The following is a 54,737-nucleotide window of genomic DNA, read 5'->3' on the forward strand; positions in this document are numbered from 1 at the left end:
TGGGGGAAATAATAACACATCATAAAATTGTTATAAAGAAAAACAGAAGTTCATAAAGCACATAGTACAGTGCCTGGCACACGGACACAGATATCCTGAGTAAATGATGGTGGTTACTATTATTATTATTCCACTTGTTGAATTTCCAGTTCAAGAACTGTCTCTTCCGGAAGGATCTTGCTTAATACACAGGAATTGAGGAGGTAGAGCTTTAGTCACCAAGTGTCATTATCCTCTCAAAAATTGCCTTCCTGGTGACTACCCCATAAATTCCTCCATAAATCTGTCCAAGGAAACTGTGCTGTGTGGACTGACAGCCTCCCACCTTATGAATGGGTGAGGAACCTAGAGCCCTCAGTGACTCCAAACTGAGTTGCCCTTGAACAAACACCAGTTGTTGCATTCATCCACTAAGCAGGTGAGGCAGAGTAGAAATATTCTAATCCCCCATCTTTTCTCTTCTAAGACTGAGTACTAGGGAGTTCCCTGGTGGTCTAGTGGTTAGGAGTCAGCACTTTCACAGTCATGGCCCAGGTTCAATCCCTTGTCAGGGAACTGAGATCCCACAAGCCCAGTGGTGTGGCCAAATAAATAAATTTTGTTAAAAAAAAAAAATAAGACCGCATACTAGAGATGTAACCCTTGACATGCTATTAAGAATGTACTGCTTTCACAGTGGCAGCATGTTACCTGAGAGATGCACACAATTTCACAGGCATGTCGGATTCAGGAGTCAGGGTTATATTCATTCACTCATTCAACAAATATTTATAGAATAACTGTGTGACATGACAGGGACTGTTTCAGGTAGCTAGGATACAGCAGTGATTTATTAAAAGTATCAAGACTTGGGCTTCCCTGGTGGCGCAGTGGTTGAGAGTCCACCTGCTGATGCGGGGGACGGGGGTTCGTGCCCCGGTCCGGGAAGATCCCACATGCCGCCAAGCGGCTGGGCCCGTGGGCCATGGCCACTGAGCCTGCGCGTCCGGAGCCTGTGCTCCGCAACGGGAGAGGCCACAGCAGTGAGAGGCCCGCGTACCGCAAAAAAAAAAATCTCAGGTAAAAGTATCAAGACTTGTTTTCTTACCCAGCATTTGGTTTATCTTGGTGAATGGTCCACATGCCTCCCAGCAATCTTATAAAGTGTATTCCTTATTATCATCCCAAATTTACAGCGGAGAAAAATGAAGCTTATGCACTTAGCTTCCCTTCCAGCTAATAAGTGGCAACACTGAGTTGTTGGTTTTTTTTAAACTCTTAACACTGAGATTTTGAACCCAAATTTCTGACACGATAATCTGAGCTCTTAACTTTCTCCTTTACATATGAAAAGGAATAAAAGAATTGTTTTTTTAATCTTATTCATTTTACTGCAAGTACAGTCAACAAATTTCTAATCATGGGTCCTCTGAGAATAATATTTACTTTGTTTCTGAGTCATGAGGATTTTCACCAAATAATGTTCATTAGTGGATAATAGTGGTTAATACTACAATGAGTTGCCAAGAAGGAATATTTGACTAATTAAAATTTTGTTACAATTTATGATTATGTAACATGATTACATTCAGCATTGCATCATTTACCACCTAACAAATTTCATTTTGCTACTGATGTGTTTAGGTTTTAAGGCTGAATTTTCTTTCTGAACATTTTCAACTACTACCTAATAGGCACACTGTTAGGTAATAGTTAAAAGAATACAATTTTTAGATTTTTTAATGTTATGAGTATTGTTTGGAAAATTAATCTGAATGGAACAAAAATGGTATACAACATTCCAATAGAAATTTAGTTTAGTTTTAAGTTAAACCATACTAAATTGCCATTTTGTAGTTTAAAATGATCAACTATTACCAATTTCATATAGTTCAAGTTCAAAAAAATCCTACTATTCCATACGCCTGAATGCAGCAGTAACTAGAGTGTAATCTTTGCCAGGAAAGGGATTTTGGGGTTTTGTGCACTATTGTGCACATGGTAGGCACTTAGAAAATGGTTGTTGAATGAATGAATTAGGAAAGCAAATAAAACATAGTAACTAACCTTCCATCCTAACATCTCTTTGGGTTTAGGTTTAAAATGGGAATAAGAAAAATAACATGATATGAATGTCAGTCTCTTCAAATGATAAAAAGTTTAGTTTAAATACTTAATTTACCTGAGAGAATTGAAAACATAATTTCACACAAAAACTTGTACATGAAGGTTTATAGCAGCATTATTCATAATAACCAAAAAGTGGAAATAACCCAAATGTCCATAAACTGATGAAGGTTTAAATAAAATGTGGTATATCCATGCAATGGAATATTATTGAGTCATAAAAAGGAATGATTTACCGGTAGGAACTATAACATGAATGAAACTTGAAAACATTATGCTAAGTGAAAGAATCCAGACACAAAAGGTCACATATTATATTAACAGTTAGTATAAAATGTCCAGAATGGGCAAATCAAGAGAGACAGAAAGTAGATCAGTGGATGCCAGGGTTTAGAGGCAAGAGGAAATGAAGAGAGACTCCTAATAGACTTTTTCAGTGATGCAAATATTCTGGAATTAGTGGTGATAATTGTACAGCCTTGTGAATATACTAAAACCCACTGAATTATATACACACTTTAAAATTAAGGGCGAATTTTACAGTATATGAAATGTATTTCAATTTCTGAAAAGTGGGGAAAAAAACTTAAGTTCTCTTCAGAACAAGTCAAAAGTACACTATAAAATAATAGACATGTGTTTATAAATGTAAGAGTATTAGGAAATGTTCCCTTGTTTAATTATAAACCAAGTGGAATGTTTGGAGATTTCAGTAATCTGACAGGGAACTTAAGAGGATTAACCTGACTTCCCCAGTGTTAACAATACCAATTTAAACTGCATCATTCAAAAACTACATAGTCATATTAAAGTAACTGCAGCAATGACTTCCACAAAGAAAACCAATTAGATTAATTACTCATTAAGGCTGTCATCATTTTAAATATATTTATATAATGGTTTTACTTCCTTAAGTGTTGGATTGTGCCTTGAGATCTAATGTATGGCAAAGTCACATCTCTAACCACTTAATTAGAGGTTGAGAAGTGGGTGGGATTGGACTGAATGTAGCAATGCTGACATTCCAGATTGGAACACAAAGCGAAGCAGGATTTAAGAAACCTAAATTCTAGCCTTCAATATGCAGACACTTAAATAGCAAGAACTAAAACTGTCCCATTCAGCAGTGCAATTTTTTTAATATTGAAATACAACATATAGGTAAGTGTACACATCGTTAAGTGTAGACTATGAGTTTCCCTAAATTGAACACTCCTTTGGAAACAGCCTCCAGATCAAGAAGTAGAGCATAGCACACAGAACTAGGGCTTTTTTTTTCTCTTTCCTTAAGCCTCAGAGAATATTCAAATAGTTTAAATCCCCTCAAGGGCAGACTCTCAGTCATGCCATAGTTAAATTTGGGGAGGAAGGGCAGAGGACCCTGAAATGGTAATAACGTATATCTTAGTATACACTGAATTTTAATGGCAAATTTACCGACACCAGTATCTGCAATACGTCACCTTCACTGAACCACCGAGTAATGGTCTTTTTCTGGATCCAGAGATTCAGAAACAGTTCCTACATTTACGCATGAGTTTTGAAAATCTCCCACATCTAGATGCTTCTTTCCAACAAAACTTTAACCAAATTTTTGGAGCAGGAAAGTTTTGTGTCAGGTCGTGCTTTTCCTGCCAAAGTTTTGAGCACCCTTGAACACTCGTCAGGAGGAACGGTCCCCTCCAGACCTCACACGCCAAACACTCCGCAGTTCTACCCGAAGCCCGCGGATCTCCGAGCGCTCCCTAGAGTGGTCCAGGACCACCCTCCACCCTCGGGGAGCCCAAGCCTCTACCCCACGCCACCCCTCTGGTCTCCGTCCCTGCCCACCCGGGCAGAAACGCCGCGTTGTTCCTTTAAGGCCGGGAGCAGCAAGGGTGTGCGGGGAAAGGCCGGTTCCTCCCGCCTCTTTCTACACCGCTCCCTTCCCTCTCCCATCGGAGTTTCAGGTGAATGGGTCACTGACAGAGGAGGCCGCCACACCACGCCTTCTCGCTAGCGTCCACCTCTCCGCTTCTCCGTCCTCTGGCGGAGGCGGCGGGACTCCGGGGAGAACTAGCCAGATCGCCGAGGAGCCCGAGCCGGGTGCAGCAGGTGGGGCTCGCCGGCGCGTGGCCACGAACCTTCCGCCCCCGGCCCTGGGGTTGGTGCGCATGCCCGGGGGCAGGACGGCGGGGTGGGTGGGGGTGGGGAGGAGGGGGAGGGAGAGGAGGAGGGCTGGGTCCCCTGCGGAGTCCCGGCTGAGAGCTGGCGGTCTGCACGTCGTCAGGTGCGCCCTCCAGGTGAGCGCGCTCCTGGGCTCCCGCCGTCCTTGGTGGGTTGGGCCCGGCTGCAGTGAGGAGGTGAGAGCTGGGCACGGCGCCTGGATCGCACGGGGGGACCAAGGCCCCCCGGTCTTGTAGGGAAGGCGCAGGGGGAGGACGCCCAGCGCTGGTTTCGGTGGCGGTTTCGCTCCTGGGCTGGGACTCGCAGGAACCGGAGAGGCACGGGGCGGCGGAGAGAGCCGCGCCGGGCGAACTTGGGGGCTGCCTCCCAGGGGCGAGGGGCCGCTTGGAGCCGCCCGTCAGCTCCTTCGGCGGAAACGCTTAAAGCCACCAGTGTCTAGGCGGCGTGGGCAACTTTTCGCTTTCCTGGGGGCCGGCGGGAGGTTGGTGAACAACTAGAATCCTGCGCCCAGCTCTCCGGGCTGCGGTTCTGGGAGGTCCTCGGGGAGAGGGCCCTGAGCTTGAAAGCTGGAGCAAGGGGGCAGCTCGCTGGCCGGGGCGGGGCGGCTCGGACTCCGAGGGGAGCCTGCTGTTCTCCGCCCCCATCCCACTCGCTTTGGGTGTCCCTGGAGGAGAGGGGGTGGCCGGGTTTAATCCGTGCAGCATTCCTGGAGACCTGGGGTGGGCCGATCGGCTGTTTTCAACCCCCTTGGTGGGAGCTGTGTGAGCCCGCGTCGATTTATGCTGGGGGGCGGGGATTTAATTTCGAATGAAGCTGTACTTCGAGGGAAGCCGCTCACGCATGGGATTCTCACCCGTGACCTAAAGGCCGCCGCCAGACAGGCGGACCTGCCTCGGGGCAGTCCCTGCTCGGCCAGCGCGGGCGCGCACCGTCCGGGGTGCTCCTGGGCGCTGCGGGGGCGCAAGGCCTCCGGGACCTGCTCTCGGCCAGGCCGCCGGGTCTTGAGACCCCGGGAAGGGCAGGCCCCGCGCGCAGCCGACATGTTGCCTGCGTTGGAGGAAGTGTGCGGGGCAGGTGGGATGAGGGGCCAAAATGGCCTCTGCACCTTACGGCTGGGAGAGCAAGCCCAAGCCCCTCGTGTCCCAGGTGAAGCAGCTGAGCCGGAGGAGAGGCACGGCATCCTCGGGCCGGCCCTGGGGCTGGCCGGGCAACCTACCCACCTGGGAAATGACTCAGGGCGGGGAGGAGGCAGCATTCCAGGTTAGTGTGTGGCCCTCACGCACAACAGGGGTATTATTGGGATCCCAGGAAAAGAGAATCCCTTCCCATTAAGGCACGTGTGTTTTTTGTGATTGAAAACTGGTTCTTTCCAGACAGAGGTGGATTTCTCAAACTGTGTATTCCCTAGTGTAGCAGTGTTTCCTTTTGCACTGTACGTATTGAATCTTTATTTTCTCTTCCTGGTGTTTTAAAATAGACATTTTAAAAGGTGGCGCCACAGTAATTGATAACTCCTCGGACAAAGCAGCAGCCTGTTTTTTTTGTAGTTCTGCATTTATTTGATTATTAGGCACCTTCTTTGTTAGAGTATGGCGGGGAGGAGAGCGAGATTTCCACAACTTCCAGGCAATTTAGGGAAACGATGAGCATTGCCTCCTATGTGTAAGGCACTGTGCTAAAAGCCTGTTGTGCTTTATGTCATGTAATCACCCCAGCATTTCTAAAAGCTAGATCTTATTAGAGCTCCATTTTAAAAGTGAGTAAACACCGGGTAGGGGAAACATGTTACAAATGGGCTGGCTTGAAAACTACTTCAGCTAATCAGGAAAGGTATATCATTAAAGCCACAGTCCTTGATATTCCAGCGTGAGAACCAGATTTGGGGAGTTTTTCTGGAATTCTCTACCTTTGACTAGTCCTTATGGCCTCATATAAGTGTTCCCCATCTTGCTTGATGTAAAGGTAAAACTCTTCCTGTTTTCTTCTAAAGATAATGCTGTAGTTATTGCCCTTTCAAAATGACAGAAGATTGCTTTCAACCACATAAAGTAACTGGTATGTCTTTCACCTTCCCAGGAACCTCCCAGAGGGAAGTTTTCTTTAGTTGCATTTCAAGGCTTACTTGATTAGAATTTTAGTGGGCTTTTTTCATCCACATTACTATTTATGGAACTATTGGAGTAAAAAGACCATTGTTACACCTTTCCACAAAATCTGCCTCCAGGGTTGCAGCTGTTCTGTACCTTCAGGCTTTCCAGTCTTGAATGTGGTATGAATCATCTGGGGATCTTATTAAAATACAGATTCTGATTCATAGGTCAAAGGTGGAGCCTGCCTTTCTAATAAGTTCCCAGGTGATGTCTGTACAGTTGTGAGTCTGACCCTTTTTTCTCCCTTTCCCTCACACTGTAAGCACTTAACTACTTTTGTTGAACTTAACTTGAAGGATTGTATTTCCTGGGTGTTAGTTACGTGAAGAGCTTCAAGGTATTCACTGCTGGATTGAAATCCCAACTCTAATTTGGGCTGTTGATTTTATAAATCAAATATTGATTGAGCATCCCTTTGTATCAGGGACTGGATCTAGGGATCAGGAATAAGAGTGATGATCAAGACAGACATTTAAGTGCTTGGGAAGCTGGTATTCCTTTTGGGGTGGAGATGGTAGCAGTTTAAAAGAAAGAAAGAAAAAAGAATTAGAAGGGAAATTTGCTCTGAAAATAAATTGGTTTGGTGGATGGAATGAGTAACCGGGAGGACATCTCTGAGGAGGTGACATTTGAGCTGTGACCTGATCGGGAGGTTCCTGCCATGTAAAGATCTGGGCGTTCTAAACAGGAAACCCTCAAGATCAAGGCCCTCCTTGGATTGATGCCTTTATTCTAGGCAATGATTCTCAAAATATATGGCGTGGTTAAAAATCATCTGGAGAGCTAATTTAAAATGTGGTTTCTGACTCAGAGCTAGTCCATTTCAAAATCTGCCTAATTTCAAAATCTAAATAGAATCATTTAATATAAACATAAACAACTTGTTAAAAGCAAATTAATGAAAGGCATGTGATCAAAAAGGAACAGACGGCCCTTAAATATAATAGTGTTTATTTTTACTTGTTGACAGTTTGCTTTATTTATTTATTTATGGCTGTGTTGGGTCTTTGTTTCTGTGTGAGGGCTTTCTCTAGTTGTGGCAAGGGGGGGCCACTCTTCATCGCGGTGCGCGGGCCTCTCACTATCACCGCCTCTCTTATTGCGGAGCACGGGCTCCAGATGCACAGGCTCAGTAATTGTGGCTCACGTGCCCAGTTGCTCTGCGGCATGTGGGATCTTCCCAGACCAGGGCTCGAACCCGTGTCCCCTGCATTGGCAGGTAGATTCTCAGCCACTGCTTCACCAGGGAAGCCCGACAGTTTGCTTTAAAGAATACTTCTGAAGCATAGCATTTTCAGACTTTCCTTTTTAAAAAATATTTATTTATTTATTTTTATTTGGTTGCGTCGGGTCTTAGTTGCAGACAGCAGGCTTCTCAGCTGCGTCACACGGACTCCTTAGTTGCGGCATGCAAATTCTTAGTTGCTGCACACATGTGGGATCTAGTTCCCTGACCAGGGATCGAACCCGGGCCCCCTGCATTGGGAGTGTGAAGTCTCATACACTGTGCCACCACGAAGTCCCAGGCTTTCCTTTTTTATCTTAACTTAGTTTTCTAAGATTTTTTTGGCCAGTAAATATTTTCAAAGAGAGAACTTTTTATACTTTAACATCAACTTAACATATTCAGTAAGGGTCAACTGCTTCCCTTTTGGCCCTGACTCTGAGTCAGCTGTTTGACTTATGTCCCTATCATTCTTACGACACAGTTTCTGTGAAGGTTCTGTGAAGGTGACCAGTGAGCCCCTTCAGCCAGATCCTGTGGCCTTTCACTTCTAATTTTTTCCTTCATTCAGCATATACTTATTGACCAGATATTGTTAATGTTGCCGTGCTGGGCATTGGGCAGCGTTCTTGGTCCTCTCTTTCCTATTGCCTTACCTTAAAACCCAGTCACAGGCTGCCTTGAAAGATACCTTAGAAGTCCTTCAGTCCACTTCTCCCCACCCCCTGCAAATACCAAACAAGCTTGGCATAAATGGCATGAGGTCAGATTGTTATTTGTTATTTTAGGAGGGTGTGTGGAGAGACTTCCTAACACTGAGATGAGATCTGACCCTCTGGAGTGTTTTTATTTTTTTAAAGGAACCATTTCTAGGACTACAAAGACAGCTCTATAGCTATTTGAAGACTGCCATAGTGGTCCTTTTTTTTTTTTTTTTTTCGGTACGCAGGCCTGTCACTGTTGTGGCCTCTCCCGTTGTGGAGCACAGGCTCCGGGCACGCAGGCTCAGCGGCCATGGCTCACGGGCCTAGCCACTCCGTGGCATGTGGGATCCTCCTGGACCGGGACACGAACCCGTGTCCCCTGCATCGGCAGGCGGACTCTCAACCACTGCGCCACCAGAGAAGCCCCATAGTGGTCCTTCTAATGTTGAGTTATCCAGGCCAAACATTTCCTGTTTTTCCAGTCATTTGTCCTAGAACATGGTTTTTCTAGATCTTTAACAATCTAAGTCTACCTCCTGGAGAGGCATCTAGTTGTAACATGATGTTCAGATTTCACGGTTCTGCAGGGGTTTGTTTCTTTTTTTTTTTTTGATTTTATTATTTTTTATAGATTTGTTTCTTTTTAATAACTGTATCATTCCTAGATCTAAGCACTAACTCTGTAAATACTGGATAAGTTTGGGATAGCTTGTTAACTTTTGTTGAAATTCTGATCAAGGAAATACACTTATAAAAATGAACAGTTATTAAGCCAGATTTCCGTTATCTAGTACTTATACTATTAGTTTTTAAAAATTGAATTTTACATATTTAAAATCATTTATCCTGCCACCAGTATTTGAAAATGGATACAATATACCTAAGTGCCTAAACACTGAAATTTCTCACCTTCAGAATAATCACCTTGCTGTAAATGCTTTTTGCTCATCTTCTTTAATACATTATCTTACCTATTTATCCCAGTCCAGAGGTCAGGATTATCCCCCTCTTTGGCACAGGAGGGTAGCGATGCTCACAGAAGAGAAGAATTTGTCCCCTCAGATTGTGAGTTTTTAACTAGGTTTGTTTTAGCCCATCATTTTAGCCTTACAGAGACCTTGATCAGTGTCGATGTACTTGTAGCCAGTAGGTTACCTGTCCTTTCCAGTGTCTTGTCAGCTGCAAATCTGGATACACTTGTCCATTTTGTCTGTGGTCACGACTTGATACCTCCCTCCAGGTGGACATAAATGGTTCATTCATTCATCCTAATTAACTTCCATTATTCAGCCCCGTAGGAATCTGCCTACCCACACTCTGTTACACAAGGACGTGTCCAGAATTCTCTCTGTATTCCCCTCATCTACCAGTCTGGTAACCTTCTCAAAAAAGAAAATGAAGTTGATTTGGCATGAGTTGTTCTTTTTTTTTTTTAAGATTTATTTTTATTTATTTATTTAGGCTGCTCCAGGTCTTAGTTGCCGCATATGGGATCTTTTTTTTTTTTTTTTTTTTTTTTTTTTAGTTGTGGCATGCGTGTGGGATCTAGTTTCCCGACCAGGGGTTGAACCCAGGCCCCCTGCTTTGGGAGTGCGGAGTCTTACCCTCTGGACCACCAGGGAAGTCCTGGCTTGTTCTTAATTAATTTTCTGAAATTATTTGCTTCACAATTTAAAATCTCTGCTCTTAGGGGAGACATGACAAACTCCAGGAAATAGACGTTTGGAAAGGGATTTTGTTGGCTGGATTTTCGACAAAACAAAACCTCAGCCTGAGTCTGGATTAATTTAGGATTTTTAGGAACTACCGTTGAGCCTGGAATTTTTGGCATAGTCTTGAATGAGTGAGACCTAGTTATAGAAGAGGTAAGATTCCTCTGAGGTCAGTGTGTCAGTATTTGACATTCAGCTTCAGAAATAGGGTTCCATATTGAATAGTGTTTAGATTCAGTTTTCCTTAATGCTCTTTTTCTGAATATCAGTTAAGAAGACACTTAATCTGGACTTTACTCTTTCATAGCACTGTAATATTTTGGCCTAAATCGCTCGTCTGTATGTGTGTTTGGGTGCTAGTTACAGGGCTGTATACACTTAGATTTGTGCACTTTTCTGTATGTTATACTTCAATAAAGCAGTTTTTAGAAATAAAAGAATGAAGAGAAGTTGTCTTTCCTCACTGTGTTTGGAAAATTATTCTAGTTGCGTTGGCATTACTAACATTTAATATATTTCCATCTTTGAGGTTTCACCTAGATACAATATTTTATTCTGAGAAATTATACTATTCGTTTTTAAAAATTGAGTTTTACGTATTTAAAATGATTTATCCTGCCACCAGTATTTGAAAATGGATACAATATACCTAAGTGCCTAAACACTGAAATTTCTCACCTTCAGAGTAATCACCTTTCTGTAAATGCTTTTTGTTTATCTTCTTTAATACATTATCTTACCTATTTATCCCAGTCCAGAGGTCAGGATTATCCCCCTCTTTGGCACAAATTTTCTTTGAGAAATTTGTAATTGACTATTCTTAAGGATGTGGAGGGTAGTTGCTGTTGATTTGAAAGAACAAAGTTTAAAGGGTTTGAATTGATTTACTGTTGCAAACCTAGTAATGTATGATTACACAACCGTTATTTGAAAAGGAAAAAATATTAGACACTTTAATATACTCAGGTTATAGATCTTTCTCATGTCCTTCCCACCATCCACCCCCAAGCTTCTGGCTCTTTCTTGCTAAGTCTTCCCTGTTATCTCCAAACTGCACTTAATCGTGTAGTTCAGCCCTTAAATAATGCCTGTCGTAGATGTTGTTTTCTTTGTGCGTGACCTTCGGGAGAACTTGGTCTCATGCTTAACTTCCACAGGCTCCTATGGTACAGCGTAGGCATTTAATAAATACTTGTTGATTGAGTGAAATTGCCTCTCAGATGTTCAGGGATTTTTGTTCTGAGGAATCTTAGAATAAAATTATTCTGCTTTTCTCTTAGTGAAGAGGACTCTTTACTACAGTGTGTGTTTGATGTTTTTCCTTTTTTGAAAATTACATTCCATTTTGAAGACTTGGAAAAGGAGATAAGGGGAAAATGTCCATAATCGTACTATTTACAGATGCTTTTTGTAACCCTTTTTAATGATAAAAGCATACTTTTAAACCAGATTATGCTTTAGTTAACACTGAAGGGCTGGTATATGCTGGACACAGCTATGTGTGCCCTTCCATATGCATTCTCATTTTATATGAACTTTGAAAAGTAATATGAGACAGAAGAAATGTATTTAAGAAATTTTATTTTTTATACATCTGTAATTGTGTTCTTTGAAGTGACTATTTTAAAAAATACCACTTTTGCCTATGCTGTAAAAACCTTTGTGAAATTTTCATTATTGCAACTTTAAATTTCAAGTTTCAACAATATTCATATGGCAGTGATGTGCAGAGCATGATGCTAGGTGCCCTGAGGACTACCAGGCCAAATGAGTCCTACGCTCAATGATTTCTTGTGCTCAAAGAATTAATGGTCCAATGTGTAAAAATGACAGTGGAAAGGACAAGAGAAATAACCAAGGAGTGAGAGGTTACTTGAGATCGATATCATTAGTTTTCTTAGTGATGCAAGGAAACTATGAGCTCAGCAGTAATGTCATTACCCTACTTATGTTGCTTAGATTGGCTTATCTTGGGAGCTACGGGGCATTGCTCATCCTGAAGATCAGGTGACCACTGACATCAGCCATGTCATCCAGACCTTTTGAAAGTCCACCTCCTTACAGACCTGATGAATTGTAAGTAAATACGTAAGTCTTTTTCTTTGACCGAGACTCGCAGCTTGTAGGATTTGAGTTCCCTGACCAGGGATTGAACCCAGGCCTTCTGCAGTGAGAGCATGGAGTCCTAACCACTGGACCACCAGGGAATTCCCCTTTTCTTTTTTTTAAAGTCTATTACATGTTTAAAAAAAAAAAAGGTGTAGTTGAAACTTTCATCTGTTATGTGTTTGCTATAAAATAAAACAGTAGAATAGAATAGAATAGAAGAAAATAAAACTGTTATGTGTTTGGTTGATTTGTAAAATCAAATTGAACCAAAGGGTATGTGGTGAAGAGTGAGTTTCCCTCTTACCTATAACTTCCAGGATGACAGTTTTTTTCTGCAGTGGGAGCTATTATCACTTGACTTGTGTGTGTGTGTGTGTGTGTGTGTGTGTGTGTGTGTGTGTGTGGTACGCGGGCCTCTCACTGCTGTGGCCTCTCCTGTTGCGGAGCACAGGCTCCAGACGCAAAGGCTCAGCGGCCATGGCTCACGGGCCCGGCCACTCTGCGGCATGTGGGATCTTCCCAGAGTGGGGCACGAACCCGTGTCCCCTGCATCGGCAGGTGGACTCTCAACCACTGCGCCACCAGGGAAGCCCCCTTTTTGTTTTTCACCAGTGGTATGAAGCTTCCATATTAATACCTTATTTAGGTGACTGTTGGCAATAGATTGTCAGTTTTTCAAATAACACCTTTATTGAGATATAATTCACATACCTTACAATTCACCCATTTAGAATGGGCAGTTCATTGATTTGGGTGTATTCACAGAGTTGTGCAACCATTACCACGATCAGTTTTAGAATATTTTCATCATCCCCTTCCCAAAAAAACCCCTCTATCCATTAGTGGTCATTCCCCATTTCCCCCCAGTACTAGGCAACCACCAGTCCACTTTGTTTCTAGATTTGTCCATTCTGGATATTTCATAGAAATGGAATCATACAATGTTTGGTCTTTTGTGACTGACTTCTTTCACTTAACAATAATGTTTTCCACATGGTTAATTTTAAGTGATTCCTTAATTATATTAAAACAAGAAACAAAGTTGAGGGTTCTTGGTGTCTTTAGCCATTTGGAGATTTAACAATGAATTCTTAAGTTTTAAATTTTCTGTCAAACATTGATAGGGGTTTCCTCCTTTAAGTAGTTTGTAGCGTTAACTCTGATAACTGTAGTAAGAGGATATGCTTCTATTACATAGCCTCCTGACCGATACCTGAATGTGGTAGGGACGCAGCTGTTTATGGCAATGAGATATGCTGGAGAATATAGTAACTGAGTAGTGCTCCATTAACCTCATACTTATTTTTGTAAACAGTGGTGAAATATACATATAGAAAAGGGCACAGAACATGCATATAAAATGATGAATAAATACTAAGCAAAATAATCATCTCAGTCAAGAAATAGAGCACCCCAATCTTTGCCTGTGTCCTCTCCTTCCTGTAGAAACCACTGTTCTGACATGTGGACATCACTTGCCACTGTTCTGACGTGTGGACATCACTTGCTTTTCTCTATTATTTTCCCACTTTGTACATCCTGAACAATATGGTTTAGTTTTACTTGTTCTTAAACTTTGTATGAACATAATATGCTGTATGTATTCTTTTCTGCTTTGTTTCTTTCAACTTGTAAGATTTATCTACATGAATTTGTAGTTCATTTTTTTTGCTTCAGAGCAGTGCTAAAGAAATATAGTGCGAGCCATATATGTAGTTTCATGTTTTCTTGTAACCATATTAAAAATAAAAGAAATTAATTTTAATAATATATTTCACTTAGCTCAATATATCCAAAATGTTATCATTTCAACATGTGATTGACATAAACATTGGTTTACAAGATAGTTTATATTCTTTTTTTAGCAGTCTTTATTTTTTAGAGCAGTTCTAGGTTCACAGCACAATTGAGAGGCACATACAGAGATTTCCTGTAGGTCCCCTGCCCACACATGCATAGCTTCCCCATTATCAACATCCCCACCAGAGTGGTGCATTTGTTACAATTGAGGAACCTACATTGACACATCATTATCACTCAAAGTCGTAGTCAATACTAGGGTTCTCTCCTGCTGATGTTACATTCTTCCCTCATACTATGAGCACTTTGTGTTTTACGCTTCACAGCACATCTCAGTTGGGACTGGCCGCATTTCAAGTGCTCCGTCCATCTGTGCGGCTAGCGGCTGTCATAATAGCACAGCTCCGTAGCATTCCATTGTGAGGCTCTATCACAGTTACCCATGGCACTGTAGGCACTGCAGCTTGGGGTTATCATAAGCAATGTTTCTGCGAACATTGCACTGTTCATGGGAGTATAAGTGAATCCGTCACTTTGGAAAACAGTTTGACATTGTCTAGTAGAGCTGAAAATTTTAAAAAAATTTGACCCAGAAATTCTACTCCTGGATATATACCCTAAAAAAAACTGCCTGTGTGTACCAGGATGTATGTTGGAGACTGTGTCAGAGCTACGCTGTTCATGACAGCCCCAAATGGAAACAGCCCAAGTATCTAAGTAGAATGTTTTACCGAGTTTTCTTTCTTGACATTTTCATTGTTCTCTCCAGTTTCTCCATTTCCTTTTCATTCTCATTTACGGTACTCAGGTAATTCTAATTCCTATGGTTAGTGGCACCCAGTAGTAAGACGTCTCCTTTGGAGTGAGGAAGGCGGTCTATAGAAATAATGACAAAAACAAAAGGGCTTTAGTTGGTTTAGGAATTGAATTTTGCCTCGCCAGGGCCCACAGGTTTTAGATTCAGTGTGTCCACGCATCAGTGTGTCTGTTACAAGCTGTGTGTTTATCATTAAATTACTGGAGTTTGCAAGGTATTTTTATAAAGGAGATTCTGATCTGATTAGCCATCAGATCTGATTAGCCACCATTCTGATGAGCACTCATTGGTAATTGATCTACTTTGTAGCTCTTGCTGTAACTGGCTGTAGTTCATGTAGTGCTTCGTTTAATGTCTTACTGCCCTGACAGACTGTACTCTGTGATGGGCCTGGACTGAGGCTGTCCTGTTCACTGTTGTATCCCCAGTGCCTAGCACAGAGCCCAGCAGGCGTCAGCCTGGCAACTCCAGTAAATAGCCACCAAATGATAAGTGAATGAATGTGCATTCTTAGGTAAGAGAGCGAGGCTGCCAGGATTTACACGTGACCCAGTGGAGGCCACTGTAAGTGTCAAGTCTGAAGGAATCGGTCTTCAGTCACAAAGGCAAAAGGGCTGATACCACTGTTCTAAACTCCCTGGGTCCCGTCCCCAGGGATTATGATTTAACTGGTCTGGAGTGCTCCGTCTGGGGGATGTTATACATCCCCAGGTGATTCTAATGTGCCGCAAAATTTGAGAACCTCTGTTCCGTAGAAACGAAGTAGTCATTCTCAATGTGTGGTTTCCAGACTGCGGCAGCATCAGCAGCATCTAGAAACTTGTTCTACCCCAGACCTGCAGACTCAGCAACTCTGGGGATGAGGGCCAACAAACCCTCCAGGTGATTTTGACGCATCGTGCACAGATATGTTTACTGTTCAATGGGTGTCTGAGTCAGTTGGGGCTACTGTAATAGAGTACCATAGACTGGGTAGCTTATAAACAACAGAAACTTTTTTCTCACAATCTGGAGGCTGGAAGCCCAAGGTACGGTGCCAACACGGCCCGGTTCTAGTGGAGGCCATCTTCCAGATTGCAGACTTCTTGTATCCTCACATTGTAGAAGGGGTGAGAGAGCTCTCTGGGGCCTCTTTCATAAGGGCACTGATCCCATTCATGAGGGCTCCACCCTCATGACCTAATTATTTCCCAGAGACCCCACCTCCTAATACCATCGCATGGGGGTTAGGATTTTTTAAAAAAATAAATCTATTTATTTATTTATTTTTGGCTGCGTTGGGTCTTCATTGCTGCTTGTGGGCTTTCTCTAGTCGCGGCAAGCGGGGGCTACTCTTCGTTGTGGTGTGTGGGCTCTGGGCACGCGGGCTCTGGAGCGCAGGCTCAGTAGTTGTGGCGCACGGGCTTAGTTGCTCCGCAGCATGTGGGATCTTCCTGAACCAGGGCTCGAACCTGTGTCCCCTGCATTGGCAGGTGGATTCTTAACCACTGTGCCACCGGGTAAGTCTGGGGGTCAGGATTTTGATATTTGAATTTGGTAGGGGTGTGGGGGGATACAGATTGCCCCATTACAGTGAAACAGTACAAATCATAGTTTTATTTGCCAGTGGTTTGTTCAAATTATTCCAGGTACTTTATTTGTTCTTTCTGCTCACCACTAAAAATGGCTAACTTAAAATTTTCATGTGCTTTTCAGCAAACCCAATCATTATGCACCAAGCAATGACGTATATGGTGGAGAGATGCACATTCGACCAATGCTCTCTCAGCCAGCGTATTCTTTCTACCCGGAAGATGAAATTCTCCACTTCTACAAATGGACCTCTCCTCCAGGAGTGATTCGGATTCTGTCTATGCTTATTATCGTGATGTGCATTGCCATTTTTGCCTGTGTTGCCTCCACTCTTGCCTGGGACAGAGGCTATGGAACCTTAGTGGGAGGTGGCATTGGCTACCCTTATGGAGGAAGTGGCTTTGGTAGCTACGGAAGTGGATATGGCTATGGTTATGGCTACGGTTATGGCTATGGAGGAGGCTATACAGATCCAAGAGCGGCAAAGGGATTCCTGCTGGCCATGGCTGCCTTTTGTTTCATGGCTGCATTGGTGATATTTGTTACCAGCGTTATAAGAGCTGAAGTATCTAGAACAAGAAGATATTATTTGACTGTGATAATAGTGAGTGCTGTCCTGGCCGTTATGGTGTTTATTGCCACAATTGTCTATATATTGGGAGTCAACCCAACTGCCCAGGCATCTGGGTCTCTCTACAGTTCACAAATATATGCCCTCTGCAACCAGTTTTATACACCTGCAGCTGCTGGAGTCTATGTGGATCAATATTTGTATCACTACTGTGTGGTGGATCCCCAGGAGGTAGGGATAGTTTTGTTCTTTTTTCTCCCCTCTTGCCTTGGGTCAGAGGCTCTCCTCTTGGGATGCTTAATAGATTCACTTTGGGAATGTTTAAAAAAATATTGATGCTACGCCCCACTTCTATTTAAACCAGAAACTGGGAGAAGGGCTGGGTGTCATTATTAAGATATGATTAACATACCATCCAATGCATCCATTTAAAATACAATTCAGTATTTTTAGTATATTCACAGAGTTGTGCAACCATCACCACAGTTGATCTTAGAACATTTTCACTACCCCAGGAAAACCCCCGTCCTCATTAGCGGTCACTCCTCATTTCACTAACCGTCCCCAGATCGAGAAACCACTAATCCTGTTCTGTGGTTTTGCCTATTCTGGATATCTCATATAAGCAGACTCATACAATATGTGTTTTTGTATGATTGGCTTCTTTCACTTAGCATTAATGTTTTAAGGTTCATCCGTGTTAGAACATGTACCAGTACTTCATTCCTTTTTATTGCTGAATACCGTTCCATTGTGGGGCTATACCACATTTTATTTATTGGCCAGTTAACAGACATTTGGGCTATTTCCACCTTGGCCGTTACGAATTTTTCTGTGAAACTTATGTTTTAATGTCTCTTGAGTTCTTTATATACCTAGGGGTAGAATTGATGGGTCTTAGGGAGATTCTGCGTTTAACCTTTTGAGGAACTGTCACATTGTTCTACAAAGAGGTTGCATTATTGTACGTTTACCAGAAATGTATGAGGATTCCAGTTTCTCCACATCCCCCAGCATTGTTTTTGTCTGTTTGAGTCTAACCATGCTAATGGGTGTGAAGTGGTACCTCATTTTGGTTTTGATTTGCATTTCCTTGATAGCTAATGATATTTTCTTCTGCTTATTGGCTATTAGTATATCTTCTTTGGAGAAATGGTTATTCAGGATCTTTGCCCATTATTTAGTTGGGCTATTTGGATTTTTATTAAGTTGTAAGAAATTTTATATATTTGGATACAAGTCCCTTATAATATGATTTGCAAGTATTTTCTCTCCATTTTGTCATTCTCTTTTCACTTTCTGGATGATGTTCTTTGCACAAAAGTTTTTTAATTTTGGTGAGGTCTCATTTAATTTTGCTTCATTGCTTTTGCACCCTAAAAGGGTGTTGTATCTAAAAACACTTTGCCTAATTCGAGGTCACAAAGATTTACTCCTATATGTTTTCTTCTAAGAGTTTTATAATTTTAGCTTTTAACAGTTAGGTCCATGATCCATTTTGAGTTAATTTGGGGCATGTTATAAGGAAGGGTCCAACATTTCTTGCATGTGGATATCCAGTTGTCTTAGTATTATTTGTTGAAAGGACTATTTCTCCATTGAGTTATTTTCATGCCCTGGTCAAAAATGAATTGACCATAAATGTGACAGTTTATTTCTAGACTCTCAATTTGTTTCCATTACCTGTGTTTCTGTCCTTAGGTCAGTACCACACTTCTTTTTTTTTTTAACATCTTTATTGGGGTATAATTGCTTTACAATGGTGTGTTAGTTTCTGCTTTATAACAAAGTGAATCAGTTATACACATGTTCCCATATCTCTTCCCTCTTGCGTCTCCCTCCCTCCCACCCTCCCTATCCCACCCCTCTAGGTGGTCACAAAGCACCGAGCTGATCTCCCTGTGCTATGCGGCTGCTTCCCACTAGCTATCTACCTTACGTTTGGTAGTGTATATATGTCCATGCCTCTCTCTTGCTTTGTCACAGCTTACCTTTCCCCCTCCCCATATCCTCAAGTCTGTTCTCTAGTAGGTTTGTGTCTTTATTCCTGTCTTACCCCTAGGTTCTTCATGACATTTTTTTCTTCTTAAATTCCATATATATATGCTAGCATACAGTATTTGTTTTTCTCTCTCTGACTTCACTCTGTATGACAGACTCTAGGTCTATCCACCTCATTACAAATAGCTCAATTTCTTTTCTTTTTATGGCTGAGTAATATTCCATTGTATATATGTGCCACATCTTCTTTATCCATTCATCCGATGATGGGCACTTAGGTTGTTTCCATCTCCGGGCTATTGTAAATAGAGCTGCAATGAACATTTTGGTACATGACTCTTTTTGAATTATGGTTTTCTCAGGGTATATGCCCAGTAGTGGGATTGCTGGGTCATATGGTAGTTCTATTTAGTACCACACTTCTTGATTGCTGTAGCTTTGTCATCAATTTTGAAATTGGGAAGTGGGGGGTCCTCCAACTTTGCTCTTCTTTTTTTTTTTTTTTTTTCCCGGTACGTGGGCCTCTGACTGTTGTGGCCTCTTCCGTTGCGGAGCACAGGCTTCGGACGCGCAGGCTCAGCGGCTATGGCTCACGGGCGCAGCCACTCCGCGGCATGTGGGATCTTCCCGGACCGGGGCACGAACCCGTGTCCCCTGCATCGGCAGGCGGACTCTCAACCACTGCGCCACCAGGGAAGCCCTGCTCTTCTTTTTCAAGATTCTTTTGGCTAGATTCTAGGTCTCTTGCATTTTCATATGAATGTTAGGATCAGCTTGTCAATTTCTGCAAAAAAGCCAGCTAGAATTTTGAAGGGTTGCGGTGAATTTGTAGATCAATGCAATCCTTCAAAATCCTAGCTGGGAGAAGAATTGTCATCTTTACAATAAGTCTTCTGATGCATGAACATAGGGTGTCTTTTCATTTACTTAGGTCTTCTTTAATTTCTTATAAAAATGTTTTCAAATTTTCACTGTGTAAGTCAGTATTTCAAAAAGCTGTCAGGTGATTCAAATGTGCAGGTGGGGTGGAGAACCTTGCTTTCAGTAACCAGGAGTCATCCTAATTAAGAAAATGTTTCTAACCTACTATTCTTTTTTCCTTTTTTTTTTCTCCTTACACTGACCCAGGAATTTTCATTCTTTTACCAGAATGAGTCACCTTTTGGGGGTTAGACCTTCTCCAATAACTACCATTATTTTGAAGACTGAAATGTAGGTTTCAGAGTTTTGTTGTTGACATTCAGAGTATCTGTGGTAAATAGGGCTGAGGGCTGGTATTCCTTTCTTATCACACTGACATCCCTCTTAGTCCTCTGACTGCCCGAAACCTGTATTCTTTGAAAAAGGATACCACTGTTACATAGACAGCTGCAAAGAGAGCTTCCTCTTACCCGTTAGCAGACATCCAGGCCAGAGCCCTGGTACCTGTCTCAACTCCCAAGTGCCTCCAGGCCAGTGTACCACTTAACATACCTGTCAGACACTAGGAGAACTGTCAGGGGTAGGGTTTCCTTGTCACAGGCTCTTCTAGTAAGCACACAAAAGACACCTAAAACAGAGGAACCTAACAGACTAAATGGATCATTAGCCCATTCTCTCTAATTTATAGCTTGGTTAGAGTGTATCTGCATAATTTATGGTAAGACTGAAATTTACATTCAGTGTAAAAAGTTGTGCCAGACATGTATTACGAACAAGGCTGTAAGCATGATTGGGTATTTAAAACTACTTTTGACAGCTCGGTGCTTTGTGACCACCTAGAGGGGTGGGATAGGGAGGGTGGGAGGGAGGGAGATGCAAGAGGGGATAGATATGGGGATATATGTATATGTGTAACTGATTCACTTTGTTATAAAGCAGAAGCTAACGCACCATTGTAAAGCAATTATACTCGAATAAAGATGTTAAAAAAATAATAAAACTACTTCTGAGAATAACATTTTCCAGCCCTTTAGAAGTATAGCAGTGATGAGTTAATTTATTGGGTTTTCTCATCTGTTTATGGAAATATGGCCCCTTGGTGCTCAGGCTTTGGAACTAGTTTTCTGTAATTCTAAAACAGGGATTCATGTTCATTCCAAGGATTGAATCAAAGTTGTGTGTGTGTGTGTGTGTATGTGAATCAAGGTTGGGGTGTGTGTGTTGCTAGCCTTAGCTGAACTAGCTTGGGCTAGGTTTTATATTTCTAAAATGTAACCATTTGTATCAGTTTTATAGCAGTTAAACAACAGATATTTAGTAGGGCCTTAGGTATTTGTAGAGTGTGGGTTGGGATAAAGTAAGCAATTAAAAGCTAAATATGTCAATATCTTTAATCTCTTTTTAGGCCATTGCCATTGTGCTGGCGTTCATGGTTGTTGTGGCTTTTGCTTTAATAATTTTCTTTGCTGTGAAAACTCGAAGAAAGATGGACCGGTATGACAAGTCAAATATTTTGTGGGACAAGGAACGTATTTATGATGAGCAGCCCCCCAATGTCGAAGAGTGGGTGAGTGTTTTAAGAAAGTCAGTAAATGTCCAGTTTTTTATTAGACCCCCAGATTTGTCTCTAAATTTAACCTATTCTGCTTTGTGAAACTTAATTTGTAGAATTATTGTCTTTGTATATTGCAAAAGTTGTGGCCTCACATTTTACTTCGAATGTTAAGAAAGTGGGATGAGTGGACATGGTTTTACTATGGGTAAAAGCCAGATTTCTATTTCTAAGAAGTGGATCTAGGCACTGAGAAGAAATGGCTATTAAAGAAACCACGAAGGAAATAACGTGGCTTTGGAAAACAAAAACATCTCCTCTCCCCTTCCTTTTTATTATCCTGCTGATTGTTTTGGAAGTAAATACCAGTGCTCAGGATGTTTACTGTCTTTGGTCAAGATTGGCAAGGGGGGCTTCCCTGGTGGCGCAGTGGTTGAGACAGGGGACACGGGTTCGTGCCCCGGTCCGGGAAGATCCCACATGCCGCGGAGCGGCTGGGCCCGTGAGCCATGGCCGCTGAGCCTGCGCATCCGGAGCCTGTGCTCCGCAACGGGAGAGGCCACAGCAGTGAGAGGCCCGCATACCGCAAAAAAAAAAAAAAAGATTGGCAAGGGTGTTTTTGGGGTGGTAGCAGGTGGCAGGTCTTTAAACTTTTTACATGTGGAACAGCCTGGAGAATCACAGGGACTAATTCTGTACTGATATTGACATATGAAATACTTCAGTGAAGGCAGAGAGAGATTAGGGCAATTTTTTTTTTTCATATACTGTTAATCCTACCAGTAGGTGGCTTCCTAAATGATGCGACTTGCTGAAGTGCAGAAAGTCCCTCTTACCAAAAATACTTCCCAAATGCATGTTCCTGATAGCTAACCTGTTTTTAGGGGTGTTCCAAACTTTGTTAGAAATACTCTGTTAGGATGTTGTTGAGAGCAGCCTCAGAATCTGCCTTCATAGGTTTCTTTGAGCAGATTGGTTTCTTGCCATGAAGGTTAGTTGAGAATCCTGGACCCTGGTTCCAGGGTAGGTTGGTTTTGGCCCGTAGGAGCAGAGCGGAGTGGGCTGAGGGTGGGTCCTGCTGGTCAGGTTAGGGGTGAAGATACTGATCATCTTGAAGGCTCCTAGCTCTAGCATCCTCCATCTGATGTTTGAAGAAATTGGAATGTAGATGAAATTTTTCTAGTTAAGGTACTAAGACGAAGCAGTCAGGAGAAACAGAAGGTATGGTATGTATCTGCCCGAGTTCCCGACCTCTCCTTGAAGCCTGCTTGTTGTTTTTTTCTTCCTCATCCCCCTCCCCCAACCCAGTAAAATGTGAAGGTGTTGGGGATTGTTTTCTTTTGACCTTTAGCTCCAGGCAAGGCCACCTGTAGAGGGAATAGGACAGTCTATTGTGAACTGTGAAGTCAAGGTTTCACTGAGAGTTTCTGGGTGTGTCAGTTTTCACTGGCTGTTGGATTTGTTTACTTAAGGTTTTGAGAGCCTAAGAAACTGACTCAAGAGAGACCAGTGCCAGTAATATTAGAGTCCCAGTGAACTTCGGCTTCTTCTCTGATTTTACTGTCATGAAGGTTTAATAAGTTCTGGGTACTTTGGATAATTTGACAAAAGATAGCCATAATAACTTATGGAGGTGATGATGACAACAAAGCCAGAAAGGCTTAACTTTTAAAGAGGCATTATTTTTATAATGCTTCCTCACTGAATCCCTGGAAATTTGATAGCCAGCCTGTAGGTTGTTTCACACATCATAGTTTCTCTGTAGTAATAAATGTTTTGTCGTATGAAACTAAATAATCATCTGTTGAATAGCAGACATAGGATTTTGAGCACACTGATGTTTTATGCGGTACTTAATTACTTGAAAATTCCTCATTTCCTTTTCCCTTGTTACCCCAACTCAAATGCCTAAGGAAGCCTATTGGAAATAAGCTATTGGGAGGCAGTTTTAGTCACAGGTATTGTGCTTTGCCTTCCATTCTCCCCTTCACCTGCCCAGGTTTGCTTTGCTGAATTCAATCCCACATTTTCATTCTTGCCTCAACTTACTTCCACAACCAGATGCAGACTGTTCCTCAGGTTTCTCTGCTCTTACGCAGTATTCTGCTCGAATGGATTTCACTCCGATAACACAGCTGCACAAGTGGAAATGTTTGTTGCTGCCTCCGAAGTGCCTGGCATTACAGGGTATTGAGTAGAGTACGGGAAAAGAATCTAAAAAAGAGTGGCTATATGTATATGTATAACTGAATCACTTTGCTGTATAGCAGAAAGTAACACAACATTGTAAATCAACTATACTCCAATAAGATAAATAAATAAAGTGGGGGAATTCCCTGGCAGTCCAGTGGTTAGAACTTGGCACTTTCACTGCCGGGCCCTGGGGTTCAATCCCTGGTCGGGGAACTAAGATCCTGCAAGCTGCGTGGCACGGCAAAAAAAAAAAATAAATAAATTTAAAAATTAGAAAATAAAGCAAGATAAAATAAAGTGCCTGGCAGTGGAGTGGATTAGTGTTTTTTCTTCCTTTTGGTCATTAGAAAGTAATATCGTAAAAATTATCTCCACTTGAAATAATGGAAGAGAATCTAGAATTAATTACTTGTGCTAAATGAGAATTAAAATTTGAATTCTAATTGTGGAGAACTAAGACAAGATACTCTCCATACAGCTAATAGTGGATTGTTTGGGGGTGCGGGAGGTGGTATCTTACTAAACTTACTAAAGGAGCAATTACCTACTAAATTTACTTCTTCCCTACACATTGGGGTAGGTACATCCTGACATTCATAATTAAATTGTACTGCCTTTCTTGAATTTTAAAATCTTTAAGATAAGAACCCCCAGGGCAAAGGCACCTCAACAGCTGAGCCTTAAGAGTTTTAAGCAGATTTCAGTCCTTTTGTATTATCTGTGAGAAAATGTGTAATTTTCTAATTTCCTGTCTCTGGATCTCTGGCACAATGGTTTCTCTGCCTTCTTAGGGATTTTTAGGGTTGTTTTTTTTCCCTCCCCTTTCTGGATATCTTGTACTTTGTAAAATAAACAGGCCATGTTTGCACACTGTTTGGATGTTAACCTGGTCCTTTGTAGTCAGTCACTCACTTAAGTTTGTACCAACGTTGTTGTATTTTAAATGTTTAAAGGCTCTTTTAATTAAAGTTGTAGATCTTTATTTTTTCTATTATGTCCTCAAACCCCAGGTTAACTGGTACTTTTTCTGAATTAAAAGAATATGATTATTTTAATTAAATAATTTTGAAAATACTGTGAAGTATAAAGAAAATTCTGCCATCCTGAGTTACCTTTTTGGTGTATTTTCTTTAATCCTTTCCTCCTCTTCCTACTTCTTATTCTAATTCAGAAGTATGATTCTTATCAGTGTAAAATTCTACCTTTTTTGATTTAACATGATATAGGCTTTTTATCACATTAAATATTTCTCAAAAACAATTTTGATATTGTTAAAAATTTTTACTGAAGTGTAATGTATATCTGTACACACACAGTAAAGTACATTAAATGCACTAATTTAATTGTATGGCTTGGTGAAATTTTACACGTATAAGCCCATTTGTAACCAGCCTCTAAATCAAGATATCATACATTCCAGTGTCTAAGGTTTCCTTATGCCTCTTAGTCAGTATCCCCTAGGGGTTGGTAACTCCTCTTATTCCTATCACATCAATTAGTTTTGCCTATTCTTAAACTTCACATAAATGGAATTACGTCCTGTATGCTTTTATGTCCACTCAACATAATGCTATAAGATTCATTTATATTGTTGCATTGGTTGGTGTGGTACTGTTTTAATTTTTGTATTTTCTGGCAAGATAAAAGCTTTCTAATTACCCCTTTTTAAAAAGCCTGTGGCCAGGGCTTCCCTGATGGTGCAGTGGTTAAGAATCCGCCTGCCAATGCAGGAGACATGGGTTCAAGCCCTGGCCCGGGAAGATCCCACATGCCGTGGAGCAGCTAAGCCCGTGCACCACAACTACTGAGCCTGTGCTCTAGAGCCCGTGAGCCACAACTACTGAGCCCATGTGCCACAACTACTGAAGCCCGTGCACCTAGAGCCTGTGCTCTCCAACAAGAGGAGCCACTGCAGTGAGAAGTCTGTGCACTGCAACGAAGAGTAACCCCCGCTCACCGCAACTAGAGAAAGCCCACGTGCAGCAACAAAGACCCAACTCAGCCAAAAATAAATAAATAAAATTTAACAAAAAAAATAAAAATAAAAAGCCTGTGGCCAGAATTACAATTTTTTAAAAAAACAGGTTTTCAGGCAGTCTCCCTGCCATCCTTGTGTTTCCATTTGCCCATTTCTGGGTATCTTTCCTCACCCTCTCTCCACACTTGTACGTACTCTTCTTAGTTTCTTATGATTCCTTTCAGTGTTTTATTTTGTGAAAATAAAACCAAAGAAAAATACACTTCCTGCTTTTTTATGCAGAAGTTAGTGTACTGATCATACCATTCTGTCTGCACATCCCCTTTTTACTTTGCAGTGTGTCTTTCCTTACCACTTCATAGCCTCTTTGTGGTATGGATGTGGTACCGTGGTTTATGTAATCAGTCTTCCATTGTTGGATATATTTATTATTTAATATTATAAACAATGATAGGATTTTAAAAAAGAAGACTTTGTATAACTTGTATATATGTCTGTCTGTCTATATACTCCTATAGGCTAAATTTCGCGAGTATTACTGAGTCAAGGGGTATGTATGTATATACGTCTGTAACTTTGGTAGATAGTAAGAAATTGCCCTTCAAAGGAGATGTACCAATTTATACAGCCATCAGTGGTGTGTGAAATTCTGGTTCCACACACCTTTTCTAATAACATTCCATTGTAAAGATCTATTTGACCAATCCCTGTTGTTTCATATTAGTTTTTTTCCAATTTTTGACCAGAATAATTATGTAAAAAGTAATTTTCTTACAGTAAGTATGTGGTACTTTTTTTGAAAATGGAGAAAATTGATGTTGAAGGTAACTTAGCTGTTATGTAAATGGAAATCATTATTAATTTACATGCCTGGGCTCACGTAATGTGACAAAGCCAGGAGTAGAGCCCTAGTCTAGCATTTCCATGCCAGTGTGCTCTTAGGGAAAGCCTTAGTGATTACATTTTCTCTGTCTCTTTGTTTTTTTTTCAGATTGGTTTCAGGTACACAGAAATAAATTATTCCCAATTCTTAGTTCATGACCTTGTTGTCTTTGGTCCATTCATAGCCTTTTTTGTATTTATTGATTTTTTTCATAATGAACACCCATCATCCTACCCAAGAATTACAATACGAGGTCTAAGTTACATTACCCCATGTGTTTTTTACTCTCCCATCCACCTGCTTCTGCCTGCTCCCAGAGGTGACCTGTCTCCAGAGTGACTTCCCTACTTTAATTAGAAGAGACCATGATGTGTTCCTTCCCTTTTCTGTTGCCTTGATTGCATGACTGAAGTGCTTCTCAGTTCTGGGAATGGAACTAATGGTTCCATTGTAATCAGAGAAGGTACCCTCAGCTGTTTTCACTCTTAGTGGACTTCCTCTCCGTTGCCCTAAGTAGTGTTACTATGTACTGGCCAGAAAACTAGGCTCTGCAGGGTTTTTGCGTTGCTTTAGAGGAGACCCTTCGTTTAGTCTCAGATGAACAGCCCTGTGGGACTGGTAGTCTTCCCCTTTCTTCTACTCTTGCTGTGTAATGCTGTCTTTTCTACTTCTGTCTAATAGAAGCAGTATATCAGGGAGGTGGAATACCAGGGTTTGAATTCCAGCTTCATTGCTTTTGCTGTGACTCTAGGTAGATCAGTTCGGTTATTTTTAGCCCACATGTATGTCAAGGAAGTCTAGTTTGGGGAGAATTCCTGGTGGAGGGACAACAGCACTGGACCCTAAAGCTCTGGGTTTGAGTCCTGACTCCAGCATTCTTTGGTAAACAGATTACCCCTTCTGATCCTCAGTTTTCTTATCTATAAAATTGGCTATATTATTTGGTCTGCCTCTCAAGACTAATGTGAGATGCATGTGAGAAAATGAAGAAGACCAGTAATATATGGCTGTCTGCCTTACAGGGATGTTGAAAGGAAGACAGCTGGCTGTGCAGAAAAGAATTTTGGTGTTGCACGAATCCTAGTTACAGTTGACAAAAACAGAACTTAAGTTAGCATAGGTAAGAAGAGGAATATATCTGCAAGATTTTGGGGGGTGATTTATGAAATCCTAGAAAGAGTCAAAACAACTTAGCCACAGAGGTAGGGATGTGGCTGTGTTTCATGAACAGCTAAAGTCAGGACTTCAAGTCCATTGGGATCTGCTTTCTCATCTTGACTCCCTCCTGCCTGGTAGGCTTCATTTTCGCATGGAGAAGGGGAGCAGAAAGCAGCTACTTAGAGCTCTTGTTGTTCATATTAGTGCTTCGTCTGAGACTTGCCTGGGGAAGGGGCCCTGATGCATAAGTAGCCTTGGGTCAGGCGGCCATCCTCACACTAACCCACTGTGCCCAAGGGCAGGGCCCTTCTCACATAATCCAGCACGTGGCAGTTCCCACAGTTACTGTGTGGGATGGGGAGATGATTTCTAGAGAAACTGCTCTGTGGATAATACTTACTACCTGAATATGAGCTACATGGGTTAATTGTAATTGCCCTTTTATTTTTTATGTGTGTGTCATCTGACCAGGTTTAAATGCAAAGTGCGATTTGAATAGCTTAGGACGTGTTTCTGAGTAGCTTTCTGAGCCCACTTCACCCCAGTGCTCCTCAGTAGTCTGCTGGCTCTTCCCGGGAGGGTGTCACGCCACTCAGATCCCTTTCTGCCCCTTTGAACTTGGCCTCACAGAACAGCAGGGGACTGTGGTTTAAGGAGCTGCGTCCTGCCAACACACTGGGAATGCTGGTAGGGGGACTCTTCAGCCAGGAGTGCTGCAGCTGAGTTGGGAGGGGCTGATACCCTTATGCCCATGAAGATGAGTATTTCATGTTAATTTCTGTGTTCAAATCTCTCTTCCCCCACCTGCATTTCCAGAAGGTCATAAGTATAAATATCAAGACATACATCTTCGTTTTCTCTAGAGTGAGTACTTAGAACTGGGGTCTGGCTTTGGAAAAGCACACACCTACGGTAAATATTAAAGAGTTGATTGTAAAATGTGTGTACTTAAGATTAGTTTTTGTTGATACCTGCAGTATTCTGGTGAAATAGTAACTGAAGGTTATGCACTTCAGTTTCAGGTGCTCCTGTGAATAAGTTTTGGTTTGGCTTTGGTAAAGTGAAAGAAAACAGAATCTGAGAGCAGTCTGGGACCTTAGGGTAAGGTCATCCAGTCTGTCTCCGTGAACTTACACAAAGGAAGCTGAAGACCTGCGAGGTAGACACAGTAGTAAGAAGGAGGTTTGTTGGTGGTGATTTGATGTGTCAGGGCTAGAAGTTTGGACTCTGGTTTCTCAGTGCTCTTTTCAGTATAGTACATCAGGCTGACTTGGGATTGAGCTTCACGTCTTAATTTTGGCAATAAAGTTTTTTAAAAAGTCACAGGAAAAAAAGGTAGGAACCACCATTTCCTAAGTAGGCGTAGCCACTCTATACATCTTTACAGTGTGAATATTCTTATACAAGGGGACACTGAGGTTTGCAGAGGGCTTCAGTAATTTGTCTCAAGGCAGATGTACTAACCAGCAGGACAAGTGTTACATTTGCCTTTATAACTTGTAATTTTTTGGTGTGGTTTTTTTTTTTCCCTCTGAGATCTCTGAGCCTCAGTTTTCTTTGCCAGTAGAATTGGGGAAATAGTTCATAGTTAATAAAACTATCATTAAAATGAGATAATGTATGTGTAAAGTGCTTATCTCTACCACAAATCAGCATGCCAGTTCTCAGGGAGTATTTTCTGTCTGTCTCTTAAGTTGCACCTTTTCTTGTTATGCCACATAATTTACGTCAGAAGCAAGAATAAACTAAGTTTGGAGAGAACATGCCATAAACTATTTCTTCATTATTACCAAGTAGTAAATAAAGGTTGTTAAACAAGATCCTGTTTTTAAGTACGAAATGTTTAGATCTAAAAGCTGAGTGTAGGAACTTCCCTGGTGGTGCGGTGGTTAAGAATCCGCCTGCCAGTGCACGGGACGAGCCCACGTGCCACAGAGCAACTAAGCCCATGTTGTCACAACTACTGCGCCAGTGCTCTAAAGCCTGAGAGCCACAACTCCTGAGCCTGCGTGCCACAACTACTGAAGCCCTCATGCCTAGAGCCCGTGCTCTGCAGTGAGAAGCCTGCACACCACCACGAAGAGTAGCCCCTGCTTGCTGCAACTGGAGAAAGCCCACGTGCAGCAATGAAGACCCAATGCAGCCATAAATAAATACATACATACATACATACAAAGTGTATTATTTAGGTAGCCTATTTCTAGAAGTTTCTAAGGCTTTGACATTGTGATGCAGCATTGTTATAGCATTGTTCCCAACATTTACCTGTCAAGGTAGGAGCTAGTAAGGATGATCAGGCCTGGGTGTAGAGAGGGGTCAGTGTCCTGGAACCCTGTCCTTTGTGGTCAGCCTTGGGTAGCTTTTGGTATCCTTGGACTCTGATGAAGGAAATCACTTTGTCTGTTCATTTAATAGGTTTCTCATGTGTAAATGGGGAAAATAAAAGTTTCACCTACAGCATGTTTATGCTGATCCTGTAACAATTAAAGGGCTTAGGTCAGGGCCAGCACATAATTTATTAATGCCCAATAAATTTTAGCCAGAGTAATAATTGTTAGTATTTGCAATGATGGCATCAAATAAGGGAGCTTGGGTAAGAGTACCCAAAATATAAATATATTTAATGTTGGTTGCAGTTGTTAAACTATTAATTTTCCTCTTACTTGTAAGCTTGCTGCGAGATAAGAACAAATGTTTTTTTGAAGGGTGTAGGCAGCCTCTGCGTATCATCTCCTTGCACACAGGAACGGGGAACAGGTCCAGGTGGGGCAGGTGACTGGGACCGGGCGGTGGTGGTAATCAGTGTTAGACAGCTGAAGAAACGCGAATAGCTTTCTTATTTTCAACCAGTAAGTCCAAGTGTTCTTTAACGTAAGAGCAGTTCCTGGGGGCTGCCGACAGTTGGTATACCGGGCTCTCACCCTGGGAAAGATTTCACTATTATCTGTGGTCTCAGGTGGCATGAAATGGAACAAGAATGGAAGTGTCCTATCCATGGACTGACCTTCAGAACCCAGCAGCGTGGAGGATGGAAGGCCCTATCTGTCGAGGGCATCCTGGGGGGCTGGTGTAGAGAGTTGTAATGGAAGGTGAGGTAGGATGTGTGCTAGAGCTGGTGAGTGTCTTTGTGGCTTTCTGAATGCAGGATTCCTAGATTTCCAGCACTAAATAGAGTTAATTCTAACTATAGGTATAATGGCCTAAACAGGGCAGTTGTCTGTGACATCGAGGAAAACTGTCCTCCATCAGTGGTTCTCAAACCTTAGCAAGCATCAGAATCACAGGGAGAGCTGGTTAAAACAGCTTGCTGGGCCCACCCGCAGTGTTTCTCATGCAGTGGATCTGGAATGGGACCTGAGAACTGGCATTTCTGAGTTCCCAGAGTTCCCAGGTGATGTTGATGCTACTGGTCTGGGGAACACACTTTGAGAACCACTGTTCCATAGAGCCAGGCTGCAGCTATAATACTGCAAACCCAGTGGGATTTGAGTTAAGGTATGCATAAGGTCTCTTCCAGGCATGGCATGCTTAGAAAATGCTGAGGTTGTGTGGAGTACTACAGTAAACTGAAGGGGATTTGGAACCCTAGGTGGTGGCTGGCATGGGCTCTGAGGACCAAGGTGTACTGTGCCTGCGGCACCTGCTGGGGAGGCTGGCATGAGATACACGAGTGTTAAAATGCAGGCTGGGGCTTCCCTGGTGGCGCAGTGGTTGAGAGTCCGCCTGCCGATGCAGGGGACATGGGTTCGTGCCCCGGTCCGGGAAGATCTCACGTGCCGCGGAGCGGCTGGGCCCATGAGCCATGGCTGCTGAGCCTGCACGTCTCACCTTTTTTTTCTTTTTTTTGCGGTACGAGGGCCTCTCACTGTTGTGGCCTCTCCCGTTGCGGAGCACAGGCTCCGGACGCGCAGGCTCAGCGGCCATGGCTCACGGGCCCAGCCGCTCCGCAGCATGCGGGATCCTCCCGGACCGGGGCACGAGCCCGCGTCCCCTGCCTCGGCAGGCGGGCTCTCAACCACTGCACCACCAGGGAAGCCCCAGAATTCAGCTTTGCCTGGTGTATGTTAGTACTTCCCTGTGGGCAGCCTGCGTTTGGATAGGGAACATGGTGTTTGCTAAATCCCCAGAGCCATCTGATCAACGTAAATTGATCAGACTTGCCCAAGCCTGGTCGATGATCTCTTCCTTTGTGGGATTAGTCTGTTTGGGAGCATTTGCCTTCAAGCCACCAAGGGTGGAGAAAAGTCTGAGGGAACTTTCCAGAGGCAGTTTTCAGGCTCTTGTTGGGGGAGCATCTGTGAGTGTAAAATATCAAAACGGGAAAAACGAGTTGGACCACTTAGTGTTTTGAAAACTTGTAGTGCAAGGGCACATGGCCGGGAAGGTGGACCTCGGGTTGTAAAACTGGACATGGTACTTTGAGATGAAGGTCCTCCTCCTTCTGATGTCTGGTATATTTCTCCACTTTAATTACCAAGCAGGAAAACCCCTTCTGTTTGCCTTTTGAGGGTGGTGTTCCTACACTCTGACATAAACAAAAGGAACCCGATAACTAAGCACATATCAGTAATTTTGTGTCAAAAGCTGCTTTTAGAATGATAGTCCAGTAGGCAAATAAAACTCTTCAAAATGGATTCACATCGTATCTTACTCGGATGTGGTGAGGAGTGAAGGCAATGAGAATAGTTCCTTTTCTTACTGGGAATAGTCAGTGCCCAGATGAGATGGGTACCTCAAGCCATATTTAAATTACTGAGGTATCAGTTTGTTATTGCCAGAAACAGCTGAGCTTGGGAGTCAGGTGGACGGGGTTTACGTCCCCCCTGTACCCTGTCACCTTCTGTGTGACCTTGAGCAAATTAATTGGACCTTGGAGACTCAGTTTCCTCATCTGAGTATGGACATAGCCCTATCTCACCGGGCAATGGTGAGGACCAAATGGGGTCAGGTTTTGCCTGACACATGAACTTCCCTCTCATGATGCAGGTCTAGTCTGACTCCCCGTGTTGTGTGAGCTAGGAACGAAGAGCAAGATGGGGCGTGGCTGTCTTCCCTCCTTTTTGCTTGTACTCATTCCAGATGAAGTATGCAGTTGATTTGTGTGGAGAGAAAGGTTTTTCCCAAACTTTGTTTTACAGGGGTGAACTGACCTAAAACATTCTTGACCTTTTTTTATTCCATCCCTGACTTCAAGGAGTCGGGGCGGAGAGGCTGCTTGTGAGTCAGTAGTGTTGATAAGCGTGATCGTGCAGCTCCATCCTGGTCCCAGGGTCGGACGGCTCCGTGCTGACAGGTGTTGGGATGAGAGCTGCCCTGAGTCGCCCTCTTTGTTTTCCCCTTGGCACCCCACAGGGATATACGAGGTTTTCATTAATTCTCCAAAGACGGTTAGTTAACAAAGATTTTTTTCACAAGTGACATAGAACACTTCTAATGAGTGTAATTAAATTCTGAATAAAAATTTGTCCTCATTATAACTACCTCTTGTGAAGATCTTTTGAAATTATTTCACTTGAATTTATTTCATTTTGACATTTCAGAGACACTTTAGTTCTTTCTTGATTGGAATGTGAATCTTGGTAAAACGTTTCCTGTCCCCTTAAATTAATAATTCCTGGGCTTCCCTGGTGGCGCAGTGGTTGAGAGTCCGCCTGCCGATGCAGGGGGCACGGGTTCGTGCCCCAGTCTGGGAAGATCCCACATGCTGCGGAGCGGCTGGGCCCGTGAGCCATAGCTGCTGAGCCTGCGCGTCCGGAGCCTGTGCTCCGCAATGGGAGAGGCCACAACAGTGAGAGGCCTGCGTACCACAAAAAAAAAAAAAAAAAAAAAAAAAAAAAAAAAAAAAAAAAAAAAAAAAAAAAAAATCCTACTCCTTAAACATGGTCTGTGAGAGTGCTTGTCCTTTTTGAATTTAGTCTCTAGAGTCTGCCTGTGTCCTTCTTTGATTGGTTCAGGGTCTTTTCTCTCCTCGGCCTCAGCCCGTCTGTCTTCTACTGTCTCATCTTTCCCTTTTATAAAGTCTGTCTGTGCGGCAAGGGTGCCACTAGGGCCAGGAACTCTTCAGGCAGATCCCAGTGAAGAGCGGCCAGCTGGGCGCTGCCGTGTGGATTTCTGTGCGTGTAGTGCCCTTCCGCCCCACGGCTGCCCCCGAACCCCAGCTCCCCCGCCGGAGGGCCTGCGGGTGGGAGCCCCGGATCAGCCCCCCAGGCCCCGAGGCTTCTCTTGGCTTCGCAGCAGCAGTTCCAGCGTTCGCTTGACTCTCAAACTTTCCTTTCCCCTCAGTGCTTAGTAGAAGGCGGCAAATCTTCCTGCATTTGTGTTTTTTCACCCTGCTTTCTTCTGCCCCTAATTTCTTAGAGCTAGTTTCAAGTTACTTGAGGAAACCTGTTCACCATTTGCTGTTCAGAATGAAGCCGAGTATTTCTCAGGTTCTAAGTCTTTAAAATTTTACTATAGTTATTAAAATGGTAGGGTTGTTTCGTTGTTGTTTTAAAGAACTTTGGCTACATCATCAGGTATTATGGACTGGCTTGGGATCCTATCAGTAATAACAGTGAGTCTCAAATCCCTTTTCTCATCATAGGAAGCACAGGCTGAGGACTCATAAATTTCTAATACTGGTCCCTCCTCACTGGGGCTTCCCAGCTTCCTCCCACTGTCCTTTGAAAGCGGCAGGTTTGTACTCACTTTGCATTGGTACCGTGAGAAAAAGTAATATTTTCTTTTGGGAAACGCGAAGCATAAAAGGAAAAAAATGAACTTACTCCTTGTTTTACAAATATATTTTGCTTCTGCCTCTAGACACTTAAGCTCCTTTCGAGGACAAAGGCTGCTTCTTACTCACCTTTGAGTCTGGCTGGGTGTTTTTTTTTTTTTCAAAACTATGTATCACGTCACAGATTTGCATGTCATCCTTGCACAGGGGCCATGCTAATAATTAATCTTCTCCGTATTGTTCTAATTTTAGTGTATGTTCTGCCCAAGCGAGCATGGCCTTGGAATTTTTTGTGCACGTGTATGAAGAAGGTTGAAGTCATGAAAGACCTGTGCTGGAGGGTGAAGTCAGTGTTCGGGCTAGTCTAGTTCTGCTGACTCTAAGAGATAAGCATCAGCTCAGAGCAGCTCATCTGATAAGGCGGTTGGATACATAACAGTGTAGAAGTAGAACAGTAATAAATGAAGTAACCTTTATGCGGCAGACTCTGGGCTCCTGCTTTGTGCCAGGTACTGGGCTGGACTTTGAAGACCCATAGAGGAAGGAAGGTAGGAGGCTGCCCAGGGAGGGGCCGTGTATTGGAGCTGAGGCTTTGAAGTATATAAACCGCACCTTACCACTTATTAGGTGTGGGTCCTTGGGAAAGTTGTCTAGCACCCTGAGCCCTTGCTTCCCCTTTTCTGAAAAGGGTTTTTTTCTGAAAAAAACCCTGAAAACTGGGTTCACCTCTTGGTGGCTGTTGAGCTGATAGACACAACCAAGCCAAAGATCGGGAGAAGAAAGAACTTATTATTACTTGCAGCAAGTGAGGAGAACACCGGGGATCTTCTCCAAAGCAGTGTCTGTCTGAACAGTGAAATTAGGGAAGTTTTAAGCTAAGGGTACTTGCGTATTCGTGAAGGGGCTTGAGCGGAGGAGAATTCAGCATAGAATTGGGGCAGAGGTCCACAGAGTCCAAGCTTTAGTTGATTGAAGTCAAGAGTGGCACCATCATCATTCCATCCTCCACCTGGGTGGGGGTCCTTAGTACCTGCAGAACTCAAAGATATATTATGATGTGTATCCCTTGAGGAGGAATTAGGACTCTGCCTTATCACTGCACTGTCGTTTGAGTGCCTTTTCCCCGTTCCTGCATTCGTTTGTTCCCTCAAGATCATAAATTACTGAGACCTGTTCAAGGGTGAGCACTGTGGCCAGGCTTAGATCACAAAATGGCTTCTCTTATGTCAAGAAAGCCATTCCTGGGGCTTCCCTGGTGGCGCAGTGGTTGAGAGTCCGCCTGCTGATGCAGGGGACGCGGGTTCGTGCCCCGGTTCGGGAAGATCCCACATGCCGCGGTGCGGCTGGGCCCGTGAGCCATGGCCGCTGAGCCTGCGCATCCGGAGCCTGTGCTCCGCAACGGGAGAGGCCACAACAGTGAGAGGCCCGCGTACCGCAAAACAAAAACAAAACCAAAACAACAACAACAAAAAAGAAAGCCATTCCTGGTTCTGTTTCTCCAGGGACCCCCTAACTCATCTGCTTATAGTATTTCCCTGTAAGCTTGTACCTACTAAACGATCCCTCAGTTCAGTATGTGGCATGCTGTAGCAGGCAGACAGCGGTGGCTTTAAGAGCAGCCCACCGCCCATTGAAGTTAGAGGTGTGGGAGCAGCGTCACCCTGTGCGTAAACAGTCTGTGCACACGCGCTCTGCTGGGAGGTTTGTATGCCCAGGTGCTGGCGAGACAGGAGGACAGGGAGGCGCCTCATCCAGCAGGGACATTTGTGGAAGGCCCCCGGGAGGTAGTGGCACCATCCCTACTTGGTAGTGAGCCAGGACTTGAAGTCCACTTAAGGATTAGCTGGCAAAGAAAGGGGGAAGAACATTCCATTCTGGGCAGTAGGAAGTCTCTGCAAAGACACCCAGACACCTCTTTTGTAAGGTTTTGGTTTCCGGTTTGCCAGGGTCAGTAGGAAATCCATGAGCTCCGCACCCTCTGCTAAATTTGCAAAGAGAAGAGTTAAATGGGTTTTTAAGAAAGGGAGGTCTTTTAAATCTGAAGTCTCCAGAATGAGAATACGCCTCTGGCTTGGCCGGTATTTGTGAAGCTTAGTGATGGTGTCAAGTCCTCAGGAATTCAGTAGGTGCCAAGAATGGTTCCCACCCGGCCCCCCCGTGGTGGGATCTGAGCACACTCCCTGGCAACCCACCCCCTGGTTTCCCAGTTGCTGCCAAACTCCACTTTCAGAAGGAAGTGATTCCATTCCTTTCTGGCTCATGGGAATATTAAACAATCAAGATTAAATACCTTTGTGTACTTCAAGGGGTGGGTAAGTAAATATCTTTTGACATGTGGTAGTGCAGTGACAGGAAAGGAGCAGGTCACGTTTTAATGCTATGCTAGACGGACAACAGAATGTAAAGTTTGTGTGTGTGTGGCAGGGACATACGCTATGTTGAATCTAATTGTGAAGATTTATAACAGCAAAATAATCCAATTAAAAGTCTGCCATCCCCTTCAAATACTTGTAAAAATTCTTTGTTTAGATCCAGTGGCTTTAATTCCAGAAACCAGCATCTTCTGAGTCTTTACTGTGTTCATAAAGGCCCTGTGCTAAATGTGATACCTCGTCATCTCATTTAATCGCCAAAACAACTTTATGAAGCAGGTAGATATTGAGGTTTTCTAGAACTTGTAGTTGGGTAGTTGGCAGATCTGGAGTGAGCCCAGGTAATTGGATGCCATTGTGCTCGTCACCAAGCTAAAGCAATCCCATCATCCCTAAGTTTGAAAAGTTGCTCTTTTTCACAGACATAATTTTTAGTGTTTTTTTTCTTTTCCCCCCACACCTTAGTTTTATTCCTTGACTTCAAACCAACTCAATGACTTGTCTGGGCTTAGCAGTTATTGTTTTTCTGGCAGAGTAATATGCAATAATGTGAAGATTTTTAGGTGAAATTTAAAGAGTGTTGGACCTACTACGTCTAACAGGTAATGTTGAGACTCGAATTGGCTATGCTTATTAGATACAAAACCTTCTCCCAGAGGTTCTCTGGGAAATCTTTCAGGTTAACAAGGCATCATCTCCAATGTGTATTACTTCTTAGAACACGTTCACTCACACATCAGAATGGAATAAGAAAGGTAGAGAGGGAAGGCAGTGATGCTGTGACTGTAGGCTATTGGTGATAGAGCCATTGAGAAAGTAAAGGGAGAACAAACAAATCTGTTATTAAAGAACCATAGCAGAAATCAGTTTGAGCTTCTTAATGTAGTTTTAACATTCCATGTATAGGGTGAATGGATTGAGAAGAATCAATGTTCTTTGTGCTAGGTTAGTGGTTTTCCAAGAGTGGTGCCCAGACAGCAGCATAAGCATTACCTTAGAACTTGTTAGAAATGAAAATTCTCGTTCTAACTCGGACCTAGGCCGGATAAAATGAGATTAGTCTTCCTAAGATGGGGTGGATAATTATTAAACCTAATCACATCAGGATGAGGATCAGGGAAATTGGATTTTTTTTCTTGTTTGTAATTGATTCTGGATTTGTTAAACTAACAATAGCACCATTTCTGTGCTGATTTGACTGTTACCACTGGATAATAACAAGGTAGTCAGATAGGTTAATAATATTTAATGAGCCCGATAAATATTAGGTAATTTTATATATGATATTTTTCTTTCATTTCTTCCCCCTTTTATGTTACAGGCTAAATACTAACTGAGTCTCTTGGGACTGTTTCCTTAGGTTAAAAACGTTTCTGCAGGCACACAAGACATGCCTCCTCCCCTTTCTGACTACGGGGAGAGAGTGGACAGCCCCGTGGCCTACTCCTCCAATGGTAAAGTGAACGAGAAGCGACTGTATCCAGAGTCTTCCTATAAAACAACACCGTAAGTAGCGTCTTCCTTCTTTTGCTAGAATGAGTCCGAAAAAGTGAGTATTTGCATGTGTTTATAAATCAGTTGCTGTTTTGTGCCATTTGCCAAAAAAAAAAAAAAAACAAAAAACCCAACAGTTTTCACAAAGGCTGGAGACTGATCTCTGCCTTATAGGTGGAGGCGGAATGTGGTTCTTTCCTATTTCTGGTTTTGAAGTTTAGATGAGGGTGGAAGGGTATTACCGATTGATAGCAGAGCTAAGTGTGGTTCTCAGTCTCTCCTCCTTCCTATAATTATTAGATCTCTTTTGCTAGGGGATGTGAAACTGATAAAACCTCTAGATTTTGTTTTACCTGTGGTGTGAAAAACCTCCCAGTGAGTTTCTGGCCTAGAGTAGGTACCATTCAGGTTATGGAAATAGTATCCCCGTTGCGGTTTTAGGTTACCCTGAAGCCTAAGTCTAATTCACCTTAATGACAAGAGAGAGATGTTGGGGATATTGTTAAGGACTTGGATGTAGTTTGCCTGAGGATGATAAATTAACGTTCCTGTATATAATTCTAGAACTCCAAGTTCCTTCGTAGACCAAAAAAATAAACCTTCCCTTTAGCTAATTTGATCGTTCTAAGTTAAAGGTTTATCTGCTGGGAAATTTTTGTTCAAAGTTTTATCTCCAACCTCCACTGCCACTTAGGGGGCCGAGTTTGTAGAGATCCACTCTGAGTGCATAGTAGTTTGGGTGCCTGGAGCCCCTAAGATGACACCAGCAGGTGAGTTAAGTATGGAATCAGTTTGAAGAGAATAGATCTTATTATTACCCTGGAATGGAATTTGGAAGTCGACTGGCATTCTGCCTTACCCTCTGTATGTTTTATTTTGGTCTTCAGTATCAAGCTTACTTTTTTTTTTTTTTTTTCAAGCTTACTTTTGATTTCAGTTGTAAATGATTTGGAGGAAGAGCATTTTCTCTCTTCTCCTTCTCTTTGGCTTTTGACAAAAACCAAATCATGTGAGGCTATGAGAGGCAGAGGTACACAGCAGAGGTGCAATCCTTCTAAAAGGGTCAAGCTATGATTTGCATGACTTCCATGCATACAAAATAAATCCCTACAATGCATCTTGTGACCAGCTGTGCCTCCAAATTAATTGTAAGGCCTGCAGGGCTTCACAGCGTTCCCACATGCTGTCCCTTGTTATGAGAACTAAGATATTTTCACAGATTCATTTGGAACAGTTTAAATATCTTACTTATTCTTCAATAAGCCAGTACATTCATGATGTAAAATTTAAGAGGAGCAAAAGGGAATCTCTTTTGTCCCCAGCTGTCTAGTTTCTCTCCCCAGGGGCAGCTAGTGTTACCAATTTCTTTTATGTCCTTCCAGGGGTTATTTTTATGATGTTGATGCCAAATATGATGTTGGTTATTTTTTCCTTTTAAAAGACAATAGCATATTAAATGCATTGTTAGCAATATATCTTCGTGATTGTCCATGTCAGTATACAGCGTTTACTGATCTGTTTTATAGCTACATAATATTCCATTAAATGGGTATACTAAAATTTGTTTTATTAATCCCACATTGATGCACACTTTTCTCCAATGTCTTGTTATTACAAACCTCTGCAGAGAATGAACTTGCACATTTATCACTTTGCAAATATGTCAGTGTATCTGGAGGAAACATATTAAAAGCACAATTGCCAGGTTAAAGGAAATTGCATATTTTATTTTGATAGATGTCGTCAAATTGTACTCCATAAGGGTTGTACCAGTTTGTACTCCAGGAGTACACCCTAGAAGTTTTTTGAAGGCCTGGAAAATGCAAATATGATGCTTAGTTTTAGAACCCAGCAGAAGGGGAGGATGGGGATGGTGCCAAGGTAAGGGATAACGAATGCAACAGTGTGTAGTAATGACGGGAGGAGCTTGCAGCCTCTGGCGGGTAGTAGACATTGTTGATTGTTGTCTGCGGCAGAGCATTGAGCGCTCCGGAGGATTCAGTGTACGTCCTTCCGGATGACGAAGGGATGCACGTTAAGTCGTAGCCTGTCTTTCTTCAGGTGTTTCTTGAAGGTGTTTAGTAACTCACCAGTGCCTCTCCTCCTTATTATTGTAGTGGATGGAGAAGGAATTAGAATCGGAACGTTGTCTGAGGTCCAGGTGAAGAATGAGGTGCCTCAGTACTAAGATGTTTCCCCCCGAGGCATAACGTACATTCAGTAGAGGGCACTAATCTTGATATACAGGCTGATGAGAGTTCACGCATGTGGTCACTGAAGTAACTACCCTCAGACCGAGAGAGAGGCATTTCAAGCGCCCCAAAACGTTGCCTTCTCCACGGGTACCCCCCTTTCCCCACCACCACTGTTTTGACGCCTGTCACCATATCAGAGCTCTTATAAAATGGAATCATATGGAAATTATTCTGGTGTCTGGCTCCTTTTGCTCTCACCATAATGTCCTAACCTTAGAATTTTAAGGCAGTTAGAGAATTAATCCCGGATTAGGAGACAGCAGAATGTAGCTGAAGATAGTTTCTTCTCCACCCTCTCTTAAGTGAATTTGGGAGATAGTAGGTACACTCCCTACTCTCTTTTCCACACCCAGGGTGAATTAACCTTTGTAAATCAAAGAAGTGGAGTGCTGATGCGATTCAGAGCTTTCAGGGCAGGCTGACACCTTAGAGTGCCCAGTGAGACCATTGTCTGGTGGTAGTATTTAGGCTGGTAGGATAATCTGTTAGGGCTTTTACACGGGTTGTAGGAATTCACTGGTTCGCCTAAGGCCCAGAGATGGTGCTAGCTCCGGGCACAGCATGATCCAGGGACTCAGAAGATATCAGGGTTCTTGTTGCTATGCTGGTTTTATTCTCAGTACAGCTTCTTTTGTAGCAGGCTAGCCATGCACATTCCTCAGGCTGTCCTGATCTTCTAGCGCCAGATTCAGAGAATGGAATTTACTTTCCCAAAACTTACATATCAAATCTATTGGAAAGATTCTGATTGGTCCTTTTTGGGTCCAGGAAGATGAGTTCTCTGATTGGCAAGGCTTGGATATTCCCCTCAGTGATGATGGCTGTTTTAAAATACCATGTATATCATGGATGTCGTTCCAACAGTCATGACACTGATGTGATCATGCATTTTGTTTCTCCCTCCTCCCTGATACTGGGTGTCCTCAATGAAGAGAATTCTTGTGAATGTCTTTTCAGTTCAGTAATTACCTTGAACCCCTGCCAGGTACCGGGCCAGGTGCCCCTGGGAATACGGAGTTCGTGTTCCCATGGAGGTTGCAATACAACAGGGGCGGAAGGAAGTGCACAATAACTACACTGTTGGGGTGAGAGAGAGCAGCAAAGGCATGTGAAGGTGTGAGGGTGTGTGTGTGTGTGTGTGTGTGTGTGTGAGAGAGAGAGAGAGAGAGAGAGAGAGAGAAAATAAAGCAAGTTTAAAAAAGAAGGAAGTCAAAAACTACACAAGGGCAGATTTCCGCACCTAGGGGACTGAGTCAGATACTGAGGAAAGTATACAGGTGGTTACCTCTGGCTTGTGCAGATTTTCGAACTAATCAGACTTGTCTCTAAAAGTAGGTTTGAAGGTGACTAAGAGTTCACATATCCCCTAACTGTTAAATTTATATATACTTTTCTTGCCAAGCATTTCGTTTTTAGCTTTCATGCTGTATCAAGTTATTGTTTAGTGTTTGAAAGGGTGTAGGAAGAGGGGAGATGGCAAACTTCTATGGTGAAGATTTATAATATCAATACCTAATATAAAATTACGGGAGGAGGCCCGCCTTAATATTTTGGGTTTTTTTTCTAATTTCTTTTGCCCTTTAGCATCCTCCCCCTCTGGCCCCCAGCACTTCAGACAAACCCACTGCATTCTAAAGGTTTTGTTTGCCACCTCGAAGCTAAGAAGCATGGTACCTGGCAGGGTGTCTGGGAACTCGTTAATCATTGACTCACAGAGAAAGTCACATTTTCCTTCCTTTAGAAGTAGCATTAGCAGAGCACTCAAAGCCATGTTAACCTGGATAAATTTAGAAAGAAGAAATAAATACCACCACCACCCCAGCTACCACCCCCCCCAAGGCTTTAGGAGTCTATAAGAAATTAATAAGTGTGATTAGAAATCTAAGACTTTGGCAACAGTTAGAACCAAGCAGTTTTGGATCACCTAGAAAACAGTCCACCTCGTGGATAAAGCTCAAGATGACAGTTCTGTAAGTTGAAAGCAATAAAAAACGAAATCCTTCAGACTTTTAAATAGTTGACTTGAATAGCAAGGCTGATGTTGGAAAGTCTCAGGTGCCTTGTTTCTCCTCTTGCCCTACTCCAGCTCTGCTACAGGGGGAAAGTGCAGCTTTGCATTTCTGTTACTCAGAAGTAGTCTACAGTTGCCACAGCTCTTGGTCTTTTATTCCATGTTAGGCTTCGTTTTTCTGCTTGTGGCAGAAACATTATATGCAATTTAAAAATCTGATGCAATATTAAATAATTGGCGTTACAAAAATAAGTGTAATGTTAACTCTTCCATTTCATTCATTCTACAGGGCTTCAGGATTAACAGTGCAACTTAAAAAAGTCTTAACAAGCTCTTTCATCCATTACAATATAAAGCTTTTTAGGGTTTTTGTGTTTTTAGTTTAAATTTTCAGTATTTTTCATTTTTCAACATTGTATCTTGAAAAGAGAATTGATACAGAGGAGTCTAAAATTAATATTACCAAGAGGTTATCTCTGAGAGTCAGCCTCTACAGGTAGATACGTATGTGCATTCCTCTCCCCACTCAGCATTCCATGGAACTAGAAGAACCTGTAGAAGAGAGTCGTGATTGTTATTTTCCTAACAGCCTTTTGTGGAGGAAGTCCCTGGCACGGGTCAGGTCAATAATTCTCTTCCGGATCAGCCTGTTTCCTAAAGTGAAATCTTACACCCATTTTTCGTACAAGGCTTACTAATGAGCTCCCCTTACATCAGAGCCTTAAAGCTGTTCGTGTGCATTAGGGGAGCTGGGCTGGTGCTGTGTTGAGTGCAGGAAGCTGGGGATCTGCCCAGTGCTGGGCAGGTGGCTGGTTGAGTGAATGCGGCCCACGTGTTGCTGCCCTCTGTGGTCACGGTGCTCTGACAAAGTCTGGTAATGCTCGCGGACAGATGATTCCTGTTTTGTTAGGGTGCCTGAAGTGGCTCAGGAGCTGCCAGTGACTTCACCTGTGGAGGACTTCCGGCAGCCTCATTACAGCAACAGTGGTAACTTGGAGACGCTTTCAAAAAGGGCTCCCTCGAAGGGCAAGGCAGGAAAGTCGAGGAGATCAGAGCAAGACCACTATGAAACAGACTACACGACGGGCGGCGAGTCCTGTGATGAGCTGGAGGAGGACTGGATCAGGTACTGGGGCGCCTCTTGCTGGAACCCCTTGCGCATCTGATGGTTGTACAACCAGGTTTTGGTGGTGTTGCCTCCTCAACTGGGGTGGGTGGTACAACTTCATTCTTTGCCAACCAGGGCTGGAGACAGTTTCTTGATATTTTTTTTCCCCTTAGTACTCTTTTTTTTTTTTCCTGGTACGCGGGCCTCTCACTGTTGTGGCCTCTGCCGTTGCGGAGCACAGGCCTCGGACGCGCAGCCTCAGCGGTCATGGCTCACGGGCCCAGCCGCTCCGCGGCATCTTCCCGGACCGGGGCGCGAACCCGTATCCCCTGCATCGGCAGGCGGACTCTCAACCACTGCGCCGCCAGGGAAGCCCCCTTGGTACTCTTCTGTAATAAAGATTGACCTGGAGGGAATGTGTTTGGCTTGAAAGCACTTTGGCTTAAAAACATGTCAACACTTTCAGCGCACCTCCACAAAATGACTGATAAACTTCGCCAGTGCTGTATGCTTTTACCAATAGTCACCCAAGCAAGGTTTTTCAAGTAAATGAAATACAAGTATAGAGGAACTTTGTTTTACTAATTATAAAATTCCGGACTAGTGCTATGGCTTTCCTTTGGCGTTTACTTTTAAGTTAAGCTTTCACGATGAGACCAGAGAGTCTTTTAAAAGTTTAATCCAGAGGACTTTGGCAAACAGTTTTGTAAACAGTGGAGTTAACAATTTAGTGTCGTGGTTAAGTTACTTTGTGTGTCAGTGGTTTTGTTATAGTCCATCATTGCCAGCTGTACTCGTGTATGATCTATGGCCTTTTTTTGCCCAAGTATTCTGAGGAATGGGACACAAATCAGAAACATTTGCTGTGTGATTTGTGGTTAATCAAAACATTGCTTCTCAAGGTATTAGGAGGGATGGATGGGGCAAGTATAGCTAGAAGTCCCATACTCACTGGTGGCTCTCATATTTCATCTCCCCCTTACCCCTCAAGAGTTTTGGCCTAGTTCAGTCATCTGTCTATAAAATATTTGCCTGTCTTGTATCATGCAAGATTTAAGTGAAAACTTTTAAAAATTCTGAATTCTTGTTTCCCTTTTGAGCAAATCATTTAATTTCTCCTGTCTGTAAAATGAAGATATTTAGACTGTCTTAGATATGACATTTAAAATTCCATATTACTGTGAAGTTCCTTAGTCCCGTGAAACAATTCATAGTATTTCCTCAGTGGATTATGGGTGGTTAATAGCATCACTGTCATATGTAAAGAATAGCTGGCATATTGAGAGATTACAAGTGGTACAGAATTTCAGGGTTTTTTTCATAGTTTACCACATTGCCAGATTATTTTTACAATGAGCATGCATTTTCATACATGTACCTTTTAATGTCTACTTTTACAATCAAAGTGATTTCCATTAAGGAAAAACAAGACACCCACCCCCCCGCCTCAACAAAAACAATGCTCGAAACAGTCTGAAAACTGTAGGTGGCAGCAGAAAACAGCCAGCTGCCAGTTAGCTGCTCTGCCACTGAAGCGATGAAAATATCCTTTGTGTTCCACAATTCCAGTTTTAACACTTTTAATGTTAAGTATCCATTCTCATGTGGTGTTGTGTATTCAGAATAAATGAGTTCCTAAGACCACCCTGAAATTTCATAAATGATTTTCAACTTATTTCTAAAAATCAGTAGGCATAGTTTTTTTTTTTTGCATAGTTTTTTTTTAAAAAAAAAAAAAAAACATGAGCAGCAACGTAAAAAGCATAATCATTCTTAAAAGAACTCATTTGCATCCCACCTTTCTCTACCCATAAGCAACAATAACAAAAACAAAACCAAGGGCTTCCCTGGTGGTGCAGTGGTTGAGAGTCCGCCTGCCGATGCAGGGGACAAGGGTTTATGCCCCGGTCCGGGAAGATCCCACATGCCATGGAGCGGCTGGGTCCGTGAGCCATGGCCGCTGAGCCTGCGCGTCTGGAGCCTCGGGAGAGGCCACAACAGTGAGAGGCCCGCGTACCACAAAAAACAAAAAAACCAAAAAAAACCCAAAACCAAGAGAATGTCATTCTCCACCTCCCACCAGCTTATCATCTTTGAGAAAGAAGCACTGGATCTTAGGTCTGCTAAGGATACGTAAGTAATCATTTTCTCACTGAATTTTTAGGGAATATCCACCTATCACTTCAGATCAACAAAGACAACTCTACAAGAGGAATTTTGACACTGGCCTGCAGGAATACAAGAGCTTACAAGCAGAACTTGATGAGATCAATAAAGAACTCTCTCGTCTGGATAAAGAACTGGATGACTATAGAGAAGAAAGTGAAGAGTATATGGTAAATTGAAATCTGCTAATTATATATTACATAGAATTTTATTCTAATCTATGGAGCTACATTATCCTTTATACTAATATGATACAGATTTTGCTAGTAGTTATCAAACTAATTTCATTGAAGAGTCATTGAAATCAAGTCTTAGATTAAAGTCTTTCCAAATTGAAAAGTGTACTAACGTAGTTAAGAATTACAAAGCAATGGTCTGTGTACATATTGGTTTGGCCAAAAAGTTCGTTCAGGTTCGTCCATAATACATCCCTTCCTGCTTAAAAGAAAATACCTACATTAGTTTTTCTATTTATAAACAAAGTTCGCTCCTTCGGTAAAAATTTCAAATAATACAGAATTACATACAGAAAAATAAATTGCCTTAAATTTTGTCACCAAAATATTAGTTGTTAAAATGTCCCCTCTGCAGAAGTGCACCTAGACACAATCTTTGATAAAAAATCATAAGTTTTACTTATATCCTTCCTGCTTTTTTACTCAATAATAGTTTATGGCTCTTTTTTTTTTTCTTGATCACCTGGCTGGAGTAGTGTTTGTCCATGTAAAGTTACTCATTACTTTTTTTTGTTTGTTTTGTTTTGTTTTTGTGGGTTTTTTTGCGAAGACTACTCATTACTTTTTAACCCCCATCTCCATATTGTGCTCTTTAGAAGGAAGTCACTATGCATAGGTCACACTTAAGGACTGGGGAATTATGCTCCAGCAGTATACCTACACAAATTATTTGGAATTTGTCTGCATGGGAAATTTGTCACTTCCTCCCATTTATTTGATCATTTATGTCAGTATAGAGTCATGGATATTTGTTTTATACTTTGGGTTATAATCCAACACTACTTAGTTTTGTTGCTTGAATTGTTTTAGTTAGGACCATTGGGAGCTCTTGGTTGCCTCCTGTGTTTCTTTGAGATATCCCCATCATTGTGAAGGTTTTTCTTTTTAAATACTTACTGGCACTGCTTATATCTTGCTTTTTTATTCAATGATAATTTATGGTTATCATTTCATGTCAATAATAAAGATCTACTTACTGAGAAAATATTTTTATGTATTAAAAAAATAACTCCACAATTTTCAGTTTTGTGGTTGTACCATAATTTACTTGAGTGACCCTCTATGAATAGACATTTAGGTATGTCTCCCCACTGCCACACATACACTCTGCCCCTATTAGTAATACACTGGTGAACCTCTCCATCCTTACACACTTACCCACTTATCTGCTAGAACGAATTCCAGAATGTGAAATTGCTGAGTCAGAGGTTAGTACATTTAAACTTTTGTTGCCAAAGTGCCCTCCAGAAAGATTATATCAACTGTATTCCTGCTAGTAATGCTCTAGAGGCTCCTCTGACCCACATCTCACTAACATTTTATGTCTGAAAAATTACTGACTTGTGTCTTAGATACCAGTATTTAAACTTTTTTATCACATTACGTATTTATTGGAACTTCATAGTCCTTTTATGAAATACTCTTTGCCATTTTTTTTTTTTTTTTTTTTTTGCGGTACGCGGGCCTCTCACTGTTGTGGCCTCTCCTGTTGCGGAGCACAGGCTCCGGACGCACAGGCTCAGCGGCCACAGCTCACGGGCCCAGCCGCTCTGCGGCATGTGGGATCCTCCCGGACCGGGGCACGAACCCGTGTCCCCTGCATTGGCAGGTGGACTCTCAACCACTGCGCCACCGGGGAAGCCCCCCCTTTGCCATTTTTAATTGGGGTGATCTGCTTTCCGGTTTCAAAGTACTTGCTTCGTATATAGTTTGATTTATTTATTGTTTTCTTTTATGGCTTCTCTATGGTATCGTAAACCTTTCTTAATGCAGTCAATGCTTATTCATTTTTACTGTGTCCTTGATGTGGAAGTGCTGAGGTTACAAAGACAAATCATGTTTCCACCCGCAAAGAGCTCATATTCAAAGAGAGAAACTGATACCTAAACAACTTTGACAATGGGACTAATGCCATATTTACATTATGTATAGAAAGTACTGTAACTAACTTCTCTGAGAAGGAATAAAGTCTGCTGAAGGCCTGGAGAGTTTAGGAGAGGCTTCACTGAGAGGTAACCAGTACACATTCTCCAGACAGTAGGGGAGGTACATGAGTACAGCTATAAGGGGAACATGACAGAAATCTGGAAGCATTAATGTGCTTAATTTTTTAAAGAATTGCAAATGGTGGACACTGAGACTGGAAAGGTAGGAGACTAGATTAGTAGAGAATTTAATGGAGTGCTCAGACCAGTTTTATAATGGGATGTAACCTGCTCAGAGCCGTGCTTTATGAAGAAGTTCTCTGGGGTCTACGTGCCACGTGGACTGGCGTGGGGAGAGATGAGAGGCAGCAGGACAGATAGTTACCTGTCTGTGTGAATGGAATGTGAGAAGTATTTTAATGTCATGAATTTCCTGTCACTGGACTCCTCAGGCCCTTCTACTGACCATAATAGTTTTGAGAACTTTAAGACTTCGTTATTTTAATTCCCTATATTTTTGTCATAAGATGACATTTTTAGCTTCAAAATATAACATCAGGAGTATTATTTTTGAAAGAGAAAATGCCCCACTAAACATATTCCTTTGTTTCTCATTAATAGGCTGCTGCTGATGAATACAATAGACTGAAACAAGTTAAGGGAGTAAGTATCCCAGATTGTAAGATTCTTTTAGGAAGAACTTATCTATTATGTGCTTTTCATTTAACCTTTAGAATGACTCTGAATACCTTGTCACACATGCACTGATTATAGACAAAAGGCCCTATAATTGCAAGATGAAAACTGTAAGAAGTTGGAACCTTAATTTCAGTTGTTTGCAACTACAACCAGCACTGATGCAAAAAAAAAAAAATTTGTTTTTTTAGTTTGAAGTATACATACAGAAAAATACACAGATTATAAGTATACAACTTGGTAAATTTTCACAGAGCAACCACACACCTTTGTACCTGGCATCCCGATAAAGAAATACATGTCGTAGTACCCCTTGTATGCTCATCCAATTTTTACACTCACCCCAGAGGTAACCACCATCCTAAGTTCTAACATCATGTATTAGTATTGCGTATTTTGAACTTTAGATAAATGGAATCATACAGTATGTAATTTGTGTGTGATTTCTTTTGCTCAGTATTGTTTGTGAGAATCATTCAGATGGTGGCATGAAGCAGTGGTTCATTTTTAAGTGTGTATACACACAGGCACACATTTGCTAGGTATATACATAGTCATGCAATTGCAAGGTCATTGAGCAAGTGGGGATCCTGCCTTGGGTAGGGACTGTCAACAGCATCCCTGGTTTGTGCCACTTTACATTCCTAACAAGCAGTGTAGATTCCTGTTGCTTCATATCCTTGCCAGCACTTGGCATCATCAGTCTTCTTTTTTTTTTCTCCTTTGGCCACACAGCGTGGCTTGTGGGATCTTAGTTCCCCAGCAAGGGATCGAACCTGGGCCCTCAGCAATAAAAGCACAGAGTCCCAACCACCCACTGGACTGCCAGGGAATTTTCCCAGCATCATCAGTCTTTATTGCCTTAAAACATTTTTGGTTTTTAAAAGACTTTATATTGGGCTTCCCTGGTGGCGCAGTGGTTGAGAGTCCGCCTGCCGATGCAGGGGACGCGGATTCGTGCCCCGGTCTGGGAAGATCCCACATGTTGCGGAGCGGCTGGGCCCGTGAGCCATGGCCGCTGAGCCTGCGCGTCCAGAGCCTGTGCTCCGCAACGGGAGAGGCCACAACAGTGAGAGGCCCGCGTACGGCAAAAAAAAAAAAAAAAAAAAAAAAAAAAGACTTTATATTAATTTTTAAAATTCCAGAATCATTAATTTTTTTTTTGGCTGTGCTGCGCAGCTTGTGGGATCTTAGTTCCCAGACAGGGATCAAACCCGGGCCCATGGCAGTGAAAGTGCCGAGTCTTTTTTTTTTTTTTTTAACATCTTTATTGGGGTATAATTGCTTTACAATGGTGTGTTAGTTTCTGCTTTATAACAAAGGAAAGTGCTGAGTCTTAACCACTGGATCACCAGGGAATTCCCAGAACGTCATGAATTTAAATTCAAGAGTTTAAAAATGTACATAGTACAATTTCCTGTCTCACTCCCTATTTACCCCGTTTCTTTATTCTAAGTAACCCCATATCACCAGTTTCTTGTTTTACTGATTTTTATTTTTTTTTAAATCATGTTTTAACAAAAAAAGGCCGACAAATTTTCTTGGTCACTTTACAAATCATTAGAAATGAGTGTATCCTTTGTAAAACTCAGGTTAGAAGATATGACTGAGAAAAGAAAATCAGCTGCTCATGTGGTTAGAGATAACTGCCAGGTGCCTTATGCATGTTACTTCATTTAACACTCCCTGCAATTCTATATGACTAATGCTCCCTTTTTGTTGTTGTTCACCTCTGCCTTCCCAGCAGCTAAAACATAACTCGTTTTTAGTTTGTTAAATTTACGCGATTCTTTTTTCTTTCCTCCTTTTTTAGTCTGCAGATTACAAAAGTAAGAGGAATTATTGCAAGCAGTTGAAGAGCAAATTGTCACACATTAAGAAGATGGTTGGAGATTATGATCGACGGAAAACATAGACAGCAGATGCCACATTGTTAGGTTAAGAAGTATCTGACTGACATCTCTGCAATGTTATCAGGAGTCAAAATGACTTTGGACTCTAACCTGGGAGGCCAAATCTTTGTGATCATTACAGAGTTTTGGTAGTTTTAATATCATCAGTATTGAATGATATCATCAGTATATCATCATCATTTTATAAATAGCTTTTGATAATCGACTGGGCTAAACACTCCAAGTAAGGACTTTATGCTTTAAACATTGGTTCTTGTATTAAGAACTTTTGTTTGAGGTTTTTAAAGCTTTAAGGAAGGTCCTGGAGTACACTGTGCTGTGAACTTTCACACCCTAGGCAATCAGGTGTTAATACCTAAGTATGCTCATTGGGTCTTATAGGGGATAGTTTAATTCTCCCAGAATTCTCCCTTCAGATAACTGTCACTTATAATCATTTATTTTCAGATAAGGAAACTGGGGCCCTGCAGTAAAGTCTCTGAAGTGAAACTGCTTGTTGCCTAGCTTGCAGTTTTGGTTAAGTCTGTTTTATGACTCCATTGATAAAGTCCCTGGCCTTTTCCTATTTTAACTACTACGGATGCTGAGTGCTACCAGCCTCCCTATTGATTTTTTTCTGTGTATAAATGCTTAAGAGCTTTTTATTTCATGTTATCCTGGTAATAAAGATCATGTAAAAGTAACAAATGTGTGAAATTTGAAGATTGTAAATATATGTTTACCTTTTAAAAATCAAAGTTTAAACCTACTGGTTAGAATTTTGTTGCGTATTTTAAAATGCTTTTTATCTTTTATGGTTTACATGCTTTTTTTAAACCAACTAGCCTTTTCCATTATATCAAAGTATCCAATTACAATTATAATTCAATTGTGACTTGAATTGTATCTTATGGGAATATTCAAGTTTTGTACATATTTTATAATTATTAAAACTGGTGTTTTCTTTCCATAATGTACCTTTTTGATGTCATTAGTGCTGTTAATACTAAGCTATGGAAAACTACACTCAGAAGTTGTATCTGTACTGTTTTAAACTGTTTTGGGTGCTGTGCTGGTTGGTAGCTTCCTAAATCCTTTGGCTAACAGAAGGCTGATTTGTCTGGAAATGGAATCCAATATCATAAAACACCAAATTATTTCAAATGGTGCCCTTAAATCTCAGCTTTTTTTTGAATTCAGTTTTTTTCTGGTAAAGTAAAATTAGCTGATAATACTGGATATGTAGCTAACCAAGTTGATTGTGATTATCCCCTCAGTTTGGAACTCTCATTTAAGTATATTGTTTTTAATACATAAGTCTGAATCATTTTCCAAAGATAAAAATAAGGTTTCTATTATAACGCTGATACAGTTCTTCAAGTTGAAAAAATTCTTAATTTTCTATGTGCTGTTCATACTACAAAAGGTAATAAATAGTTTATGTTTTTCATGTCTTTTGGATTCATACCAAGTGGTAAGGACTCTCTTGAGCAACTTAATTGATTTTTATATGTCTTAAAATTTAAACTGAAGTCAGCACACTTAGTTTATGAAGGCAAGTTTGCCAGTGTTGTGACTGAACAAAACCATTCAGCTAAATGCAGAAAGTCAAATAGCATGAGTTTGTGCTGTAAAATTGTGCCATAAAATTGAACTTTGAAAGTTAAAAAAATCATTTTTCAAATGTACTTACACACATTTGATCTCTGAGCCAGGATCAGGGTGGTTCTTTTGGTGGTGGTGGGGGGGGCTTTTTTTTTTTTTGTCTGTGCCATGCGGGTTATGGGGTCTTAGTTTCCTGACCAGGGATCGAACCCGTGCCCCCTGCAGTGGAAGCGTGGAGTCCTAGCCACTGGACTGCCAGGGAATTCCCCTGGGGGGTTGGCATTAACCCTCGGGACATAACTTTGAAAAACCACTCAGGCAGTTTTCTAGTCTGGAAAATAGAGATTTAGATTAGATTTAAGAGGTCTCTTCCATCTCTGACCTCCTGTGGTTGTGTTTGCATTCTGCTTTCTGCTATTAACCATTGTTCCAAAGATTTTGTTGAAAAAGCATGTGGTTCGGGATTTCCGTGGTGGTGCAGTGGTTAAGAATCCACCTGCTAATGCAGGGGACACGGATTTGATCCCTGGTCCAGGAAGATCCCACATGCCGCGGGGCAACTAAGCCCGTGCGCCACTACTGAGCCTGCGCTCTAGAGTCCATGAGCCACAACTACTGAGTCCAAGTGCCACAACTACTGAAGCCCATGCACCTAGAGCCTGTGCTCTGTGACAAGAGAAGCCACTGCAATGAGAAACCCATGCACTGCAAAGAAGAGTAGCCCCTGCTCGCCGCAACTAGAGAAAGCCTGCATGCAGCAATGAAGATGCAATGCAGCCAAATAAATTAATAAATTAAATAAATTAAATAAATATGGCCAGTTATACCTACTTTCCAAAGCCAAATGGTGAAAACAAGTTTTTAAAAGCAAACTGGGTTTTAAAAGTACATGTATCATCCCAATCCCATATGTTTGGTGTGTGCTGGGTACAGCTTTATGGTGTAAATTCTTTTTAGTTTTAGGCAGATAATTCCCTTATGTTTGGCATTGTGATAACTCATAGATAATGAACAAATGCTTGAACAGATAGTATAGAGTTTACATATCAAGTTAAAGATTATCAGATACTCTTATAGGCAATTCTGGAGGGTTTTAATGAAGGCTCGAATGATTGAGGTTCCATCTAAAGGTATTGCAATAGGCAAGCTCATCTCTCCCAGTCTGAGAAGTTGTACACTTTGAATTTCGGCTTGATTCCACTGGCTGAGCTGTTTGTGAATTTCCTAACTCTCTGGATTGTGTCCAGCCACCCATGGGCAGAGAACAGATTGTTCCATTCTTTATAGTTGTTGCTTAGTTTTACAAATTGAAACGTTTGACTAGGTTATATCATTTCTTTATTCTACCACTTTGTAAGCAATTAAAATATTGTGTCGGTCATAATAATGGCAAAAGATCACCATGGATTTATGCATTTTTGTTTTGTTTTGCCTTAGTACCATTCCTACTTGACTCAAGATCTGAGACATATATTCAGAGGAGAGTTGGGAAAAGCTTGAATGATTCGGTCTCCAGTCCACAGATATGCTTTAATTTAAATTCATTGGGGAGTCCTCTGTCCTTTTTCTGTTTTTCCACAAAGTCTTCCCAGACAGGTGGATAGTAAACATAAATGAGAAACTTGGGGCTTGGGGTTGTAGCTGTTTGTTCTATAGGTGTGAGTCCTGTCTTGGAACAGAATGGCTAATCAGAACAGAAGGAAAGAAAAGTGGGTTTCTGGAAGGAAGGGAGGGAGGAAGAGGGGATACTAGGAAGGAAGTAAAAGGAAAAAGGGTGGAGTTTGTGTGTGAGTCCTGTAAAGGAGTCAAAGATGTAGGGGAGGCAAAAATGGAAGCCAACTGGCACTGGGAATCAGCAATGCTAATTTCCCCTCCTCACCTTGCAAAGAAAACATCAGAACTAAACAGTGAGACCTTGTCTTCTGGGGAGAAATAAAAGGACCTGGTTATGGAGTTGCGAAGATGTGATGTGCAAGCCCTGTAGGGTAGGTCGAAATAATCCCATCTTATAGATCAGACTTGGGTTGTGACTTGCTTCAGGTCACCCAGCTAGTGTGGCAGAGCCTGATTTTTAATTCAGGTCTGTTCTTTCCACTACTGTGCAGGATGGCTTCTGTTTATGTTTTTGAGGGGGAAGAATACATGGAAAGATTTTAGTACCAACAAAACAATATAGGCAACAGAGGGGAAGCGTGCGATGATGGGGAACCAGAGAGGTTCCGGCAGTTCCTTTCTCCTTTTCCTGGGCATAATCCTTTTCTGAGGCTCTGCGGTGCCTTGCCTCTCCATTTCTCAGGTATGGGAAATGCTAGTAATTCTGTGTGTATTAGCAGATATCTCAAACAACTTGTTCAAAATTGAACTGATCTTACCAACCCCCCACCCTCTCAGTAATTGCAACTCCAGCCTCTCAGCTGCTCAGCAACAAACTTTGGAGTCACTGATTTTTTTTTCATAACAAACATCCAGTCTATTGACAAGATTGAGAATCCAGCCGTTTTTCACTAGCTGCACTGCCATACTATGCTAGTCCAAGCCATCATCATCCCTTCAAAGTTCTGACAGTGCTTCGAGACCCGCACTTCTGATTTCAGTTGCCACCACTCATCCCCTGCTTGCCCATACCGTCGCTCAAACACACCAA

At 42.1% G+C, this 54,737-nt stretch overlaps 1 protein-coding gene and 1 non-coding gene across 9 annotated transcripts; one reads left to right on the top strand and one right to left on the bottom strand.

Annotated features, from left to right (window-relative positions):
• Positions 1–4,060: 4,060 nt before the first annotated feature.
• On the top strand, positions 4,061–51,938 carry OCLN (occludin). 8 transcript variants are annotated; one of them, XM_060143072.1, is made up of 9 exons: positions 4,061–4,200; positions 12,023–12,139; positions 16,485–17,163; positions 21,260–21,421; positions 38,066–38,211; positions 43,376–43,591; positions 45,738–45,909; positions 48,522–48,563; positions 50,410–51,938. In XM_060143072.1, exons 2-9 carry the CDS (start codon positions 12,090–12,092, stop codon positions 50,509–50,511), a joined length of 1,569 nt encoding a protein of 522 aa, XP_059999055.1. In that variant the 5' UTR covers positions 4,061–4,200; positions 12,023–12,089; the 3' UTR covers positions 50,512–51,938. The 8 variants fall into 8 exon arrangements, with proteins under 8 accessions (XP_059999055.1, XP_059999061.1, XP_059999060.1 ...); XM_060143074.1 differs by lacking the exon at positions 4,061–4,200 and adding an exon at positions 4,328–4,388; XM_060143075.1 differs by lacking the exon at positions 4,061–4,200 and adding an exon at positions 4,353–4,448.
• Positions 34,496–34,607, bottom strand: LOC132518893 (U6 spliceosomal RNA). The gene has a single exon (XR_009540017.1). It is a non-coding gene; the product is annotated as a U6 spliceosomal RNA (small nuclear RNA).
• Positions 51,939–54,737: the final 2,799 nt, after the last annotated feature.

Source organism: Lagenorhynchus albirostris, chromosome 3 (assembly GCF_949774975.1).
Source record: "Lagenorhynchus albirostris chromosome 3, mLagAlb1.1, whole genome shotgun sequence".
Lineage (NCBI taxonomy): Eukaryota > Metazoa > Chordata > Mammalia > Artiodactyla > Delphinidae > Lagenorhynchus > Lagenorhynchus albirostris.

Coding starts and splice junctions, on each gene's coding strand:
- OCLN (XM_060143072.1), top strand. CDS start 12,090: ATGTCATCCAGACCTTTTGAAAGTCCACCTCCTTACAGACCTGATGAA. Junction 21,422..38,065: donor CCCCCAATGTCGAAGAGTGG/GTGAGTGTTTTA, acceptor CTGTTTCCTTAG/GTTAAAAACGTTTCTGCAGG. Junction 45,910..48,521: donor AAGAAAGTGAAGAGTATATG/GTAAATTGAAAT, acceptor TCTCATTAATAG/GCTGCTGCTGATGAATACAA.